Source organism: Phocoena phocoena, chromosome 14 (genome assembly GCF_963924675.1).
Source record: "Phocoena phocoena chromosome 14, mPhoPho1.1, whole genome shotgun sequence".
Classification (NCBI taxonomy): domain Eukaryota; kingdom Metazoa; phylum Chordata; class Mammalia; order Artiodactyla; family Phocoenidae; genus Phocoena; species Phocoena phocoena.
Window position 1 is genome coordinate 36,138,691 of NC_089232.1, and position 72,089 is coordinate 36,210,779.

The window sequence follows — 72,089 nt, forward strand, 5'->3', positions numbered from 1 at the left end:
CCACTTGATTACTTTTAAATTATAACAGAATAACTTATTTTAATCGATCCTATCTCCTGTGACTGCTTCTTGAATCTACCGGGACACCAGGGGCCTTTATAGATTTTGCGAATTCTATGCTCTGGCTATCGTTTATTGACGGTCTCCTCATGTGATTAATGTTTTACATCTATTATTTAACACATCAACCCCACAGGTAGGTGGTATCATTCCCTTTTTTTTTTTTTTTTTTTTTTTTTGCAGTACGCGGGCCTCTCACTGTTGTGGCCTCTCCCGTTGCGGAGCACAGGCTCTGGACGCGCAGGCTCAGCGGCCATGGCTCACGGACCCAGCCGCTCCGCGACATGTGGGATCCTCCCGGACCGGGGCATGAACCCGTGTCCCCTGCATCGGCAGGCGGACTCTCAACCACTGCGCCACCAGGGAAGCCCCTCATTCCCATTTTTAAAGATAATATAACTGTGGCTCAGACAAGGTTAACTTTCTCATGGTATCACACACAGCTAATAAACGGGCTCTGAACCTAGGTGGATGAAGGCTACCATTATCATTTAGTTGTAATGGACTGCAGAAGCAGCCCTTTAAGCTTCAGTTACTGAAACATGTAAAGGTCTGCTGAGGAATACTTTTATCCTTCCATTCAGAAGGTCCACTGGGCACTGAAGACTTGTGACTATTCTGAAGGAAAGCCTTCTCTGGGAAAAAAAAAAAAAAAGTTGGGGAAACGGCAGGAGATGGACTGGATAAGCATTCTTGCTCCAGGCCTTACTTAAATTACACTCAGGCAACTGTTCCAATGGCCCGTGTAATAACCTGGCGACACAGGAATCTCTGTCAATGACAGAGGTGCAGAAGAGTTCCAATGGAACATTCCCACAGCCGATGAGGTGGACTGCTGCTGGGCTGATTGCCTGTTTTTACTGAAATACATCACGTGACTTTTTGCTGAAGCAACATCTAATCTAATAATATTTTAAAAGTGCTTTTAAGAAATTTTCTGCTCACCTTAATTTCATGCATATATTTCCTTGGGAAGAAAAAAAATTCCCTACAAATCCCTATTTAACTTTGCCAATTCTGATGAAGATATAATGATCATGGGAATTTCTTGTATGATCTCATGTTCTACATAAAAACAGCTCCGCTACTTAAAGGGTTGATTCAAATTCTTATGGGTGAGAATCTCATTCTTCTTGGTTTTGATAAACTGGAAGCCCTACCAAATGATTTCTTCTGGATTGAAACACATTAAGATGAAATAAAACTTAACGTTCAAATTCATTACATTTTCCCTCAGATACCAAAGTACAGACACCAGGCTAAACTTCTTTTAAATTATTTTATTTTTGTGTAAGCTAAAAGGAAATTTACACACTGAAATCTCAAAAGACCTTGGGCATGCACGTTAACCTTGTTAGAGGTTCCTCTACATGTCTCTTTTTTTCCATAGGAATTTCCCCAAACATTTAAAACCCATAGTTTTTACTGTATATACAGCCTAAACCATAGCAATCTATGATTATGTCATTTTACACTGTGCAAAATCCTCAAAAAATAGTGGTATGATAGAACAAAACAATCAGTAACAAGTAAATTTCATGGTAAGACATTCATGTAATTTGGTCCTTCTCTAAACCAAACTGATTTAAAACAGACAGGCACAATCTCTTTAAACCCCTTCAATCAAGTTCTGACAATGATCCATACCCTAGAACAAAAGAGCAATCGATGAAAGTACCTTGCAAAAGGTCAAACAGTAACAGGCCAGACTGAAAAGATTAAACAAGAGCACAAAAATGGTAACAAAAGCCAGATCTGAAACAAACCCACCACACGTAAAATTTAAAAAAAAAAAAATTTAAACAGGGACTTGGAGCTTATTTATGAGAGCAAAAGTAATTCAGTGTATGATGTGAAAAATTAATAGGACAGTCAATGCAATCTGAAAAGACTGAAGGGGATTTCACAGACAGTGGAGATTTGACTTTTTAGTTTTCATTTTTTTATTTCAAAAGTTTTGTAAGAAGGACACCACCAGTGTATTTCACAAAGACATAAATGTATACACCCCAGCAACACAAAAAGAATAAATCTTCAAAAATGTTCACCCCGATTATTTACATTTGTTTCTAATATAAATTTAGGACTTCAGTATGTAAATAAATATACATTACTATGTATACCTTTCTAGTGCGGCTTACCAACAAATCAGCTGAACTTTAATTTTTTTTTTTTTTTAATTAGAGCAGGTATGCTTTTGATGGTGGGGAAGGGCTGGAGGGAAGGAAAAGCAACTGAAACCGTCCAGTTCACATCAGTTATCAGTCTGCCTTCTCTTGGGAGCTTGTGGAAGGTGTCAAGGTGGTTGGGAACATCAACACCTTGGCATGCATGAACGTCAGGTCAGGAAGGCTGGCGATCACCTTGATGGCTTCTTCACTCAGGTGCTCTTCTCTTTTCGGTTTCCTGTTGACAAATGAAAAAAGAGATGTGTGTTCAAGTGACACCTGCTGTAGGTCAAACGGGAGGAAATCTCCTCTCAAGGTAGACAGCAATCCGTGGGGACTTGAGTTATCTTTCCCTCTGCCAGTCCCTGAACCTCATAATACCTTTGTGTTGAGTGCTTCCTGTGCCAGAGGCCAAATCTCTTCGAAGATTCACACTGAATTTATGTACGTTCATTACAGTTCGGCAGGTACATAGACATTCACGTGCACCTATGCACAGCTCGCAGCTCTATTTAAGCTTAGAAGCATCTACCTAGGCATACTTTTAAAATGTTACTAGGGAACTCCCTGGTGGTCCAGTGGTTAGGATTCCGTGCTTCCACTGCAGGGGTCACGTGTCCGATCCCTGGTCGGGGAACAAAGATCCTGCATGCTGTGTGGCGCAGCCAAGAAAAAGTTACGAAGCAGAAATATAATGCTGAAGCCCTAGTTAATAACACTCTGCCCAACTGGATTTCCCCCTCCCCACTGAGAAACCACCAACGTTGCCTCAACATAAAGCAAAGTATGTCTGGCACGGTCCTTGTAAGTCATTTTAACCTCAGGCTTTCTTCAACCCCAAAGGGGAATTCCAGGACAGAAAGCCCTCAGCTCAAAAACACCCAGCCTCTGCCCCACTGGGATGCAGATAGATGGTAGGTTCAAAGGCCGCAGCACTAGGGCCAGCTACTCATGCCGAGAATGCACATGGGCAGGAAGGACTCAGGGAGAGGGAAAATCTCGAAATCTGTTGGGTCCTATAGATGAAATGCCCCTAATATAAGAAGTGATCAGCGTGGCGACACAGAGAGGAAGAGCTCCTGCTGACCCGGGTCTTCCCAGCAGGTGAGCCACAGAAAATGCCAATTGAGCCTCGAATGTGGCTCAAATTGAGCACATGATTGTAATCCAATCTTTATGTTTTCTAGGATGTTAAATATACTGAAAGATAGCTGCAGTCATAATGATATTAATTTTAGATCAAAGTAATTTAAAATTGTTGACTCTAAAAGGCCCAATCCTCTTTTACAGTAAATGATAGTTCGTACTCTATTAGCCTGCGACACAAGTTATTTCTTCCACCTAAGTATTTTCTTTGTCCTTGGGATGAGGTGCAGGAGGTCAGGAGATGAAACAAGAAAGAAAAGATAGATGCAGGTCTTTGTTTTAAACCTGGACTTTTCTGTTGTTCAGGCTGAAATAAAAAGGTTTTACGAAAAGACTGAAAAATCAAACATCAGACTTTTAGGACCAAAGTTCTTCAATATGGGGGTCAGCTTCAGGCACACTGAAACCATCAGTAGATCAACTCAGAAGAATGGAATAGCACTCCAAATTTTTTCCGATTAAAATCTACATTTTTAATTGCACTTAAATCATGGTAAAACTATTAAGTGGATGGTTGATGGGAAGTTGCCCATCTGCATCATTCCAAAATAAAACCAGATAGAAAACTGGAAGACTACATGGGAAAGGGCAGCCTCTCACCATGATCTTAGCATCACTCACGATGGGGTCAACCAGACATTATGTGTCATCTGATGCGATACAACACCTATGATGTATTCCAGCCAAAAGGTTTTACCTGAATCCATCAAACCTTTAGATATAATGTCCAGTTTACAGGAAATAAGGGGAATAGAGAAATATTTGAAAACTACTTGAAGGAAGCAAATGGACAAATCCAGAGATTGGGACGTTTTGCAGGACAAGTGGACCGATCTTTTCAACAAGCTAGCGTTAGTAAACTGAAAAGCAAACAGAAGGGATGGGGGTAGATATACTAGGTTAAAAGTGACTTAGCCATAGCAGCTAGGTACAATAGTCCTAGATTGGATGCTGATTTGGAGAAAGCAGAGAGAAAGGACATTGTTGGGGAATTTGAATACATATAGCCTGGGTATTAGATGAAATGAAAATTTACTGAAATCAGGAGATGGAGACCACTGACTGCAAGGGAAGGCTCAATTCCGTATAGACTATAAAATCTCCTTTTTGGTTAAAACAACACTCATATGGGTATATTTGCAAAGACAAAGATCTGAAAGAATATGCACTAAGGAGTTATAGTGATCTGACTGGTAAGAATGTGATACTTTCATGAAAAAATTTTTGTCTATTTTCTAACTTTCTACTCTTACTGCTTCTGTAAAGATAAAAAATTATTAAAAACAGTAACCAGTAAAATTGCACCTAAATGGACTTCTCGTTTGTGGAGTGCAGTTGGGGTGTGGGGAAGGAGAACAAAGAAGTTGTTTTCACCCAAGGAATGGTTGGTAAATATTATTCTAGAGTTTCTACCAATTGCCTTATTTCAGAGACACTACTTGAAGGCTGTCTGAAGGTGTATTTAAAAATTAAAAAAAAGTTTATGTAGTTCATAATTTGTGCGTTTATCTGTAGTCGCTATGCGTTGATGTGATCTAGTTTTCTTAGAATATAAGAAAGAAGAAAATGCTTGAGGGGAATTTGAAAATAAAAAGTTACATCATGACCTTTCCTTGAAGCCAAAGGCAGTGACCTAATTTTGATTTATACTCTTCCTAGTTAAGATTTATCCTTTTGGCCAATGCAGTACAATTAAGAGTTCAGAAATAAACCCATACATTTATGGTTAAACTGATTTTCAACAAGAGGGAAATGGGGCAAGAACAGTCTTTTTAACAACCAGTGCTGGTACAACTGGATATCCACGTGCAAAAGAATGAAGATGGACCCCTACCTTACACCATATTCACAAATTAATTCAAAATACATCAAAGGTCTAAATATAAGAGTTGAAACTTTAAAACTCTTAAAAGAAAACCTAGATGTAACTTTTCCTGACCTTGAAGTAGGCAATGGTTTCTTAGATATGACACCTAAGGCACAAGCAATGAAATATATATGTACATATTTATGTACACATATATGTATATCTATATATAGAGATATATACACATATACGCATGTATATAGGGCTTCATCAAAATTAAGAAACTTTTGTGTTTCACAGGACACTACCAAGAAAGTGAAAAAACAGCCTGCAGAATGAGATAAAATATTTGCAAATCCTGTATCTGATAAAGGTCTAGTATGCAGAATATGTAAAGAGTTCTTAACAACAACAACAACTTCCCTAAAGAAGAGATACAAGTGGTCAATAAGCACCTGAAAAACTGCTCAATATCACTGGCCATCAGGGAAATGTAAATCAAAATGACAATGAGATATCACTTCATACCCATTGGGATGACTATAACCAAAAGACAGTAACAAGCCTTGTGAGAATGTGGTGACATTGGAACCCTCAAACTTTATTGGTGGAAATGCAAAATGGGGCCACTGCTTTGGAAAACAGTTTGGTAGTTCTTCAAAAAATTAAACAGTGTTACCACGTGACCCAGAAGTTCCACTCCCAAGAAAATTGAAAGCATTTGTCCACACAAAAACTTGTACATGAATGTTCATGGCAGCATTACTCATAACAGTCAAAAAGTGAAAACAACCCAAATGTCCATTAATTGATTAGTGGGATAAGCAAAATGTGGTATAGCCACACAATGGAATATTATGCAGCCATAAAAAAGGAACAGAAAGTGCCAATACATGCAACAACTTGGCTGAGCTTGAAAACATTATGCTCACTGAAAGAAGCCAGACACAAAAGGCTATACAATGTATTATTCTGTTAGTTACGAAATAATCAGAATATGCAAATCCACAGAGATAGAAGGCAGATTAATAGCTGCCAGGGGCTGGGAAAACTGGCATATAGGGAGTGACTGCTAATGGGTACGGGGTTTCTTTCGGGGGATGATAAAAATCTTCTGGAATTAGATAGTGATGTTCTGGAGGAATTAGATAGTAATGTTCTGGAATTAGCAGTAATGGTTGCACAACCTTGCGAATATACTAAAAGCCACTGAATTGTACACTTGACATGGGTGAACTTCATGGCATGTGAATTATATCTCAATTAAAAGGTCAAAAAAAGAAAAGAAAAACCATGCATGCCTTTTGGCAACTAGTCCTCTGGCCTGTATAATCTTCAGTTAGAGGTCTGTAGCTACTAACTAGCTGGCTACCCACTGATTAAGATTAGGAAGTAATTTTTCTCTGTATTAGAAAAGGTAAGCAAGAAGATGGAACTATTTTAAAACTAAGAACTTGCATTTCTTTAAAATAAGAAGTCACTTTCACAACCTATGTTTAGAAAGTGAAGAGCACATGTACTTTCTCTTACATATGCAAAGGCATTTGGAAAAGAGTATGGGATGTTGTTTGTTACATGGCAAATTTCCTCTACCTAGACCACTGTTTCTTAACCTTTTCTTACCCTACAGTTCCTCAGTGCTTTTTCACTCCATCTTCTGTGTATTGACAAAAGCCAAGATTTTGCTGAGGTGTACACTTTAAATTTTATTTTATTCAAAAACAAAAACAAAAACAAAAAATGAAGCAAAACCCAAAAACAACAAAGATGCTTAAAATTCCTTTGGAATTACGCCACCCCACCTTTCTCTCCCTTGTACAACTGAGAATCACTCATGGGGGCACTTTACAGTATTACCTTCTAATTATAAGACTTGTGAATATTTGCACTTCTCACCACTTTCAAATAGTTAATTCCTCCAAAGAGAAAACACAAAGTTGACAACTTGTTTTCTTTGCAATTTATTTTGTTTTAAATGTGAAGCTGGACAGGTACCAGAGACTAATTCAATGCAGTTACAAAACTGACCCCAGGATACACACTATAGTTTCAGTTCATTCCATAATAATACAGAATAAGAGAAAAAATGAAAATAACTTCAAGTGGTAGGAGTTGGAAGAGTGCCCTAGTATACAGAATGTTTTAAGGGTGAGTTGAAAAGTTAGGAGAGCAAGCAAGTTAACAATGTGGCTTAGAGCTCCTCCTACTGGCACAAAGAATGAATTCTCACCACCGGGACTTTGAACACTACAGTTCACTCAGTGAGACTGCAGAGGGAAAAAGGTGAGGAAACACTAGGACTGTCCTTAGAAAAAGTTGTCCAAAAAGTAGCAGGAGAAAGCCCAAACGATAAAAGTGTCCGTTTTTTGTTTGTCTGTTTTAAAAGTCATTAGCTTTTGGTTAACATATATAGAAAAAATGGATGAGAAATCTGTATAAGGAGAACATTAATTTGAAAATACGATTTGGAAAGAGAAATTAGAAAGCAAGCAAAAAATCCACACTAGCTTCACTTACAAGCAAGTTCACTTAATAGGAGGCTTTAACAGCGCCAGGTAGTGTTACTACAAAGAAATGGGGTGATAAGAACAAAGGAGAGAATCTGTGGCTAAACAAGAACGTGCAGACTACAAATCCATTCCCGGGAAAAGTTCAGGGTAGCCTTAATTACAAAACAAATAATAATGGATTTTCATGATTATAAATATTAACTGTATTAGTAATAATAAATATCTGTTGAATGGGTACTTAAGCACAAACACAGTTTTAAAGGCGATGTGATAATTCAAGCCAAAGTTTTAAGACAGGTAAGCATTTATTATTTGCAAGGAAAACACGGCTTTATTAAATGGATGTTTTTCTACAGAAGAACTGATTTAAAAGATAAATCTGAGTTTGATGTGTGAGTAGAATGTATTTAAATAGGGGGAAAAGCTATAATATCTCTACCTAACTGGGCAAAAACAGGTAACTATTTTCACTTTAAAGTGCTGATGAATGACAGATTTGGTACAGCAGAGTTGGTATGCCGATCAACCAGTATTTGCTCTTGCAGTAGTGACTTCCCGGTTCATAATGCTTACCTTCTTATTAGAAACTGCCTTATTCTTATGGCTAACATGTCAAAGCAATGGATTATTCCAGTGCTTAATTATGTAAAACTAAAGGTTTCCTGAATCCTGCACACAACGCCCACATGACATTCCTGTATCTGAGATAACTGCTTTTCTAAAGGCCCTGCCCCTGAAGGGCTCCCAGAAAGCTTGTTAAAAGCAAGGCTTCGGGCTTCCCTGGTGGCGCAGTGGCTGAGAGTCCGCCTGCCGATGCAGGGGACATGGGTTCGTGCCCTGGTCTGGGAGGATCCCACATGCCGCGGAGCAGCTGGGCCCGTGAGCCATGGCCGCTGAGGCTGTGCGTCCAGAGCCTGTGCTCCGCAACGGGAGAGGCCACAACAGTGAGAGGCCCACATACCGCAAAAAAAAAAAAAAAGCAAGGCTTCACGACCCAAATCAGAGGTGCTACACATTAGCGAAAATTCAGAAAATAAAACAGTGGCCATTCCCTACTCTCTCTTAGCCCAGAGGTGAAAGGATCAGCCTAGATGACTCTGGGAGTGTGAAACTGGGTTCTCAAAGATGATCATCTCAGTAGTTATGAAAGAAAAGGGGGAGCATTTCTGTAATGGCTTCATGCTCTCAATTCTTTTATCAGATTCTTCTCTACAAAGTTGGGTGTAGGGGTAGGGAAGGAGAGAAAACGACATCTGTCAGCCCTTTCCAGTCTCTCATGAAATAGCTCCGCTCTAGTAAATCCATAATTAAACATAATTTGATACTATCTTCTGGAATTAGGCATCTATTGGTTTTATAAATGTAAAGTGATTTTTAATATAATATATTGAAATACTGCCAACTTATGTGCTTTCCCATCTGGGCTACTTGGTTTAACACAGAATTCAAAATTAGGGTGTAATGAGCACTAGCTTTTACCTGGTAGATGTGCTTGTCTTCTCTACTGTGGACATGAGTCTCGCAAATGCATCAGTCACTTTGAGGCTTGAGGTGGAGATTTCCAGCTTAGAAGTTGTTAACTCATACAACTCTGGATCCACACCTTATAGTATAAAATGATAGTCAGTGATGGCAAGCTGCAATGGGTACTCAGCCACAATCCAAGATGCAAAAGGCAATTACTCTGTAAACATCTGAGTCTTTATAAGCACAGCACATCTTTAGAACACTATAATATTGCATTTAGTTTTTAAATTATAAATTCCACTCTTCGGAGTTTTTATAAAGTAGGAAAATACTCTTAAAATTCCACTCTGGTATAAATATAGCCTTAATTAATCTAACGTTTATGTAGACGATACCATCAAAATACTTCTAAAAAATTCTATCTGCTATAGAAAACTCCCTAAATTTTGTATTTGTTTGTGATATGAAGGTTATCGATGTTTTATAAATAGAATGCACATGATTTGTTACATAATATGACACCTCAATTTTTAAATTGACTGATTTAACCTCATTTTTTGAACCTCCCTTTTCCCTTACCTCCCTGACCATTTATCCTCCATTACTTTCATCCATATCCCCAAAGTTGTAAGTTAATATAAAGTCTCAGATACAGTACATAATTTGGTTAGTTTAAATATATTCTGACTACCTGAGGACATGAAATATTACCCAAAGTATCAAATTATTACTAGAGTTATATACCGCATTGTTCTTTCTTCAGGTAAGAAGTGGGGAGGGTAAAATATTTTCAGAAAAAGTGGATAAAAGCACTACTTTTGAACAAAATGAAAATTGTCTCAAGGGTTATACTTCTATTGTCTCACAGCTGAATCTAGTGGCTAACAGTTCAAATATCTTGTTAGAAAAATTCAAAACAAAGCTGAGTTAGAGAATTAGATTTATTGTAAGATCTATTAAAATCCTTCCCATCTGACTTCATTAAAATATACATACATATTTTAAAACTTCTCTTGAATATTAATTTATATCAAATATGATGACTACAAAAAACAAGGAACAATTAAATATTTTCAACTCAAGCTAAGTGTTGGAAAATAAAGATAATCAGATAAAAAATTTTTAATCCTACACTCTTTGGTTTTAGCAAATTCAGTAGTTTCAGGGTATAATAGAAAAGCAGACTGTAAGTACAAATGTCTTATAGCTTCATCAACTTCTACTTATTATTTCTAAAAAAGCCCTAAGACCCGTAGATAAAATTATATATACATGTACCATATCGATATTAACAAACAAGTTTCCTCCTTTAGGATATTTCTAGGTTAAGAAAAAAAATCAGGAACTGCCTTCTATTAACCAACTTTGTAGCTGACTAGCAGATGTAAACACAGATCTCAGATGTTTACAGAAATCATACTAGCACAAGCGGCTTCCACAGTTACCATGTCCAACAAGGGAGGAAGGCTATAGAAAATGTTTGTTGACTCTCCGAAGTTTTTAGTATTTCATTAAGGTACAGTTTCAAAATATAATTTAAAAGGCCCTTTCTTTGTATTTCTATAATAAGTATTAAGGTTGCAATTAAAATGTAAAAATTTACAGATGCCTGTAAAGGGACCAGATGAACCCAAAGCACCTCCTTCCTCCACTATGAAAGGTTAGATTCCAAGTAACCACAAAATTTAAGTAGATGGTGAATGCACAATGCAGAGTAAACAATTGCATTCTGACTGGCAACAGGAAAGTGCTAGTAAAAATTTGGTTGGGTTTATACAATACTGACAACTTGGCCGTCAAACAGTGAAGTGGGAGATTTTTAAAAAAACCCTTCAACCTCCCCCAACCCCCCCAAAACCATTATCACCAAAAAAAGTACTATGGCTATATTTTATACTTTTCAAAAACAAGACAACTACTTACTCTACACAAAAAACTGGAGAGTAATTTTTTAATGGAAGAGTTTTTTTTTTTTAACAGAACCTTAATGAGGCATAGTTTAGTTACATAAATAAAGCTAGCCAACCAAGTTCTATGCCAACCTCCTAAGTCTCAAACACAAAATAATTAAATAATCGCAAGCTAAGACAAAATGACTTTCCCAGAAACAAGTCAGAAAAAGTGCAAGCAAGTGGTGAAATGGAATACTCAGGAAAGTGTTGACACCTGTAGCTTGATGGTAAATTTTAACAAAACCCAATAGCAATAAAACAAGCCAAAGCAAATTTATAGTAATCAGGTTTACACAGCAGCTAGAGTATATTAATGAAAATACGGAAGGAAAATATTTAAAACGTTCCAAAGTAATGAGGACCGCCATTGACCATGCTGATTTCATTTCCATTACAGCTCTAAGCTTCTGAAACTGCTTGCTCTTCTCAAAGCTGTGTATGTATACTGAGCCTGGTTTATCAGGTCATTTCTGTACTTCTTTATATGGTCAGATGATTTGTGCTCTTATGGGTGATTTTTAACTGAGTTTGAAATGTAACCAAAAATTAAATTTAAACCAGGTTTTTAGACACCCAAAAATAGTGACCTCATTTAAATTATGATACATTCCATGACAAAACAAAGCTGAGAGCAAATCAGAAATAGGAGCTCTGTAATTCATTCTTGGGATTATGGTAATAAGGAAACTGATACACAAGTTTTTGGGTTTCTTCCCCCCATTAAGTATTAAAAACTAATTAGCTCACCCAGGTCATTTCATAGCTCACATGTATTTCGAAGTAATTTAAATAGTGAAATATTTTGAAGTCAAAACCAGACACATTAGTTTTTCGTATGCTTGTAAAATCTTGGAAACAATGAAAATGATAACCAGGGGATTAGATTTGCGGAATCCAGTCATTCTACGAAACGGCCTTGGAATGTCCTTATAGCACGATCAGATTTCCATAACCAGCTCTTGGAGAAGGGCATTCTGGGTCCCAGGTTCACCCTTAGCTGATTGTCTTATCTCCCCCATTTCCCATCATGGCTTCTAAACTGCTAGAAGTGGGCGGCAGGGTTATCTAGCTGAACAAAACCAGCAGATTCTCAGGAACCAGGCTGGCTGTCTAACTGATCCTAGTGGGGACTGAGAGGGACCCTCCCTATGCATTCTGGGCATCAGCATCTATATAGCACCTCAACAGCCATCTGGTATCAATGGGCATGATTACCAGATCACAAGTTGGGATGACAGGGAGCCATTAAAATCATATTAAATAAAATGTAAACATAAAAATGCCATTATATTTTAATCGTTTATTCAGTTAGAAAATGACAAAGTACATTAGGCCTTTGGTCAATGAACTGAACTTTTGCCAGGCTGAACATTAATTTAACAGGCACTCCAGGCTTTTAGTATACTAAACAGGCTTTTAGTATCTCATAGCAATTATTTTCTATTATTATCTTTAACATTTTTTTTTCCTCCATGGAAAACAGTAAACTTTCTATTCAAGAGCTACATAAAAACAGTAATAATTCTATGTGGGACTATATAACTAAGTGCTAGACTCCAACATTTTGGAACCTAATTATACATTTAGCAGCACTAATGAACAACTAATTGAATGCTAGAATTTGTAATTATCACAGACACTATAATGTAAAGTCACCTTTGTGTACTAAAATATTCTTATATCTCTAAATTTGTATTTTTTCAAATGGCTTTGTAGAATATGCTTTAAAAATAAGCATATAAAATATCACATTTTCTATTTACAAGGGGAAAAAAAACCCCTGCCTTTAACTGTGTAAGGACATTAGGGCTGTTTTATATCTAGAAACTACTTTCAGCTCTGAATATTATACTCTGACAAAGCTTTCCTTAAAATACATTTCACATAAGTCATTTGTTATAGTTACACTACTAGAAAATAACAGTAGTTAGATGAAAGAAAAGTAGTAGACATTATAGAGAATACAATCTACTTGTTTCCTTGTTTATAGGAAAGTCAAGTGATGTGGTCATGCTTTTAGTAAATAAACTAGAATTATGGCTTTAACACTCTGCTGACCTGGGATTGTGGTGCTGCTGCTAGAGCTACTGTCATCCACGGGCCCAAAGAAATCAAGGTTCAGAAGAGTGGAACCTCCACTAGCTTGAAATTCAGTGACCGTGTTGGTAGGCAGCCACACAGAAGGTAAGCCAAGGGAGGAGGGGTTATGTGTAAAAAGGGGTAAGACACACACTTGAACATGCAGGTTATAATTAGTAGTCATTACATATTTTTAAATCAACATTAAAACAATGTGTACAGTATTAGTTTTTCACTGCTAAGGACATTTCTAAAGTAACAATTTAATTCAATGTACATTTTCTCATGTACAAAGTAAATAATTTGACACTTAGTAAGGTTTTAGTTAGGAGTTCGGTTCTTTCAATTGAAACTTGAAGCCATACCAGAAAGACCAAGGGGAAAGTATACCCGTTAAAGGGAAACAATACTTTAATCTCAACCCAACATTAAATCACTGTACATGCCCAAATAAATCTTTTATGTTAGTAGTGTTGGTTTCTAATTAATGCTTTTTAAAAGTGACAAAGTTGTCAGTTTCAGGACAGGCACCAATACATTAACTTAGTTTAAAATAAAATAACATAATAAGGAATGTCATAACTGCCCTATGATGTGCAACCTCAAGCTGTACTGTTCCCCTTTAACTCTGAAACAGTAATCAGAAATAGTATACATTTTTAAAGAAGTTGTTTGTTAATAAAAAGCATGATGATTTGACTGAATAAGACACCAGACAACAGCAGAAGGTGCATCCAGGCTTTCCTTCAGCACGGATATTCAATTGGATGCTTTCCAGATATCCTGGGATCCCCCACTCTAAGGCAAAGCTGATAGAATAGCAGGTGTTTTAGACCATGGCTCAAACAACTTATGAAGTATAAGGAGTAAGAGTAATTATACCTCAGAGTCCAATTAAAACTTGTGATGTCAACACACAGGAAAACTAGCATTTTGTATTACTTAAAAACCCCACCTTATTGGAATCAGTTAATCCTTTTTCAGGATTTTCTTTTAAAGCCATAAGTGAAACCAATTATTTCTGGAACTACCTACTAGTATTTTGAGATAAGTTCTAGAAAAGGATCATGAAAATCATTCGTTTTTCCTTTGCATATAAGTGCACTATAAAATATTATTAAATCTGAAAACTACTTTGAGTCAATAAATATGGATCTATTTGCACATTGTTTTTGGTTAAATTATTGTGCTTTGTGCTTTAAAGCAGCCTCTACACAAAAGACTTTGCATCCAAGAAAATTCCATGAACTAAGACTACAAAAAAAAATTTCAAGTAAATTGGTCTTACCTAAAATATCATTTAAACTGCCTAGATATTTGTGAAAAATAAGGAAGCTTGTTTTTGTCTTGAGATAAAGAAACTAAAATTTTATCTGGCTACTACTACCTATATATGGACATTAATACTGTTAATACTAGTAACAGCTGGTTTCTTGAGCAATCACTATTAAGAAAGAAAGCCTGAATTTCCAAAGATAAGAAGTTATGTTCAAACAAAAAAGGAAGTCAGCAGAGAGAAGTCTGTCTGAACTTTGTAGCTTTCTTAACTCTAGCTCTGGTGCTAGAGGCTCTACGGAGAGACGTACCATCTAAAGGGTTAGTAAGGCCACTGCTACTCCAGTCAAACTGGACGGGTGGTAGAGACTCCTAGAGTTGAAAACCAAAAAATCAAAATTAATCAGTATAGGTTGTAGCAACATAAAGAATCCTTAAAAATAAAACGAAACACTATTATAGCAAGATCATTAGGCAATAAGATACCTAAAGACAAAATTGGGATAATTTACAATTTCAGAAGGTTATCTACAAATATTAACACAAACTGAAATTGCAAAATTTATAAACAGTACAGCTTGTTGACATTAAAAATGTTGTATCTGAGAAATGGAATTATCTTTACATTTTCAAACAGAAATTTATGGACTGATCCTATGTCAAGATTTCAATCCATTCTCAAATCATGATTTAAACTACTGGCTTGATTACAATAAAAATATTTAAAAACATCACTGATTTTTTTTTTCACTAAAGAGTTATCCACTTTATTTTAAATGACTATCCACTTAAAATTTCTTAATAGATAATATAATGCAATAGAGAAGGTACCACTGAAAGTGAGGCAATTTGGGTTATTAAAGACTAAGTAACTATTGTATAAACATGTATGGTTAATTTAGTTGGTTTCCTTATATATAAAAATTAAAAAAAAATTAATCATCTTCTTTAATTTAGAAATTACTTATAATCAATATTAGAATTTAATTTTTAAAATAATGTACTGAAAAGTATACGCAGAACTCATTTGAGTATTCTAGGTTTTAAAATTCTGTTAACTACCAAACACATAAAGATAAAATGAGCAAATGATACATAGAAGATGGAAGGTAGTACAAAACATTTAAAAATGATCACTGCTTTATTTTAAGAATATTCTTGACAAGAAAAAAAATGCCTTTTTTTCATTTTCTTGTTTTATTTTGAGGGTGGTGTTGGCAACAATTATTGAAATAACCTGTGTTTTATTAGACTCTTACTATCAACATGTTGCCATCTTTTTTTTTCTATATTGCTCACCACCATGCTTTACTGTAAGGTAGGCACTTATTAAAACTTTATAATCGGGACTTCCCTGGTGGTGCAGTGGTTAGGAACCTGCCTGCCAATGCAGGGGACAGGGTTCGAGCCCTGGCTCGGGAGGATCCCACATGCCGCGGAGCAACACGCGCACCTTAGCAAAGAGTAGCCCCTGCTTGCCGTAACTAGAGAGAGCCCACACGCAGCAACAAAGACCCAACGCAGCCAAAAATAAATGAATAAAATATAAAAAAATAAATTAAAAAAACAATAACTTTATAATCATTTTTTCTGTGTAGACAAAGACGTTGTTCCCTGTAGGAAGGGAACATGAATCGGCTATTTTTGAAAGTTCAATCCCATGACATTATAATACAATTGCTTTGATAACCAATTATAGGCATGTTACTATAAGCACTTAGTCTCCCCCATATAAGTCGGGCCTGGAGGTGGAGGGGCTAGGTATAAACAAAATAAAACACTAACATTAGTGGTTGCCAGGGGTGAGAGAGAGTTGTGGGAGCTGGAGTGGGGTGGGGCGGGGGCTTGGCTGTGGAAGTGGAAGAAATGCTGTATGCTGACTGTGGAGGTAGTCACACACATGGAAAGATGACATAGAACCACACACACATATTGCACAAATGTCAGATTCTTGGTTTTGATATTGTACTATGATTATGTAAGATGTAATCATGGGGGAAACTGGTGAAGACACAAGGCACCTCTTCTGTACTACCTTTGCAACTTCCTGTGAATCTATAATTATTTCAAATAAAATTTAAAAAAATCCTGGTGAAAATCTAGTTTATAACCTACCTGCAAGACCGATAAATAACATTTAGAAAAGATTTTCTTTAGCTGATCTCAAAAACAAACAAAAAGCTCTAGGCATTCCAACAGATTCAACTTATATTATTCTACTTCTAGATCAGAAACACCTTTAGAACTATTCAACACTGACTGGATGGACCAAACCCAGATTTACATAATAACAAAGTTTCTGGGTATATGGAGCAAAGGTCTTTCATTAACATGTTTTACCTAAATGATGTCAAGTAGCTGGATGTTTTGAAATATTTCAGTGATTTTCTGGAATTTTAGCTTCTCACAGAGGTGTATGGCATTTTGAAGACACAGCCAATATTATAATAATGAGGTGCTAAATCATGAATCAAAATTTAGTGGAAAAGAGAAAGATGAAAAACAGATACCTAAATAATTATAGGCTAACTAAGGCACAGACAAGTAGGCAACTTAAAGAGAAAGCACTGGAATGAAACATTTTCAAACAACTTTAAGTAATGTGGCATGAATGATTAATGCAGAGACAAAAGAAAGGAGACAAGGTCATAATAAAAAGAGGGGGAAAGAAAAGACTAGAGACAGGAGACTCTGGCTCTAGTCCTAGCTATAGCACTGATGTGTGCTTTTGGGTAAATCACTTAGTCTTTCCAAATATGTTTTTCTAAGTGTAAAAAGAGAGTACAGTGCTAGATAGTCATTTTTTCTTTCTTCTATCTCTAAAACTCTGATTCACAACTGAAATAGCAACATAAAGTAGCCTAAGAAAAGAAGTTTGCTAGTGGTGACTAGCTGGATAACTGATAGCCAGAGAGCTGACTTTACTCAGCAGTGAATAAAGTATGGTTAAAGTACTGATCTTAGAGGGGAATCAATGGCACCGTGAATGGTGTGACCTTGAAATTCAGTGGATAAAGATGCAAACGACAACAACAAAAAGTATCACTACTGCTTTTTACCTATAAACTGTTTTTTCAGGTAAAAGTATCTTTTAAAAAACATTAACATTTGTTAGTAAAATATTAAATTCCTAAACAAGAGATGCAATGGCTATAAGACTGATGAGTACAAACTGATGTGGAAGATAAAAATTCAATGGGTACCAAACTGAAATAGAAAAGACAGGCCAAAAAGAATGCAGTCATAATGAGAATTATACAACTATGCTAAGTTTGAAAGTCACTGTTCAATGATGCTAGAACATAAGAGGAAGGTCTGCTATACGCTTTGGGCGGGGGCACGGGGAAATTTAGGTATTGAACAGGTCTTTCCTGACACATTTTGCTAAGCTTCTAGCACTAATGGCTGTTTAATCTGAAAATTATCACTAGGAGAAAGACTGCATGGCCAAAATGTTAAGTGAAAAATATATACATGTTTATATAATGTATATATAATATATACATTGCATGCCAAAGAATAGTGGTAAGAAATATCACTTTATATAGAGAATCTTTACAATGCATTTCAGATGTTTGTTAAGTATCTTAACCTGAATCAGAAGTATGGAGCCAAGCAAAGGTCATGCAATCCAGTGATGGAGGTTAGGCATCTCAGCACAAAATTCTGATACGCATGCTGAAATCTTCAATTTGAATGTTAGAATGCAGACCTACACAGGCTCAAGTCAATTCAGAAATAAGTTTGAATTTCCACTGGGAAATATTATTTTCACTGGTTTCCCAAAAGCCTAAAAACTAAAGCCAGTGAGGATCACAAACTACCATAAAAAAGTACAGAATAAACTTGTTAATTCATTATTTATATGTGTATTTTTTAAAAAGAGAAATGTGTGCATGAAACAGAATAAAAGGACATATTTGCTTAAAAAGAGCTTTTAAAAAATATAAGTAGCAAGAGACCAAGTTCCATCTTCCAGCAAAAATGTTAGATATGCTTAAATGTTGCTGAAAATTCCTACACTTGCCTGTAAATAGGGAGAGAGTCCCTTGATTACAAGTACATAGGGGTGTATATGTATGCACAGAGGTGGCAGCAGCTGAATACATATGGAGCTGCAACTAACCTCCATTAAATTAACACACATTAATTTCTATTAAAAATCTTCTGTTAACACACATGCTTTTTTTAGGTTATCTAGACTTTTAATCAAGTCTATAATTAAATTATATAAGAAAGATGATAAGTATGAGGTATGACTAGGCAAAAATGACAGGTGACAGCTAACTCTGATAAAATAAGCAATAACTTATGGGGCTGTAACACGTGGAAGTGGTTGGATAGAGGAGAAGAGGAGAAGGAGGCAAGTAAAAGTAGCAACAAGTGGCCTCAAGTAAGAACAGCTCCATTTCCAGAAAACATACCAGGCAGTTACTCGAATTACTTTCCTAATACCTAGCATTGTAGGAATAAGAATGTTGACTGGGGCAGAAGTGAGAATGTGCTGTGGGAGAAGTAATTTTGGAACCTGCATAGACATGGCAGGCCTGGGAGAGCAACTGATAGCCAGAGGGCAATATAAGGCCAATGAAAAGAAGAGAGCTAAGGACAGATTCAACCTACTGAGACATTTTGCCCAAGGAACCTTGCCTGTTGCCCAACCATCAATAAGGCCAGGCATTTTACACATTAGGTCCCCTTGCCCACTAATTCAGTGCCAGTAATAAACTGGCTTCAGAGGGATGTTTAAGCTAAGCCCAAGTATAAACCACAGTGGTACCTAGCAGTAATATTAGATGTTTCTTGAAACACACCTGAAAAAGTAGGACCTTGCTTTACAAAATTATTTTCCAAAGTATGTTCTTCAGAAAAGGGTCGTGTGGCCAAGTAAACTTGAGAAAATGAAGTAAAATTAAATAGGGTTATTCACTGCAAGATTCTTCAGAGTCCTTAATGTGTGGGTTGTGAATCTCCAAGGGTGGTTGTAGGGTATGATATGAAATATTTCCCAAACTTACTTCACTATGGAACCCTTCTTTAGTGGAGCATTTCTGGGAATTAGTGTTCAATGGAACATACATTTTGGAAAAGGCTGTCCAAACATACATTACTGTGTTAGACATAATCAAAGATGATATTTAAGGTTAAGAAATGACAAACACAGCAAGAATATGTTTTAGAAATAGTAATGTTCATTAAGAATACTAATATTTTAAAAAACAATTCGATGTCGAAAAAGTAAGCAAACCAAAGTGGCTATGTTCTCCCAGATAAAAAGTAAGAGGGAAGGCTTTGATATTAAACATATTAGACTGAAATACGATTTGTGCTTAAATGTCCCAAGGAGGTAAAGGATAAGAAAGGTAAGAGAGCTTTCTTTTTTTCCTAATCCATAGAATGTTTTGCTAAAGGCTACATCATTTTTAACTTAACAGCTTTATTCAAACTCTCAAAACAACAGTTTTTGATGTAATAAACACACCCAAATTTTATTACTTTATAAAATTTTTGCAGGCTTCAGGAAAAACACACTACAGCAGACTTGAAGAGCTGGTATAAATGCAGTGTTTTCCATTTTTTTGAAATCTAGCACTTACCAGATTTGTGTGTCAGTAATAATGATCATACAATGTTCAAGCTGTAAGGGATTTTTAGAGATGCTTGCTTCAAAGTCCTCATTTTATAGGTAAAAAGACTAAGTCCTGGATAGGTTTAAAGGACTTACCCATAACCAGCCAGTTCTCAAATGGCCTTTTCTATTTTTTTAAATTAAAGAGAATTTGCTCATTATATTTCAAGGGATATTAATAAGTAACTGAAATCACATCTGTCATGAAACTAAATTTTAAAAATATTTCAAAAACTAAAAGTTATATATTAAGGGAAACAACAATGTGTGTGGACATACGTGTATATACATGCATAAAAATATCTATATACATCCAGATATTTTTACCTGGAATTGGTCAGATGTACATGTGTTCATTTCTGGTGACACAGTGGTTGTCTGACCGATGGAAGCGATTTTCTCTGCAGCAGATAGTGGTTTCAATGGTTCCTTGGTGGGCTCTAACATACCCTGAAAAAGGCATATTAGCCATTAATGGGGGGGGGAAGGATCAGCCCATAAACTTTGTAAACTTTTTTTACAAGCAAGTTAACCTAGCAGAAAGCAGAAAGAAAACAGGTCATCTGAAAAGAACTGAAGACAAAAAGGAACTAGTCCTAAATTTTGCTTCGTGAAAATCTTACAGCACCATAATGGGAAATGTTTCATAATAATACCTTTGGAATCCAAACTTTTTGAAGCAAGACGTTGTAATTGAACTGGATTTCTTGTAAAGTGCCTGGTTATCACTGTCACACAAAAGCATAAGCACATGGGATGGTGGGAGCGGGGAAGAGGCAAGCAGAACAGTATATCACATCCATGCCCTAAGAATCCAACATTATTCTGATGTTTCAGATCTGAAACTGCAGGAAAGGGCACTCTTCATACACATTACACCATGGTGGTGCTTGGAGAGGTGAGAGCTGATTCTAAAACACACCACATAATGTGATGACGTCTACATGTTTCAATGTGAATTTAGTGTTTGATCCTTGCTCCACTATAGACGGGAACCTTAGTTCTTGGTTCTTTGGACTGGCAAAGCAGAGACAGTCATTTCAGAGGGGAAAACATCTTACATATTCCACTATGAATCTAACACACTTTTTGAGTAAGAGAGAAAAACATTCAAGATGGATGTAGAAACAAAGAAGAAGAAAAAAAAATCAGCATTTTGCATTAATGTTCTACCAAACACTAAAAATAATGGGTAATAAGGTTACTGGCATGAAAAAAGGCCCAAGCTTTTACAAATTTTAAAATAATACTTGATAAGTTCTTGAATAGTTATCAACCAAATAAAAGTCTCCCTTTACTACTGGGGAGAAAAACCCAAAGCTGCTAAGTCAGAAATCTTATAGTTAGAATCTATGCATTTCTAAAACCAAGTTTTCAGGAGAATCCCCCTACCCTCATAAAATCAAGCATAAGCTAAATAAGCAATTTACAGATTTAGTTCTTAACAGTGCATGTGAAAGGCTTTAACCTAGCAGCTTGAAAAATGAAAATAAATTCATGGTCTAATTCAATACCATACACATTATACAGGCTTTCTAGTGTGCCCTTCTACAAAGGCTCCATGCATTTGGCAAACAATTACTAGTCTTAGCCAACTTTTCTAATATGAACTCTCCCTTAAGTCAGTGGTTCTCAAAGTGGTCCCCATCAGTAGCTTCTCCATCACCTGGGAACTTGTCAAATGTGCAAATTTTTGAGCCCTACCCCAGACCTACCGAATAAGAAACTATGGGGGTGGTGCTCAGCATTCTGTGTTTTAACGAGTCTTCCAAGCCACTCCAATGCACATTAAAGTCTCAGAGCCAGTGACTTAAATGACAATTTCAGGTACTATTCCTCAAGATGAGATCAAAAGATACTGAACATCTCATGTGCGTAAAGTACCATGGGAAAAATTCAGGTATCATTAAAATTTGAAACCAGATATGAAAAAGAAGAAGTTTCTAAATATAAGGCATCACAAAGATGGAGGAGGAGATGATACATTCACTAAACCAACTTTGGTATTAAAAAGCTTACAAAAATGGTAAACTTACATTACTAATAAAAGGTTGTAATTAAGATAGGAAAAAAAAGCATAGACATTAGTCTCTAATTCCACATAAAACTTAAAGAATTGGCTAATGTGCTGACCCTAACACAGAGCATTAAGTAGGTTACTGTCGCCAACATGCTGAATGAAAAGTGCCCACAAATTAAATTCCTACTTCCTATTCAGAATGTGACAATAACACCACCAACAATCTCTAGAATGCTACTCCCTGAGGAAAGAGATTCACATAACCAGAAAGTTAAAGAAACGTTCTGGATTACATTTACCTACAACATAAAAGAGAGTAGGGATGATCAAGGTGTTTTGAAAATACAAGATAACCATTCACAAAGGAGCAGAAACTGATTTTTTAAAAAGAGGTCAAGCACAGAAGTTTTTGTGCAATTCCACAAAACAAAACAAAGCAAACAATTCAATAACAATAATTAGAGCTTATTCATGGAAAAGTTTGCAGATTAAAAAAAGGTCAAGTTCCACAGCAAATTCATTTTCACATGCACATAAAGGGTTTTTAAATTTAAACGCCATACCAAGGGTTCCTCAGTTATTTTTTTCTCTATCTTAAACACAGTATTTTTTTCTTATTTTCAAGTTATTGGTGAAAGAATTTTAAAATACTTTTAGTTTGATAGGACATTTTTATGCACCAATAACTCAAAGACACACCAAAAACCACAAACAAGTCAAACTTTAAAATGTGACTGAGTCTTGATAAGGTACAGAATGAAAATTCCTCAGTTTTCCTGGACTACCTGGCATATCTGAAAAAACAAAATTCAACACGTTTAAAACATTAATGGAAAAACTAAATACCAATTATGGGTTCTGACTCATTTTCATTTGTTATAATTTGGTATTTCCAAGCTTTGATATACATCCATGGCTTCAATACTGCATTACTTAAAAATAATCGCAAATGCATTAAAACAGGTGATAGCTAAGGCTTCAGATACTTCAGCTTCTTCTTTTTAAAAGCAAATTAAAAGAGAGAGACTTCCAAAGGTGGATTTTACAAAAAGTTATGAGCACTAATATTACTATGATAAAAAATAATTTTCAATCTAAAACAAAAGTGTCTATAATTAATACAGAAAAATATCCTCAGATCAAGACTTGAAGGGATTTATGAGATCGAAAAAGGATACTGTATTTATTCTCTTAACGGCCCCACAGTAAACGCCCCTTAAAATACACTTTCCATGTCGTGCTATGCAAGATGATTTTATAGAATAAATGCAGCAATGATAAACACATGCAAAGACATCTTTGTACTTACCAATCCTGCTGCATACATGGGCACTATAACAGGTTGCTTCTTATTGCCCGTGAAGAGCTATATACGTATGTTAGAGAGAAAGAACATATATTTAGAGAATGATCTGTCATAGAATGAAAGTTTCCAAAATATGCTTGTAATGCTTTATTACATACATCGTGAATGGTAAATTGAAGAAATTGTTGAATTGCCCTTATGGGGTTATATTTTTGATCTCCTAGCCCAATTCCTTCATTTTATAGTTAAGGAAAAACACTAGAACAACTTTTCCTAAAAATAAGAAATATTGCAGAAAAATCTAGATAGATTTATGCTTAAAAGTTGGCATATTCAAAAATACATGAACATGTTAAACCAACTAATATTTATTTTTCTGAGGAACTAGTTTCAACAGAAGTGTGACAGAATTTAAAAACATTCATAGGTTGATTAAAGGATTTTCCAAGGTACTAATAAACTCACAATGTTTCGGGTGTCTATTCCCAAGGAGCACAAGAGCTTCTTGTTGCTATGGGAGCCACCCCACTGATATCTCAAGCCATGTGCATCATGGATGTCCTGTAGCTCAGCCCACACATCCAGCAGTTCCCTGCAAAGGTCACGATGAAGCCATGGGTTACTCAATAGCTTTCATGGGTTACTCAATAGCTTTCACCATGAATTCTACTTTTAATGTGACTGTGAAATATACATTTCAATTAATCTTGTGTCTAACATGAGTATATAACTACTATCTGAATGAAATAAACAGCCAACACTTAGTCATTAGAAAAGTAAGTTAAATTCATTTGAAACAATCAAGCAAAAATTTGGCCTGTTTGTTATTCTTTTTAAATTCTAAGGCAAAAATATTTAAAAGGAGGAAAGATACTACCCAGCATCCCACCATCTTTCTGGAGCTATTTAATATGTTTTCTCCTTGAGTCTTGACCCACAAATACAGTTGCAATTACAGCATATTTAAAATTCTGTATTCTTTTTTCAGATTTTAAGCATTTCCTTATGTACATATGTATCTTTTTCAGTGGTTGTGTAATGTTCTATTAGACAGATGCATCATCATTTATTTAGCCACAATCATCATACAGTTTTAATTAAGTTGTTCTTACTGTTTGGCTCCTATTGCTAGTAGTACAAGAATATCTTCCTGTATTTTATGGTGTGTGTTATTGCAGAATTGTGTTATTTCCTGAGAATGAATCTCTTGGGTCTAAGAGTATGAACTATCTGTACAGCTAGCGTATTTTAAAAAAATATCTACAGTTTAAAGATGGCAAAACATCAACTTTTTTATCCCCTTCTGTTCTCAGAAATCACCCCAAAACAAAAGTCAAGAAGCAGAAATAATTTGCATCTTCAATGAAATTAAGAAATCCTGCCTCCAGAGGTGGGGAGTAACGAAATGTAACAGAACTATCCAGGAATAAGAATAAAATTAGCAAGTCATTCTAGACCCTCTAACATCTAATAATTAATAGGAGTTCCAGAAAGAAAACAGAGGCAATGGAGGAAGGTAATTGTCATTGTAAGAGAATTGCTCAATACTGAAGAACAGAAGCTTCCAGATTGAAAGGTTCCTACCTAGTACTCAGTCCAATGAATGAAAAAAGATTCATATCGAGATACTTCATTGTGAAATTTCAGAACACCAGCAACAAAAGACCCTAAATTATAAATTTGATGTAGGGGTAGAATAAAGTAAAATTTTACCTCCTGTGTACCTTTTTCTCTGAGGAGGCTATTAGAGGATGTGCTCCACCAAAATGGGATTTAAGTGAAGGGAAGTCCCAAGACAACATGTGTTTAGGGGGCCCAGACTGATCCATTCCAGATTGGAAGGAACTGGAAGATGGAGGACTCCAGGTAAAAAATGGAATGGTCAGCTTGATAGGTCTTATCACAAGTAAAATTATATTCACAGGCTGTTGGAGGGTAGGGAAAGACTCAGTAAATGAAAAAGAGAGGCAATTATTAAATCCAGGAAAAAGGTATACTATAAAGAAAATAGTGGCTTAGCTGTGAACACTATATATATGATCGTAATAATGAAAGTACCAAATAACAATTTAACCAAAAAACTATGATATAAGTATACTGGGAAGATGAAGAGAAGAGAATAGCAGATGTAAGATCTAAATTTTCATCTATCATACTAGGAAATCAAAAAATAATATAAAAAATTGATTAGAATATCGATTTAGAATTTTTTTAAAAAAAGCTCAAAAATGGACAAGTAGAGAGTTTTTAAAATCATATCTTTTAGCACAATATAATTTTTTAAACACAGTAATATTTTAGAACCTTAATGGTTTAAGATAACCTTAGATAACCTTATAAATTAGAACAGTTGAAACTAACAAATATACATGCTATCTGAAAAGTGTCTACTACTTACCCACTTTCAGCTAAGGCCTCTCTTCTTTTTATTGGCAAGGTGCTTGCTTCCAGCAAGTGCTTCAGCGAAGTAACTTCTTCTTCAGTATCAGGGACAAATATGGAAGGAAAACATGCTTCGAAAATTCGCTCCAGGCGGTTTAGTAAAGCTGTCTGCATCAAAACACCCCCCAAAAGTTTATCTTCATTTTTGTAATTTTAATAATGTCATAGCTTTATCATTACTACACACACACCCCCCCCCCCATACAACAATACCCTGTCCGCTACTATGGGGTGGGGGAACTACCAGTCAGATACAGGAAACACTAAGTGAAAGAAGAATAACTACTCATAGAACAGCTTTAAATAATTGTGTAATGACAAATAAATGTCATTACACACCAAGCATCATGCCTGGCACTTTACAAACGTTATCTTAATCCATTACAAAATTCTACAAAGAAGAAATTACTACCCCATTGTACAGTGAGAAAGCAATCTCAAAGTTTGAATAATCTGCAAGCAAAAACAAACCCAAAAAAACCAGACAGTATTCATAATCTTTCCATAACACTGGGGTGTTTCTTACTACCACTCACATACTCTATATTTAGAACAATAAGATTGGATGCTTGCAAAAAGTATTATACTATTATAGTTGAACAGAACCTGGATATGAACACGTGAATCCTGAAAACCTTTTTTTTTTAATTTTTAAAAAATTTTATTGAGGTATAGTTGATTTACAATGTTTTGTTAATTTCTTCTGTACAGCAAAGTGACTCAGTTATACATATATTCTTTTTCATATTCTTTTCCATTATGGTTTGTCACAGAATATTGAATATAGTTCCCTGTGCTATACAGAATGACCTTGTTGTGAAAACCTTTTAGAAATATCTGCTAATAGAAGCAACCAAAGTAGGAAAGAATGTCTCAATTTTTACCAAGAAATTCAATGGCTTATCATTTTGATGATCTGTGCTATCTTTCAGAAATTCCATTTCTCTACTCTTCTATGGTGTGCATATTTGTATTTCTGAATAGTACACTACCTTTCCTCCAAGCAAAGCCTGCATATCCCCTAGAGTATTTTCTCTGAGAACACTGGCATTTTTGGAGTATTTTTATTAATTAAAACTTGTTGGATTTAGATTAACTTAGATTTTGGGGGTACTAGTAGGTTTAGTCTACATGTGTAACCTACAATAACATTTATTCCCACTTTCCTAACTTTATTTCAGATACATGTAAAATATTTTCAACTCAGCTCACCTTACTACTTAATCATCAACTAGGAATACAACCTTTTAAGTCAAAACTTGTTGGAAGATTAAGTGTACTACTGAAATGACATCCTGTGTACAAGAAAATGCCACATCATGGTGGTACTTCCTGCCAAGTAACAAAACAAGTTAATGCTTGATTTCTGTTGTTTAGTATAGTCAGCAAACAGGAAAATTAATAACAAAAGGAAAAATTTTCATATACGTATTTTCCAAAACAAAATCTCTTTTGGAAGCAGTATCAGAGCAAAAAACTTGAAACTGCATAATTGGTCTCAGTGTACTCTTCTGCTATCTCTACAAAAGTTTAACACCTTCATTATATTTATGTATGTGATATGGGAAAAGGTTCTCAGTATCAATTATGAAACCTACAGTAAAGAGTAGACTCAAGATCCCAAGGCTTGTGAAACTTGAGTGCATCAAGGGGACCCATACTTAACTCACTTCAACAGAGGGAATGGACAGACATTACTTTTAAAGGGATCAGATAACCATCTAATTGGAAACATAATAAGCACTGGCTCCTCTTGGGCAGGGAGGGTAAGCAAAAACTCACATATGACCAAATTTTATTTCTCTGTAAATTAAAACAGAATCTTTCTTGTATCCTCTTTGTTATCCTTTTAATGGGATAGAAAAAAACATTTATCTAAGGATGAAAGAAAGGACCTCAAAACATATTCAATGATTTGGATCAATCATTACACATAACTACCAGGTCTTAGGTATACCAGTGAGCAAATTCTCAAATTAGTGGAATGTACTTGAGGAAATAGAACATTATTTTAACCCAATCACATTTAAACTTTGTTTTAAACTTCTTCCCAACCTTTTCTCATAAAGAATAAAATAACATGGAAATTTTAAAAGAAAGTTCCATATGTCTTTAGGATTAGATATTAGAGTCAATTGCTTCAAATCTTTTGCTGAATGAGGTAGAGCAGGAGTTGGTAGATTTTTCTCTATAGGGCTAGATAGTGAATAATTTTTGTGTTACAGGCCATCCATAAACAAATAAGTGTGGGTGTGTTCCGATGAAACCTGATTTACTAAAACAGGTGGCAGGACAGATTTGTCTGCTAAGCCATAGTTTGCTGACCCCAGAGGTAGAGCCATATATAAATTTTTTAAATAAATATTCAAACAACCAGAATCCACTAACTGACCAGCACCACTCACCACAAGGAGGAACTCCTCAACAATTCAACAAGAAAGCAGCTAATAGAATTAACAAAGATTTTGATTAAAATTAAATTTCCTAACATTTTACTTTTTAAAGTATATTAATTTCCAACTATCTACAAGACCAGTTTGATGCTAAAAGGGCTACTATCTTGTTCATGGTAGTAAATAATGCCAAATTTCATTTACTACTAGTTAATTCCAGTAAGTAAATAGCTGATGTAATTATAACACTTCAATAGAGGACTGTGGACCCAAGGGGCTGAGACTCAGTTTCAGGATTTATAAACTGGAGCTCTCAGGGCCTACCTTACAAGGTGAATAATAAATTAGAGGAGTAAATGCTGGACACCCAGTGTGTGCTCAAGAAGTGGTAGCTTTTATCACTACTGTTGTTATTATATAGATGATACATAGAGACATAGTGGCCTGCCAAGGAATAAATGTCAAAACCAGGTTCAAATCTCACTAAGGCTATTTCTCCACCACTATTTAGCATTCTAAATCATTATGAAAATACTTGTCTCAATTTACATCAATTTCTAACATATTACATCAAGAAATTAAATAATCCAAATATTTTGCATCCTCCCCAAGATCCTCCTATCAAGTTGGGAAAAAGGGACCTAATTAAAAAATATCTGTTGTTAAGAGCTGCTTATATAATGAGAACCTGTTACTGCTACCCCTTGGGGATTTTAAATTTTGAAAATTCGTGAACATTTTGGTTGATTGTTGGCATTTGTGACTTAAATCTTGATCACATTATGAAAATCAAAGAGTGTAAACCACACATGAGGTGTGTTAAGATGCTTTACTTCCCAAGAAGCACAATAAAGTTCAAACATACGATGGAACATAGCCCACGTAACTTGGTAAGTAGAAGAGGTACAAGAATATAACTAACATTAACACTCAGAAGAAGAGAAACTAACCTACCACAAGAATAGTTTCTCTTATGACCAAGCAGATAAATTTCTTTCAAAAAAACAGATTTCCCAAAACACTGTAATCAGACACTCAATTTTAAAAAACTCATAAAATTTGAGCATGAGATAAAAGGTAAAGGTTGGAACTTCCCTGGTGGCACAGTGGTTAAGAATCTGCCTGCCAACGCAGAGGACACAAGTTCAATCCCTGGTCCGGGAAGATCCCACATGCCGCAGAGCAACTAAGCCCATGCGCCACAACTACTGAGCCTGTGCTCTAGAGCCTGGGAGCCACAACTACTGAGCTGGCGCGCCACAACTACTGAAGCCTGTGCGCCCTAGAGCCTGCGCACTGCAACTACTGAAGCCCACGCGCCTAGAGCCTGTGCTCTGCAACGAGAAGCCACCACAATGAGAAGCCCACGCTCACCGCAACTAGAGAAAGACCGCATGCAGCAACGAAGACCCAACGCAGCCAAAAATAAATAAATAAATAAATAAATAAAAAAGGTAAAGGTTGATACTGGTAAAGGTTTTGGGTTTTTTTGTTTCTTGAAGATTATTAAATAATTTTAATTGTTTTAAAATATATTCAATTTTTTCCTCAACATTGTCAGCCAAGGTAGTTTAACACATGCAATAGCCTTAAAGTCAGTAAAGTGAAATATTATTTAAACTTCGATTTATTCTACTGTACATATGCAAATTATCATCTAACACTACTATTCATAGTTTCCAACAAAGCAAATAGTAAATTTTTACTAAAGAGCCAGTGCTGCACTCTAAATTAATGTGAGGGTAACAAAATAAGTACACACACACTTAGCATATTAAATATTTAGCTGAGGTTACAACAGTAACTAAATAGCAAACTAAATAAAATAATATTCACTCCAGTTACTTGAATTTCAAATGCCTTCAACTTCAAAGTCAAAGAGGAAAAATAGTCATCAGTTCTCCCTTGTATTTGGAATTAGGAAACTGGTGATTGAGCCATGTTTGTCAATTCAAACACATATCAAATTCTAAACCTGCAAACAGCAGCATATCCGGCCATTAAACATTTTAAGAACAGGGGGCTCTGATAAATGCAGGGTTGAAAGGCAAATGCTTTTCCAGACAGGTACCAGACTCCCTTTTTTATTTTCTCTACCATTTCCAGCGCTACGAAGCCAAAGGAGAAGGTCTGCTACTTGCAGACAAGCACACTTGGGCTCAGACGAGTTCCTACCTGTTAAAACTATTCTAAGAAGGTAAACTAGCCAGAAGCAGCACTTTTGATCTCCAAATAGTCTGACAGGTGAGTATACAGCTGAACTAGGGGTACTCCCACACAAATTCTCATTTATCTCCCTATTACTTTTTGCTATTCACCAAAAAATCCAGTTGGCAACACTATTTCTTGCACCTTTTTTTTTTTTTGCGGTACGCGGGCCTCTCACTGTTGTGGCTTCTCCCGTTGCAAAGCACAGGCTCCGGACGCGCAGGCTCAGCGGCCACGGCTCACGGGCCTAGCCGCTCCGCGGCATGTGGGATCTTCCCTGACCGGGGGACGAACCTGTGTCTCCGGCATTGGCAGGCGGACTCTCAACCGCTGCGCCACCAGGGAAGCCCTCTTGCACCTTTGAAGACCATTTTCTAAGAAGTGCATTTCTGAGATTATTCAGTAACAGCTAACATTTATTGAGCACTAGTTATGTGCAAGACATTGCACTAAGCACCTTTAATATGCACAATTTCATTTTATCTTCACAATGAGAGTTTTGAAGTAAGTACTATTATTATTCTCTAAATCTCAGGTTCAGAGAAGTGGCTAATGCAAGTCAGTGCTGAAAGCTGGATCTAAATCTAGCAGTGTGACTCCAGAGCCTTGATTTTTAGGTACTATACTATAATCAGGGTCAACTTATGCAGTAGGCACAGGGCCTAGGGTCCACAGTAATTTTAGGGGTTCATGAAAACGTTTTAATAGTTACTATTAACATACTCAACCTTATACCAAGTTATAAAATAGAATTTTAAATATATTTTATGGGGAAGGGGCTCACAAAAGTCTTATGTGGTCTTAGCTATACTACTCTCCAAAGGTACACTGGCTTTTATAGGATTTCTCTATCTTTCCCAATTTTCTCATTTCTCATATATTTGTTTTCCTATCAGGGTCCTTTTTACCTGAATCCCTCTATATTTTATTTTTTTCAACCCATACAGTGTTTCTGGAAAAGCAAAAACGATTACCCAATGTTTTAATTCATCAATGAGGGCAAAGCACTATGCATGAATTCACTTATACTCATTCCCAGTTCTGTCCTATCTCCATGTCTGGGTTAGGAGGAAGAAAACCCTTTCATTTTATACACTGGTGCAAATAAAGTCATATTATCTAATGCGGAGCTTCTCAACTGACGTGGCTCGGTTACAAACAGGTTACAGGTCTTCCAAAAATCCTGAAAGCTATATATGGATATTTGGTGTTCCCTCTTGTGACAGTTAATTTTATGCATCAACTTGACAGGGCCAAGGGGTGCCCAGACATTTGGTCAAACATTATTTTAGATATGTCTGTGAGGTTGTTGCTGGATGAGATTAATATTTGAATTCAGTAGACTAAGTAAAACAGATTGTCTTCCTTAGTATGCATGGACCTCATTCAATCAATTGAAGACAGTTTGCGGACTACAGATCTTAGGACTTAGTGATCATCTCCATAATTGCATGAGCCAATTCCTTATAATACATCAGTCAGTCTGTCTGTCTCTCCATGCATGCATGCATGCATGCATGGTTCTACTTCTCTGGAGAACCATGATTAATACACCTCTATTTTGTAAATGACTACAGTAGAGTATAAAAAGATTGTGTATTGAAATTCTCATTCAGTTTTCCAAAGGAGTGTATAAGACCAGCACTGAGGATCCTAGACTGGTTCTGAGGCCACTCAAAGGCATATCCCCTTTAAAGTATCTTGATTTTAGGGTAATTTCTAAAATTCCTTCAACATATTTCTAGTTAGTTTTCCTTTCTCCCTTATAAACAGTAGTTGATTAATGTCAATAGTTTTAATATTGATAGAATTAGGTCTTGTTCTTAAGTGGAAGTTTAGAAGAAACATAAAATCCACTGGGCAATTTAATCTTCCATTTAAGAGGATACCTTATGCCTTACCACCATTAAATATTAAGTAAGATATCAAGTACAGTCTACAACTGTATACTTATCAATCCCCAGTTTCAAGCTATGTAAGAAGAGTAACCAATTGTAGTACTCACTATGCTCTAAAAAGATAGTTTGCCCCTTCTGCACAGTTTCTGGATAAACCTAATAAAGTATTTCTATCTATTTTGGAATTAAAGACAGAATTTCAAATTTTCTGAGGGAAAAATAACAAAAGGAATTGCTGTCCAAATACTTCAAGCAAGCAAAGAGCTATATGGCCAAAATCTCCATTTCTTTCTTTCTTTTTTAAATTGAGATATAATTGACATATCAGTTTCATACGTACAACGTAAGGGTTCAATATATGTATATATTGCAAAATGGTCACCATAGTTACAAATTTTTCTTTTCTCGTATGAGAACTTTTAAGAACTACTCTCTTAGCAACTTTCAAATACACAATGCAGTATTATTAACAATAGTCACCATGCTGTACATTGTACCTCCAGGGACTTATTTATTTTATGACTGGAAGGTTGTACCTTTTGACCACTTAATTTATTTATTTTGTTGCTTACTTATGTTTTCAGTCATAAGTTCAGGTGTTCACCCACATTAAGGAAAACCTGCACAAATCTTAGGCAGGTGATTAAATAAATGAAGGTGAAAATGTAGTTACACTCAGTTTGAGAATGCTGACTTTCTGGTGAACAATAACTTAATCTCAAAATAACATAAGCCAAAGTATTAGTGATTCTCTTCTTTTTCCTTTTTGTGATACTCAATTTTTAAAGCTCTCAAGATAAATCTTCTAATAACATTTTCCCAGTAGCATTATCAACTAGATGGCTAATAAAAGAAAATGACTCATAGCTTCCTTTTCTATAGCCAATTAATATAAGGAGATTACTTACCAATTACCTAAATTCTCAAATAACACCCAGAGCAATATTTTGAAAATTTTACAAAAGCTCAGAGTTTAATGCAGTGCTCATGACATTATCTCCTTTACCTTATACCAAAGAAAAGGCATCTTGGCTATTTCAATCAAGGTTCCTTTCTGGAACATTAACAGGTTAAAAAAAAACAAAAAACAAAAAAACTGTTAAAACAATACATATAATTGTCTTTTGGAAAAAGAACTGCTTTCAAAGTAAGGAGATTTTTGTTTTTTGTTACTGTCATTTTATTTTGTTTTAAATCTCAGCCCCAAAAGTGAAGAATAATTTTGACCTTTTTCCAATTTCTACAGTAGAGATACCACTAACTTGCTTTTCTCTACAATTTATAAGAATGTTAACAGGAGAATGAAATAAACTGAACTCTGCATTCTCAGAAAAAAATATTCACTGAAGGGGAAGACTGTTTCTCAATAAATGGTCATTATGGCTTTTACATCAAGGCCTGAACCCTCTGAGGCTTGCTGGACTCACCATCTGAGAACTGGCTTGACTGAAAACATTTTATAAGTTTCAAAGATTTCTTCTTGGTTGACTTTTCCCTAAGTAACCAATTATAGCAATAAAGTTACAATAATTGATTGTCTCTTGACCCAGGGAACATATATTTTATTAAAATGTTAAGATATCCTTCTGGTAGCCTGAAAAAAGGAAAGTACTAAAAAAACAGGGACCTGGACAATGTCACATACATAGCAAAAAAGTCAAAGAAATTTGAAATGACAACTATACCATTTGTCTGACTTCACAAAGAATTGTTCCCCATGTTTGCTTAATTGCATTAACTGAGCTCTGAATTCTAAAAGACTCTCACAACATTCTGTCAAAACAATTTGCAGGCACTCTGTTCAAGACAGAATTGTTGTATCCAGGTAAGATTCAACAGGGATAAATCATTTTATGATTAAAAAAATCTAACTTTTAGTGTCATTAATATGTGAGGATTTCTGTGCTGTCCCCAAAATGGTAGCAACTAGGAGAAACATTTTAAGAAAAATGTTAATAAATCTAATCCTCTCCTAGAGAACTAGATTAATGTGCATTTCCAGCAGATTCTGGAAAAGGAAGAAACTACAGGTCACAACCCTCCTTTACAACAGAAGGATAAGAATGGAAGTCACTTTCCAGCTCAGTCACTTTCCATTTCCCCACCTCAATTTCCTTCCAAACTTCTCTTCTAGCCCCCTTCCAGCAGTTTCTCCTTTCCAACATGCATCTCCAAGTTCTGCTCATTTTGCATAGCCATTCAGCAAAAAGAAAAGCCTGAGGACTGAACCAGACGTATCTCAGGAAGTCAAAGCATCTTGACACAATCCATATAGTTTTTGTTTTATTTTTACAAAATAGAATCATACTACAAGATTCTTATTTTTCAATAGATTTTTTTCACTCGTTTTAACATTTACTGTCATTTTATCTTCACAAAAGTCCTTTGCAACAGATATTACCTCCTTTTTACAGACAACTGAGTTCAGAAGTAACTTGTCCAAAATTATAACGCTTATATGACTCTGAGTCAAGATTCAAACTCAGATCTGTAAGATTCCATAAAGCCCTTGTACTTTATTTCCTCCTATATCCAGTTATCAGATTACACATAAATAACTTCAATCATATGATACAAAAAATTCCTTTTTGAAGTGGTCATACTTTAAAAAATACATTATATGATGATGTTAAAAGTTCTAAGGCTATAAATTAATGATTATCCTAGTGTCACCCTATACTCTAATAAGATGAAACTAAACAGGGAAATGATTAGCTCAAAAACCAACAGTCTTCACTTTGCATTATATAATTAATTCATTCCTTGTTTAAAATTGTAAACTTCTGCCTCAATAATGAATTACTCAACAGGAATAATACACATTAGCCAAACCATGTAATAACTGAATTAGCAAATTAAGCTATTCAGACACTCAATGTCAAATGAAAAGTGATTAGCTGTGCACTCCAACTGGTGGTACCACAATTTCTACAATACCTTAATGTATCAGCAATATCAAAGCAATGATGTATAACCATTTTAATTAACAGACTCTGGAAATATTTCCAATTGAAAATGGTTTGCCTAGCAAAAGATAATTGGAGAAGCAAAGTTTATAGATTCTGATTTTATTCTCAGTATTTTTAAAATAGGCCTGTGGACCAAGTGTTACATATATCAATAAAAAGCAGTTATATTCAAGGGGGTGCTTTCTTCCATACCCCTGGTTAAATTTAGCACAAGGTACAACTCAGGACTGGGGAACAATCTGGATCTCAAACTGCACCTCTAGGGGCTACTTTAGGTCAAAATAAATCTTAATGAATCTTCTCTGAAAGAATCTGGACCAGAAAAGGATAAAGTACAAGGGCTAAGGGGTAAAAATATTCCTGACAATCCTACTTCCTAAGAGTAAACATAAATATACATTTGAAAGAAATTATAAACAAATAAATGGTCACAGTATGGCTAAGTCAACTATGGCTGTTGCATGTTCTAGCTCTAACCCTTAATCCATCTGACACCCTCACCTCAGGCCTTTTATTAGCTGTTAAATTATGAGGCCCATATCCGCTTTTTTCAAATTCTTTTTCTATCCTTCAAGTCCCTATAGCCTTCAGCACAGATTGAGGTTTCAAACTCTGCTTGCTCTTTTTTGTAATCAAAACTAGGTCTTTGATAGACAAAATTAAGAGACATTATTTTCTGAAGCTTAAAAAAATCTTTGAAATCTCAGTTTAACCTTTTAAAATCACTATAAAGGTAAAAACTGTAGGATTTGCTGGAATAGTTCACTAATTAATGAATTTTTACATAAGTGGTATTTATATTTATCAAAAAACCAAGTTGATGATTATGATTATTTAATATTTCTGTAAATATTAAAGAAACCTACTGAGATAAAGAAAAATCTTACCAAGCATTATTATAAGAATGTCTCTTTAACGTTAACCAAATGATTGTGAAACATGTAACTAATCTACCAAATCTGGCAAGCATTGTGTATCATAAAGAGATGCCTTTAACAGGTACCCAATTAAAAAATACTTTTTGAAAAGCTGAATTAGAAACCTCCATAGCAATTAATATGTCATACAAAATAGAGAAAATGAGTAAATACCTGAGCTGAAGTGGCTGTTTCCTGTAAATGACCACCAGCAACTGCTCCTTTGGAAGCTGCTAAAGGGACACTGTGCGTTTTGGGGGTTCCTGGAGTATCAATCTTCTCATCTGTCCTATGTGACTGCCAGGCTTCCTTTCGATGATGAGATTCAGTAGCTTGCTGGTCTCCAAAAGCAGCCCAAGAGCAGCTATCTTTCTGCCCATCCCCAAAAGCATTCCAGTCTACAACCTGGCTAGGACCAGCTGAACTGAAGTCCGCAAAATCATCAGAGTCCTGAAAATCACTGCAGTCATCTTGAATATTTGGCACAGAATCAAAATCTCCAAACTCACCTTCTTGCCCAATTTTCAGTTCTGAAACAGGTTCAGTGCCTGTCCCAGTAGATTTTCTTGACAAATTGCATCCCTCTGATAAACTATCAGAAGTTTGTTTTAGAACTGACTCAGTAAATATAATTTCCTCTGGGCAAGAGACAGCATTTGATTCCCCAAATTCTCCAAAGTCATCACCTGGTTCACTAAAATGTGGAAAGTGCTCTGAGGACTCTTCAAAAGTGACATCACTCATTGAATCTTGTGTACCAGTAACAAAAGGTGGAGTCGTGCCACTGGCTGTGCCAAAGTCACCAAAATCATCCTCATTGGTATCGTTGCAAGTCACAAAGTCATTACTACTATCATCGTTTTTTACACTCATAGAATCATCCAAAACATTTTCTTCTGTAGGATCAATGCTGAGGCTTTGGGAATCAGTAAACTTTCTACTTTCTTCTTTGGAAGAACCAACTTCATCATCAGCATCATAAGTTTTAGTAGAATCCATGCACAGGTCAGCACGTTTAGAAGTAAATAAATCAAGTTTTTCCTCAGTTTTACATTGTTCTCTCCTACTGGCTTCTGAATTTTCAGCTGAGTCTACCAAACTCCAAGCCTTTGATTGAACACTTGAATTTAAAAATTCATCCTGTTGCAATGTTGGAAGGCTTTGTTTTTCACTGGTGAAAGCTCCATTACTCACCATGCTTATTTCTGAAACACAAACTTGATCCTCTCCAGCACTGTCTCCTTTATCACCAATGCTTCTATCCAAGGACACTTCTTTTACAGAATTCAGTTCATTGACTCTATTAATTTTATTGTTTTCCTGAATGGTAAGTGCTTCTCTATCATTTAAAACTGCACATCCTATTTCTTCTAGTTGTATCCTTTCTTTTTTGGAAAATGTGGCAAAATCTGCAAATTCCTCCGCAGGACTAGGTGCAGAGTCTAAATTATACTCAGTACTGTGAGTGCTAAGAGGCTTTCGTCCTTTTGAATCAGCTACAGTGTCCAGATCATCTGTTCCCTGAGGATTTACAGTTTCCAATACTGCAAACCCATTTGTTAGAATCTCCAGACAAGGAGGCTTTTCACCATTGCAGCTCTCTAACTGCTTGTTTTGATGAACAACATTCATATCAGTTCTAAAATCTCCTGGAGAGAAACTGTCAGGTGTTCCAACATTCTGTCTCTGCTCCACTACTTTATTTAAATCTCTTGGACTTTCTATGCCATCAATGGAAGTATCTAAAGTTTTAGATGAAATTATTTCTTTGCTGGTGGTAGAAAGTAAAATATCAGACTGTCCTTTCACAGAAGAAGAAAGTTCAGCAGTGATGTCCTTATCATTACCATTTTTGATGGACTTAAAGCTTGTAAGGCTATCTACATTTTCTGAGAAATCATGAATTGGCATAAAATGGTTTGAAGGTACAAACTCTTCCTTGGGATGAGTATAATCTGGTGTATCAAAATCAGCAAACCCTACACCAGAAGGGCTAACTTCGGAAAACCCACCAAATTCCCCAAATTCATCCTCATCCTCATCCTCAGCTCCATTGTCTAGTGGTGGTGGGGATGAAGAGTACATTCGAATGATGTCTGGCTCCATTGTTCAATTGCTTTCAAATAATTAATTTACACCTGAAAAAAAAAGATTTTTTTTTTTTAGGGAACTGATTACATAGAACAAAGTCTTTCAAAATTCTCTCAAAGAAACTTCAAAACTATGCAAATTTACAGTGCTCTGTTTTTTATCTTTTAAACTATTTTTATCTTAGGTGGGATTACACAGCTATAATATAATGGCAAAAAAAAAAAAAGAAGAAGAAAAACACTCTCTTCTAGTGTATGTTTCCATGGGCATTGGTAGTACGTTACTGAATCTGGGGATTCCAGAAAATTTCAAATAAACAGTTACAAAAGTATATGTACAAAAGTTTCTCTTGGGGCACTTGCTTGTTCTCTTAAGCTCTCTTTCCAGTTCATTGGGGACTCACGCCTTGCCTTATGGATTTGTATGAGTTCTTTATAAATAAAAGACATGAAAATTTTATCTCTAATAATGGCTACGAATATTGATATTTTCCTCACTTTACTTTTCAATGTTTATTTCTGACCCAAGTTAATTTTTTTCTTTTAATAGACTTTATTTTTTTAAATAAGTTTTAGGTTCACAGCAAAATTGAGCAGAAGGTACAGAGATTTCTCATATATCTCCTACCCCCATTCATGCATAGCTTCCTCTATTATGAACATCGTCCACCAGTGGTATATTTGTTACAACTGATGAACCTACATTGACACATCATTATTACCCAAAGTCCATAGTTCATATTAGGGTTCACTGTTGGTGCTGTACATTCTATGGGTTTGGACAAATGCATAAAGACGTGCCCACCATTACAGTATCACACAAAATAATTTTACTGCCCTAAAAATCCTGTGTTCCACCTATTCTATTCATCCCTCCCTCTCCCCTGCCCTGGCAACCACTGGTCTTCTTACTGTCTCCATAGTTTTACTTTTTCCAGAATGTCGTATAATTGGAATCACAGAGTATGTAGCCTGTACACACTGTATGATTGGCTTCTTTCACTGAGCACTATGTATTTAAGGTTCTTCCTCCATATCTTTTCATGGCTCAATAGGTCTTTTTTCTTTTTAGGTACTGAATAATGTTCCACTGTCTGGATGTACCATAGTTTATTTAATTTTTTATAACTTTCCATTTTGAAATTGCTTAGGACTCACAAGAAGTTGCAAAAATAGTACAGAGAGTTCCCATGTATACTCCCACCCAGTTTCCCTCAATAAGAATACAGTAAACAACAATAGTACATGATCAAACCCTGAAACTGACATCAGTACAACCTATTAACTCAGCCACAGACCTTCTTTAGATTTCACCACTTTTTTTCTTTGTGTGTGTGTCTGTATAGCTTTATGAAATTGATCATATGTGCAGATTAGATTTCAGTAACTGTCACTACAATTGGGGATTAGAACTGTTGTAAAAATAGTTCAATAATACTCATCAATATAAAGAAAGTCCCTTGTGTTATCCCTTAACAGTCATGCCCTTCCCTAAACCCTAACTGCTGGCAATCACTGATCTATTCTCCACCATTATAATTTTGCTATGTCAAGAGTGTTATCTAAATGGAATCATATAATAGGTAATCCGTTGAAGCTGGCTTTTTCACTCAGCTTAATGCCCTCAAGATCCATCCATGTTGTTGCATGTGTCCACAGTTCATTCTTTTTTATTGCTAAGTAGTGTTCCATTATATAGATGTTGGATGTTATAGATGTTACCACAGTTTGTTTCTCCATTTACTCCATTCAAGTCATTTGGGTTATTTTCTGTATTTTACAATTACAAATAAAGCTGCTATGTACATTTGTGTACAGATTATCCTGTGAACATGAGCTCTCATTTCTTTAAGATGAATACCCAAGAGTGCAAATGCTGGGTCACATGGTAAGTGTGTGGTTAACTTTATAAGCCAAACTGTTTTCCCAAGTTAATTTTTAAGGGGTCAAATTGGTTAATTTTCCATTAGTAATTTTCTTCATTATTTTGCTATCATATAAGCTTAAAACTGAATAAATATTCACTTATTTTCTTCTACTTAGAGGGGTTTTTTTACATTTAATTTTTAATACATCTACAATTTATTTTGGCATATGGTCTAAAGCAAGGGTCTAAGTGAATTTTTTTCTGACTAGCAATTATCATAATCCCATTTATTGAATAATCCTTCCCATGTCCACCAGTTTGATACCTTCTTTTTCTATACATTTAATTCTTAAATGAAATCTATGTCTGGGTTATTTTGGTCCTCTCTATTAAACAGTCAAAAGTGTCACAAGACAAACTTAACATTAAAAGCAAAGGGTAGATTAACATCAAAGTCCTAGAACAAAAACAGCCCATAAACAATGAATTGATACTTACTGCAATTCACAGTTGTCCTTAGACACATAAGGAAAACGTTTACTACAAAATTCAACCAGTTTTGCAAGCTAACAACAACAAAACTTTCTTCCGACTCTCAGGATAAAATTTCATAAGATCTTCCAGTTTTACAGAGAAGGTACCTTAGAAACCACATAATTTAATTCAGAGATGAGGAAAATGAGGCCTACTGGTCAGCAACTTTACCAACAGTCAATACAGCTGGTTAATACAGTCAATACAGCTGGTTAATAGAGAATGGCTTCAGAATTTAGAAAAGATCTTTAGGTCAATGACTGGTCAGCTGCTGAGAGAAACAAGGGAGTCATGAGAAAAAAACATTCCATTGTAACATATCTACTTTAAATTGTTTACCTATAAAATCAGCATTATAAAGAAGGAAATAACTGCTTTAGTGCTAAGACACCTTCTTTTCTGCTGATTTAAAGAGAAAAAAAAAAACAAACAGTAAAAGATACACATAAACCCTATTTTCTTCCCTTGTCTAGAGCAGGAATACCCCTTCTAATGCTGGCTGTACAGGGTCATTTGACCTCTGACAGTTTCCCTTTAATGATGAAGTTCCTAGTATTTAAAAATACTCTCCAATTGTTAATGAAAGTGTGGAGAAAGGGACACTTGTACACATATACTACTGGTGGGTGCATACATTGTTACAAGGCTTCCAGAAGGCAATCTGGCTATACTAAAAAATAAAAATAAAGTTTTTAAAGTAAAACAAAATGCTCCAAAGGGATTACTTAAGCAAATTATGCTACATAGGATACTATGTACTCATTAATATCATAATTCCTTTTTTTAAATTTAAAAGCATTCATAATGATGGGAGCATGTCAAAAGGACACAAAAACCAGCTTGAAGGGGTTACTGCTGTTTAAATCAGGGACAAATTGAGCATCAAAATAAAGATGATGATAGATTATAATTCACTGAATAAAATAATAAACTATCAGTCCTCACGGATATAAACATATAAGTGAAATAAACTGAAAGTTAGATGAGGAACAAGGTACTGCATAGTTTCAAAATATCCCTACAACATACTTAATTACAAAGGGAACAAGTGTTAACTTTACCGTGGTGAAGCCTGACACTTAAGTGATCAAAGTGAACATCACTAGTAATGGGAATATCGAAATCATGCATCACCTGACAAGATGCAATGAGGACACAGACTCACTTCTGGAATATTGCTGCCAAAAATACATAGCCTGAATAAATTCATGAGGAAACTTCAGACAAATTCAAATTGAGAGAGAGTCTACAAAACAACTGGCCTATAATCTTCAAAAGTATTGATCAATGTCATGAAAGTTATGAAGAAACTGGAAAACTGTTCCAGACTGAAGATGACTAAAGAGAAGTGACAAGTAAATATAACACTTGTTTCTCAACTGGCTCCCCTTTTTATAAAGGTCATTATTGGGATGACCCTGAAACTTGAAGAGCCCAAGAATTAGACAGCAGCAATACATTGATGCTAATTTCATGATTTTGATGGTAGTATTGTGGTTATATAAGAGAATGTCCTTGGTATACACTCTAAAATATTTGAAAGAGATGGGGCATCAGGTTGGCAACAGTCTCAAATTGTTCTGGAAAAAAATCTTATTTGTACCGAACCTGCAACTTATTTATAAGTTTGTGATCACTGCAAAATGAAAAAGATTAAAAGCATTCCAGGAGATTTATGTTTGCATTTAAAATATGCCTATTTTATAAAAAATGTGTTACTTATACAATAATAATGCTTTATTAAAAATTGTGGCAAGATAAGCATAACATAAAATTTACCATTTTAACCATGTAAGTGGAATCATACAGTATTTGTCCTTTTGTGACTGGCCTGTTTCACTTAGCATAATATCCTTAAGGTTCATACACGTTGTAGCATGAGTCAGAATTTCATCCTTTTTCAGGCTGAATATTATTCCATGGTATGTACATACTAACATCTGTCGACAGACGGATAGGTTGCTTCCACCTTTTGGCTATTGTGAATCACGCTGCCATGAATGTGAGTGTACAACATACCTTATTTTTAAAACTTTTTAGTTTGAAATAATAATAGATGAACAGAATTGCAAAAATAGTAAAGTCTGTACACCCTTCACCCAGTTCCTCCTAATGGTGACATCTCAAACAGCTCTAGTACAATAGCAAAACTGGAAATGTTGGTATTACTATCAACTAGACTACAGACCTTACTCAGTTTTCACCATTAAAAAAAACGCAAAACACTTGCATTCATCTGTGTTTGTGTATAGTTCAATTTTATCCCACGTACAGACCTATGAAACTACCACTATCAAGAAACAGAACTGCCCCGACTCCCCTACCTCATTCCTGTCCCTGGGCAACCACTAATCTGTTCTCCATATCCATAGTTTTATCATTTCAAGAATGTTATGTAAATGGAATCATACAGCATGTAACCTTTTCAGGTTGACTTTTTTCACTCACTACAATGCCCTTAAGGTCCAATGTATGGTTATTACGTGCATCAGTAGGCCAATTATTTTTATTGTTGAGTAGTATTCCACTGTACAGATATACCAGTTTGTTCAACCACTGACCAACAGAAGGACATATGGGTTATTTCCTATACTTTACTATTATAAATAGTATATATACTACATTAATAATATATACACTAATAGTATATTTAAATAGTATTTATAATAAAGATGCTAAGAGCACTTACGTACAGGTTTTTGTGTGAACATAAGTTCTTATTTCTCTGGGATAAATGCCCAAGAGTATAATCACTGGGTCCTCAGTTAGTGCATGTTTAGTTCTGTAAAAACTGCCAAAACTATTTTCTAGAGTGCTGTATCATTTTATATTCTCATAATACTATATTTTTAAAGAACCATCTGTGATGTTTAAGTAGAATCTGTTCATGGTTAATCTATTGCTTTTTCTAAAACTTTTTATTGTTTGAAAAATAAAATAGTTTATTATTTCAAGGCTTACTTCAAACTCAGATGCTAAGGCAAATATAAAGATCTGAAATCAGGAACTTTGTAACCAATCCAACAACACAAAGTATTTTTTCTTCCTGTCACACCCTGGCAAGGTACTCTCTTTCTCCTAGGTGCAACAGGCTCTATCAGCCCCCCAGACTATGAGCATTTCCACATTCCTCAAATCTGTGTCACCTATCGATGGGAAGAACGTGGGCTGTACATTCCCCTTCAGCAGGTCTTGGCTCTGGCCCAACTCACCCTTCAGAAACCTAAGAGAGCGCCACTGCTCACGAGTTTCAGCCAAGAATGCCAACCAGCCAGTGTGGAGGAGGCCTGAAATTTTTCAGAAAATTCTTCTGTGCCCAGGGCAATTCAGTAAAATTTGTTAACTGAAGTATATTTATTCATTGTTAACTGAAGTATTATTTGTATAATGAATTTACATATTAAGTCTGACTTAGACAAATTTAACTTTTTTTTTTTTAACCACAGGAAAATATGGATTTTAAAGTAGCTATTTCTACTTAACAGAGAAAAGAAAAAGATAGATGAGCTACTTTAATACAGTGTCTGGCACACAACCACCTCAATAAATGTTTCTTCATCCTTAATGAACTACTTACACCACACACAAGGAGTCCTAATCAATCATCCAATTTCTTTACAACCTGAACAAGCACTTGTACGTGTGTGTGTGTGTGTGTGTGTGTGTGTGTCTGCAGGGAAGGGGGTGTGCTCAACCTGCCATTTTTTTGTCTTATTCCAAGACCTGTTAGAGGAGAGTAAACAAGTAATGGGGATATCCAGGAAAGATTCAAGTCATAGTATACACAAGGCTCTCATGACTGAGTAGTAATGGTAGTCCTAAAGGTAGTCAGAGCAGCCCTGTGCCAGAGTAGCAGCCAAGGTGACAGGGGATATAATGAGTGAAGGAGATTCAGTATTAATCTCTCACAAGAAGAGGAGCCACATTTGCTTAAGGAGTTCTAGCCTCAAGTCTGAAATAGTCTTAGAAGAAAAAGATGGTGAGTCTCTAGGCTGAAAGCTCTGGGGCTAAGTGGCAGAGTGGGCTTGACAAGGCAGAGGAATGAAGAGGGATTGGGCTATCATCTAAGACTATCTAAGCCATTTCAAAATAGTTTCTCAAGAAGGACAAAATTGGAGGATTTAACCTACCAGGTACCAAGCCTCAGTTTAAAGCTATATGGCCACATGATAACAAAGATGCCAATGCAGTGTGAGGGGGAAAGAACAGCCTTTACAACAAATGGTGCTAGATCAACTGGGGAAAAGGTCTTTGACTCTACCTAACATCTTACCCAAAAGCCAGCTCCATACAGACTGTAGGCCTTAATGTGAAAGGTAAAACAATCAACCTTCTAGGAGATAACTTAAGAGAATATTTGCATGACTTTAGGGAAGACAAGATGTTTTAAACAAGTAACAGAAAGCACTACTCATGTAAGAAAAAACTGATAAATTGGACGTAAGATTAAAAACTTCTGTCCATCAAAAGAACAACATTAAGAGAATGAAAAGGCAAGCCAATGCCTGGAAGAAGGTATCTGCAATACATATAATTGTCAAAGACCTCATATCCAGAATATGCAAAAAATTCCTACAAATCAATGTGAGACGACCTAAAAGAAAAATGGCCAAAATATTTAAACAAAAGAGTATTTCACAAAGGTGGATGTCCAAATGGTCAATAAGCATCTGAAAAGTCATCAGGGAAATGCACATTAAAACCACAACAAGAAGGACTTCCCTGGTGGCACAGTGGTTAAGAATCCACCTGCCAATGCAGGGGACACGGGTTTGAGCCCTGGTCTGGGAAGATCCCACATGCCGCGGAGCAACTAAGCCCATGTGCCACAACTACTGAGCCTGGACGCTACAGTCTATGAGCTGCAACTACTGAGCCCGCATGCCGCAACTCCTGAGCCTACACACTGCAACTACTGAAGCCTGTGCACCCTAGGGGCCATGTGTTGCAACTACTGAGGCTGCGGGCTGCAACTACTGAAGCCCGCACGCCTAGAGCCCATGCTCTGCAATGAGAGAAGCCACCACAATGAGAAGGCTGTGCACCACAATGAAGAGTAACCCCCCACTCGCCACAACTAGAGAAAGCCTGCATGCAGCAATGAAGACCCAATGCAGCCAAAATAAAGAAACACACCACAAAACACAACTACACACCCACCAGAATGGCTAAAATTAGAACAATTTAAACTATAGCCACTGATGGCAAAGATGTGGAGCAACTGGGATTCTCTTTGGAAGTATCTACTAAAACTATACCAGGTTTATACCCCACATATATATATATGCACTAATAGACATGCACAAGACTCATGACAACTTAACTGAAAATAACCCAAATGTCCATCAACAGGTGAATGGTTAAGATAAACCATGGTATAGACAAACACGGCAATGAAAAGAACTATTACTATATGCAACAACATGGATAACTATCACAGACATAATGTATAAAAGAAACCAGATAAATACACACAAAATACACATTGTGTAAGTCCATTTCTATGAACTTCAAAACAGGCAAAACTAATCTATGGTGGTAATTCAGAAGAGTGGTTATTTATGGGGAGGGGGTAGAGTATTGACTGGAAGGGGGCATAAAAGAGCCTGTTGGATGCTAATAGAGATAATGTTATTATCTCTTGACCTGGGTAGTAGTTACACAGGTACATACTTTTGTAAAAATTCACCCCATTGTACATTTACTGTTTGTGCGCTTTGCTGTGTGTATGCTATACGTCAAAAAGTGTTTCTCAGAAAATCAACATACTTAGATTAACAGCAGCTATGTTACAAGTAATGAATATATGATCAGAGTTAAAAATATACCATTCTATAAAAAAAAAGTGCTTGTTTAACCTTGCCTTATTCTGGGATTTAAGGCTATATATGTATGCCTCAAGAGGTAGTATGGTATGGGGGAAAGATGTTGGATCTGGAGTTAGGCAGATCCTAGGTTCAGATTCTGGTTTCCCCGTTTACTATGTTTGTTAGTTTGCCCTCTCTGAGCTTCAGTTTCCTATCTATAAAAAGGGGCTAGCAGTCCCTACCTTTCAATACTGTTATGAGTATTAAAGATAACAGACCTTAAGTACCTGGCACATTCTGTGCACTAAGTTATAAACTATCATCACATTTGAACTTGCACCAAGTCTGTGGCTCAAATCATAGTCTACCATTAACAAAATCTAAGCCAATGTTTGCTTAGTTGGCACAAACATTCACATGACTCTGCATATACTTTTATAGGTCACTGAAAGAATAAATCATTAAAGAAAACTATTACTAACCACATTAAAGATACATGAAGTTGACTTTACTTCTAATTTCTATAACCAATCCCTAGAAAATAGGAAACAATGCCCAAGGATAAAGGACTGAGACCATATCCTCTGAACCAACTCAAGGGACCAATAGTAGTCTGTTAAAAGATGGAGGTTTTGAAGTGGAACAGGCCAAGGCAACCCAGAAGTTCTCACCAGTAGTACCCTGAATTATACGGCTGTGGATACTTTCAAGTTAGAGGAACGACCACAAGAAGAAAAGCTTCTAAGAAGGTGCCTGGTTGGATTAGGATTCCACATATTCCTCTAAGAGAGAGTTAATCCTCGACCAACCCTCTACCCTCCATCATCTACGCAAAGTGTTAACTACCCCAAAGATCCCTGGGCTCACATTTGGTGATAGTCGTGGGGTCTCTAAGAGGCCCTCTAGGAATCTCCCAGAATCAAACATTGAGAGTTCCTTCCAGAGAAGCTAAAAACCCACCAGAGAGAAATTCCCATCTTTTACAGGACATCAGCCCAGCTTTATCAATGTGTACATCAACTTTCAAGGCCAGATAGTACTTCTAGATGATACAATCCAGCTTTACTAAGGACCCTTCGCTCCAAACTTATTTTTATAGGGACTGGGACAGAAGTGGGTGGTGGTGGTGAAGAACACAAGCAGAAAGGTTAGTGGTAAGAAAAGGGAGAAGAAAGACAATTGTATCTGAAGTTATGCTACTGACTTAGGTAGAACAAACCACACTAACAAGCCTTATTTAATGAAACACACACACAGACACACACAATCTCAAAATCACTACCTTTTTACCACAATATGTTTGAGGTTTATAATTAATCATTTGTTAAATCATTTGGGTGAATGAAAAAAAATCTGTATTTTCTTTAGAAAAATGAGTGAAAATATTACATAAGCAAATAACAACATCAATTTGCATTACAAATGTTGCCTGCTACTGCAGTAGTTCAAATTATTCAAATCTTTACTGGAATATCCTCATGGGAGTTTTAAGATACTATCACTATCAAAATGCACTGTAAATGAATCCGCCCTGCCCATATTCCTGCTTAAGAGTCGTCTTGTCACAAAGAAACAAAACGGAAAGCCCTTCTTCTGAGCCATATGAAGATTTAAATTTAGTTAATTTTTTGGTTTTCAATACATCTAAAGATGACTGGAATATGATGTCACAAAAGTTTTCATGCCTCTAATATTTAGAATCTACGAAAGGATAATATTTTTTCTCTTTTTGAGTGCTTTGTCCTCAGCATATTGGCTCACTCACGGCTAACAAAAAAAAGAGAGCCCCTAAAAATAAAAGTTTTTCGTAAAGAATTGAGCAAGATGGTGTTGTTTGTTTTTAGGACTATCATCCTCCTGTCAACATAGGCTACAAACTTTAAGGCTACTTAATCACACTCCCACAATCTCAAAGCTGAGCATTTTTCAGATTTCAGAATTCCTTAGAACTTGCCAATTTAAAAACAAAAACCCAAGATACCACTGACATCAACTGTATCAATAATATGCAATATTATTTAAAATATCTTTTAAATAAATAGTATATTCCACATACTTTAATTCTCTGCTTCCATCAATAACAATATTAATATTTATTGGGCGCTAACTATGTGTCAATACTATGTGAAAAGCACTCGTGAATTATCTCATTTATTCCTCACACTATAGTATGAGGTAAGAATGATTATCTTCATTTTACAGATGAAGAAATAAAAGCTTAAAGAGGTTAAATAATTCCTCACAGTAGTATAACTAGTAAGTGGTGAGTCAGTCACAAGCTAATAAAAATATCTGAAGAATGTCCTATCGCAGAAATCACTGACATCAAATATTAGAATTACAAGAATCTTCCCTAAAAGTTTTCTGAAACTTCCATAACAATTTGGAAGGAGAAAAAAAGGTGCTTACGAGCTAAGATGAAGAAAGTATAATCAGGCTTCCCTGGTGGTGCAGTGGTTAAGAATCCTCCTGCAATGCAGAGGACACAGGTTTGAACCCGGGTCCGGGAAGATCCCACATGCTGCGGAGCAACAAAGCCCATGTGCCTGCACTCTAGAGCCCGCGAGCCACAACTGCTGAAGGCCGCGCCTAGAGCCCGTGCTCCGCAACAAGAGAAGCCACTGCAATGAGATGCCCGCACACCATAACGAAGAATAGCCCCTGCTCTCGGCAACAAACACCCAATGCAGCCCCCACCTAAAAAAAAAAAGACAAAGTATAACCAACAAAAATGCCAAGAAGTGAATTTGTTTCAATATTAATGTACACAGTGGTAAAAACGTGGTAAACAATGAAAATAAACAGCAAAATATCTTTATACCTAAGTTGACCACCCTCAAAAGGCCAGACTGCCAAAAGTGACAACCAAATTATGTCTTCCCTGGTTTCAATATAAGGATGAGTCACAAAAGTACAAATATACTATATATAAGGTAAATGACAATGTGAGCAGCAGCACATATTCACTCTTCAATGAATGTTGCTAAACAGCAATAAAAGTTATTACTTTACAGAAGCTGGTTTTCAAAAATTCCTAAGAAAGAGCTTTTCTTTCATTGTATATTTTAACCTTCTATGCAAATCCAAAAGGTATTTTACTTATTTGTACAGTTTCACAGTAAAACTTGAAGATAAATAAAAACATTAGAAACTGTTTTACTTTTAACTTGTAATATCAACTGACCATATTTGAGAGTTTACTAGCTATTTTTCCCAGAAGGTACTTCAACTTAAAATTGAATAAATGACACTGGATAACTGTTGATAAAAAGGCAATGAAACAGAAGCAGCAATGAGGACAGATGCATTAGCCCTCAGAAAACCATTTTTTCCCCTAGTACCCTCTGCTCTTACATAGCTGCAGAGTAAATTAGCCACGCTAAATTTCCACCCTAATATCCCTGAAACTTTACATTGAAAATAGAATCTAAAAGCAGAAACTACTTCAATTTCATGCCCCTTCACTAAAACCTTGCTTACATCCACAGTATTGTCTACAGATAATCCCTGGACCTTCTGTTTTCTTTCTCAACTGCTTGCTCAGGGGCCTCTTTTGAATTTCTCTATTACTACTGATGCTTTCTCATCAGCCTGTCAATGTTCAAGAATCTTCCACCCTCAAACAAATCAGAGTAAATCAAAACAAATCCCTCCCTTCTGTGCCCTTTTAGCTCACCTCCTCCTCCTCACCACCAAGCTTCTTGAAAGGGCCCTGTCTATTCGCTACCTCTACTTCCTAACCTCCTATACTCACTCCTCAGCCCAGCACATCTGGCTTCACCCTACCACTCCACTGAAACTGCTCTTCCAAGAGGGACTCTACTTGAGCTCAAAAGACTAGAAAGGTTGTGCAGGCACAGGCCTCTTTTGTTGACCACTGCATCCTCAGGGCCTGGCTCACAGCAGGAACTGAATGCACTACTTTTGTTCTTGCTGGGGCATTTGGTCCACTGACCCTCTTGAGCTGCCACCTCCTCCATGCCCTCGCTGCATTTCTTATAATCCTAGCTCTGGTCTCCTCGTGCTCACCCAAAGAAGTGAGGAAATACCTGAAGTTAGGAAATACCTAAGTTCAATCAAGGTAAGTGTGATCTGAGAGAGGGTGGTCTGAAATACGACACATGTGAAAGAAAACAAATCCAATCATTTTGCTGCAACCTGTCTGAGGAAAGAATGTGTGGAGAGGAACAGTACTCACATGCAGCTATGGGAAAAAAACAGCCAAAGGACAAAAATTTGTTTGTGTGGTTTTTTGTTGTTGTTGTTGTTTTGCAGTACGCAGGCCTCTCACTGTTGTGGCCTCTCCCGTTGCGGAGCACAGGCTCCAGACGCGCAGGCTCAGCGGCCATGGCTCACGGCCCAGCTGCTCCGCGGCATGTGGGATCTTCCCAGACCGGGGCACGAACCCGCGTCCCCTGCATCGGCAGGCGGACTCTCAACCACTGCACCACCAGGGAAGCCCTGTTCGTGTGTTTTTAATAGACCAAATAATATAAATATCTGCTTCAATCTGAGGCCGTTTCTCTGCATAAGTGGAGGTGTCAACCAGTGTCACCAGAGCGTAATACTACTCTGGGCAGTCAACTAATTTCCCTTGCTCTTGTTCTCTGCTCCCAGCAACCTTCTTTAGTACTTCATGTAAATCTTCCCACAGATTTTGCAATCAGCTGACATGAACAGCTGACATACTTTGAAAGATATTTCTTGCTGTAAAGTTTTAAATTAGCATTCTGGTCAAGACTGGTAAGTTAAACCTCAAGAGCCCAGGGTATTCTGGGAAAAACAAACCAACCAACCCCCAAACCATACTTTGTGGGCTTTCAAAACTAAAGACATCATTTTAGTCTGTAACTAAAATCTGTACACCTTGTGAAGCTCTTGGCAGCTGCCCTTCTCCTGACAGTGTTACTCTCTGTATCACAACGCCTACCATGAGAGCAACTCACCTTTTGGAGGAAAAAGCATCTAGCTAAAGTTAAAAAACTGCAATGAAATGCAGTTAGAATTCAATTATCTGAGCTAATGAGAAAGAAAGCAATGTCCTAGATAATCTAAACTCACAAATTTGGCCTTAAACTATGACCTATGTAACAGAAGATTTACCTCACAAATGATGTCTTTCCCAAGTACTACTAGTTTTACTTTAATTTGTTCCCTGACCACCCATCAATTGAGAAGAAGATGACCTAGAGACACATGAGGTAACAGAAGGAAACCAGACAATGAACCAGGCTTAGAAATAGTCATAAATTATTCACAGACAATAACATAAATGGCATTCTTGGGGTAAATTATCATAAAACAAAAGCTTTGTATATCTGAAAAATCAGATGTAAACACATTCCAAAACAGTGCTCATGAGTATGTGTGTGTCTCGTGTGTGTGTGTGTGTGTGTGTGTGTGTGTGTGTGTGTGAGATATACAGGTACTACCACAAGTGGATCTACCTGTACTGATAACTTCATGGAAACTATGGAAGGAATTCCCATTACAAACAAATTTCTAGCTAGCTGACCTTTTAGTGGTGTTATTGCTTGGTTTAAAGTTTTACTTTCTCCTAAGAGGTAGAAAGACTAAAGGGTAAAAAGGAAAAAAAAACAAAAAACAGACAATATTATTTACAATGTACTATTATACCTTTGGTTACAAATGACTTGAGAATTAGCCTATTGTATAAAGCAGAATTTTTCAAAAATTTCCCCTCTGTAACTCACAGTAGAAATATATACATTAAAAAAAAAAGTTTCAGGGCTTCCCTGGTGGCGCAGTGGTTGAGAGTCCGCCTGCTGATGCAGGGGACACAGGTTCGTGCCCCGGTCCGGGAAGATCCCACATGCCGTGGAGCGGCTGGGCCCGTGAGCCGTGGCCGCTGAGCCTGCGCGTCCGGAGCCTGTGCTCCGCAACTGGAGAGGCCACAACAGTGAGAGGCCCGCGTACCGCAAAAAAAAAAAAAAAAAAGTTTCAGTATTTACTCTTACTGTGTACTCTTGACATTTTTAGTTCTATTGCATTTTTTCTTAAAAGCTGGTCATGATCCCCTATAGTGGATTTTACAAACCAGAAACAGGTCATAACTCAAAGTGCAAAAAAAAAAAAAAAGTCTGACAAAAAGGATACTAAAGAGTTTAGAGAAAATGACCAAAATTAACCTCAATTTCCCCCTAATATTGCTCGCATCACTGAAGTTAGGAAAAGGCAGTGGGTAGTTCCATACTGGTACTATGAACAATGTAAGGTAATTAAACAAAATAAAAACAAGCTGTGAAATTTGTCCATAGTCTTTACCTTTAAATTATGTAAGCAGTACAATTTAGGGCAACTTAAAACTTCTGCAGTATTTCTGGGTATTTTCTAAGGCACTGACTCGCCTATGATCAGCTTTATAAGAATAACTCATTTTCCAGTCTTGGGGCCATTGCTTAAAGTCTATATAAGAAGAAAAAACAATCAAAATATTTCTGTCTAAAATCTTAGCACAGAATTTGTGTTGGTTATGTCATTATGTCTACAACAATGACAAGAACTGTTTGCATCCATTAACTCTGTTCAAGTTTAATTCACCTCACAATAATTTTATCATTCTCCTTCCTTCTGATCCACCTCCTCTAAATCCAATTATTGCTTCCAGCATATAAGAGGAAACAGAGCTTCTTTTAAAACAAAGAACTCCTTAATCTGGTGCATTCAAGGACAAAATGCATTCTTAAATTATGTTATTTGAATGAACCAAGTAATTTGATAAAATCAAAGTATTCCCTTTCTCTTTACAGAATTTTACATAAAAGTAATAAATAAAAAATATTATTTTTCAATTTCATACTACCCTCAATCTAGGAAGCAAGCCACTTTAAAGATAAAATTAAAGACACTACTGGTGGGAGTATATATTGGTTCATATATTCCAGGCAATTTATAATATATCAGAAATTTTACAATGCATATTCTTTTGACTAAGCAATTTCACCTGCAAGAATGCATTCAACAGATGCATTCATATAAGTATGCAAAGATATTTCCACAAAATGTTAATTCCTGCATTGTTTGTTTTTAAAGAAGCAACTGAAAACAACTTAAATATCTATCAATAAGGAATTAGGGTAAATAGAAACTGTAACCATTTTTTAAAAAGATAAAGCTATATTGCTAATAGGGAAAGGTGTGTAAAACACATTTTTAAGTGAAAAAGCCTTTCTGAAGAGGCATTCTCTCTTGATTCTCCTCCTACCTATCATATCCTTTCTTTCTCCTCCTTCAGTGGATGTGTTTCTTCTGCTTGCCTCATTAATGTCCATGTTCCCCAGGCCTTGGCTTCCTCATATTCTTATCCCTGAGAGATCTCTTCCCCATTTTGTTTGATATTATCTCTTCCCCATTTTGTTTGATAATTATATGTTCACTATGGCCAAACCTCTATCTATCTGCGGCTGCCCAACCTCTGCCTACCCAACTGCCTTTTTGAATCTCTCTACCTGGATGTCCCAAATACAACTCATATCCTCCAATTCCCAAACTGAAGTCAACCTCTACTCAAAGAACAAACAGAAACCACTTGTTCTTATAATATTCTGAATTCTAAGTCTGAAAATCTGAGTGTTACCTCTGACTGCTCCCTCTTTGCCATCTCCCTCCCTCAAATTAAATGAACCACAAATTAAGTCCTTAACAACTCTTACTGTATTTAATATCCCAAGACCAATATCGTATTTCAGGGCCTCATTATTTTTGGCCAGGATTCCTGTAGTCCACTTGAAACTCCTTATCTTAGCCATAGAGCTAAGACACTCCCTCTTTCCTCCAGCCAGACAACACTACTCCCCGGTTCTCCACTGGCACTACGTTACCTCTAGGTTGTCACATATGCCACTTCTTCTAATTTACTATTCCTATCTGTCCAGAAAACCCATTTACTAAGCCTTCAAGACCCTACTCAGGCATAGAGTTTTTCTGTGAAGTGATATCACCAATATTTATCAAGTTATTATGTGATAGGAACTGTGCAAGGTACTTATTCGTACACTATCCAATTTAATCTCAAACATCCATTTTTAGATAAAGGAACAGGCTCAGAGAGGTCAAAAAATCCGCTCAAGGTCCCACAAAGAGTTATGCAGCAGGACTCTAACATTAAAAAAATCAGTGTTCTTTTCATTATGTCAGGTTGCGTGTCTGAATTAATTCTTCTTTAGACCTATCTCTTTTATTACATTTAACAAAGTGAATCAAATTTATTTCCATGTTTTTCTCCTCTAGTAGGCTATAAACCAATGTGTCTCAATCTTAGCTTTGTATTAAGTATTTTTTTAATAGAATAGATGGGCCTGAATATCTGTATTCAAAAAAAAAGTTTCAAAGATAATTCTGATGGTTAGCTAAGGTTAAGAACCACTGTGTTACGCTTCCAGAGAATATAAATATTACTGGACTTTATAACTCTGGGGATAACATAAACATCTCTAAACTTCACTGCTGAACTCATTAATATAGGTAAATCAATGAAATAGTACTTTTTCTTACAAAAAGTTTTCCCTTACTTACAGTGATTTGATTGTACAAATATTTCTTAAAGTTCTGTCAGTACACACACGAGAATACCACTACAAAATTTAACTCTCTTAAGATTTCAAAAACAAGGAGTTCACGATAAATTAGTACTTTTCTTAAAAATGAATATTGGAAAAGTTCCTTAAAGGATCAAATTTAAATTACTGCACTAATCCTTGAAACATTTATAATTATCTATATAATTTAAATGTTATAGAATTCTTGGGGGAAAAAACCCCACATTTAAAAAATTAATCACAGTTTCACTTGCAGCTGAACACTAAGAAATGAATATGTGAACAGCAGCAACTACAGAAATTTTTCTCCACCTCCAGAAACCAAGCTCACTGGTTATCTGATTAAAATCCATACATTTTATTCAGGTGTAACACTTGTACTGTGCTTCAAGTAAACTTCTGAAACTTAATGAGACAGAATGCTATCATCTGCTGGCTCATTATGATATAGAGGGAGGAGTCTGAAATATGTAAAGGAGTAAGAAGAAACCGTGATTTAACTACAAGTAAAAAGTAATGAATAGTCAAACATTCTGTTTGGCTTTAGCTAAGAGAAAATTTGAATTTGATACCTGAATCTCTTGTATAATTTTTTTTTAAGGAACAAAGATGCTATTAAAAATATTCAATGTAAAAAGAGTTAGGGAGTTCCCTGGTGGCCTAGTAGTTAGGATTCCGGGCTTTCCGCTGCCATGACTCGGATTAGATCACTGGTGGGGGAACTGAGATTCCCACAAGCTGTGTCGTATGGCCAAAAAAAAAAAAAAAAAAGAGAGTTAAATTATTTCTTAATGATAGGTTCATTACTTTTTATAAATAGCTACTAAAAATGAAAGCTTTAAGAGAGAAAATTAATCAATGCTTCAGATTTTGAGTGTTGCTATAGCAGACATGTTTTATCTGCAAATACTCCAGGTCAACATTTCTGCATGCACACAATAAACAATTATTATGCGAGATGATAAATCACAGCAAAACAGAAAATACTACAAAACATAAGCAATGACCAAGAAGAAAACAACAACAAAAATGTCCACTTGGGAGGGTGGGTGAGGCAGGAATGTTATTCACTTCATCCATTTAAAAAACTGTGGTCTCATTAAGATGTATACAAATATTAAAGATCCTACTCCTAGAAGTCTTACTTTGAAAAGTATCATTTAAAGTCAGCATTTAAAGAATAAGAAGATATGACTTAGAATGATTTCTATTACCTAAACACAGAATTGTTAATAAAACTGAAACAGCTATGTAGGGTTTTTACATTTATTATTAAGTTTATTGTTAAGGACTTTACCTTTTTTTTTTTCTTCTGCTCATTTATCTTATTTTCTAACTGCTGAGTACTGTTTATAAAATTGAAAGCTCTTGTTACTTGTACAGTATACCATCACATCATAAGCAAATTGGGGTAGTTTGACCTTTTCCTTTCCAATTCGTATGTCTCTTTTTCCTTATTGATTGTGCTGGCTAATGCCTCCAATACCAGATTTAGTAGTAGTGGTGACAGCAGGAATCTAGTATTTCCCCTTAATTAGGATACTGAATTAAGGTACTGATTTTTGGTTTGAGGTATATATGTTTTATCATATTACAGAATTTTCTAATAATTCTTATTTTAAGTTGCTTTGTTTAAAAAAAATCAGAAGATGGGTTTTTAAGGTGACTTTTCAGTATTTATGGAGATAATTACATAATTTTTCCTTAGATCTACTAATGTAGCAAAAATACCAATACTTATTCATAAATATTCCCAGCTTGTTTGATGTTAGGGAAGCCCAGTTTGTTTTCTATTGCAGGAAAAAGGTATGTTTCCAAATAATCAAATAAGAATTGTGTTAGATTATCTATTCAAATACATATAAGTCAAACAGAAGTATTTAACTTATTTGATCCAACTTACTCCTCACTTTCACTTTTACAAGGCTTCAAAACAAACTGATATTTTCTTATAAGTACTGAACATACTCAAATTAGTAGCATAAGTTCTTCCAGGTTTCATCTAGGCACTGTTCTTACTCAACTCTCCCTCAAACAATCTCATCCACCTAAGGTTTAATTAGTACATTCTAGGACTCCCAGATTTTTCCCTGCAGCCCAGCCCTCAAACCTGAAACCCAGTCCAGTCAAGCCAATTCTCTACAGTCCTCTCTATTTGAGGTCCTCAAAGACCTGGAACTGGGCTTAAGAAGAACAGAACCCAAGCTTTTCTTCCTCAAACTTGGTTCTCATCCAGGGCTCTCTAACCCTGGGCAGATGGCACCACCACCCACCCAGTCACTAAGCCAGAAACTTCAGAGCCATTCCTGACAAAGCTCCCCACCTCCACTATCTCTAAAGAATTATTTTTATCTCATGAATCTCTCAACTTTGGAATACCTGTACCTCTTTCCAACTCTCCTGACTCCATTCTGGTAAGCCTCCATTATCTAAACTAGTCTCCCTGATTAGTATTCAATCATGCCCAACCCAAGTAATCTTTTAAAAAGTCAATTTGGGCTTCCCTGGTGGCTCAGTGGTTAGGAATCTGCCTTCCATTGCAGGGGACACGGGTTTGAGCCCTGGTCCGGGAAGATCCCACACGCCGTGGAGCAACTAAGCCCGTGTGCCACAACTACTGAGCCTGTGCTCTAGAGCCCGCAAGCCACAACTACTGAAGCCCGCGCGCCTAGAGCCCGTGCTCCACAACAAGAGAAGCCACTGCAATGAAGGGCCCGTGCACTGCAATGAAGAGTAGCCCCCAGGGCTCACTACAACTAGAGAAAGCCCGAGTGCAGCAATGAAGACCCAATGCAGCCAAAAATAAATAAATTAAAAAATATATATATATATAAAAATATGTCATAAACAATCACAACAAATAAACTTAAAAAAAAAGTCAATCTGTTCACATCAATCCCCTGCTTATGATAAAGACTTTTAAAAAATCTTTAATAAAGTCTAAGCCATTCCCATCTCTCCAACACAGATTCCTTCTCCCCCCTACAGTTTTCAATGCTCTAAACTAGGCCTTCTTTCAGTTTTTGAGTCAGACAATTAACATTCTTTTGTGCCACAAGGCCTTTGCACCTACAATCCTATTGCATAAAACATGCCCACACATGCTTCAATTCCTAGAAGAGGTATCAATTCCTCAAGTAAGTTTCCTAACACCCTCCCCCAACCTACTACACATATTTCTTTCAGAGCATAAGAAATGCAATAAGTTATAGTCTGTAATAAAAAACATAATTTGAAAAATGTGCAAACTGAGTATACTGGAAAAAACACACTGACAGGCTTAAATGTAGGAAGTAACTTTAAGAACACTATTAACTACTTTCTAGAACAATGAAGTTATCTTGCATTTCTTTTCCATAGGTAAAAATGTCATACTCTAGAGTAGCACTGTCCAACCAAAATACAATAAAGCCACATATACAATTTAAAATTTCCCAGTAGCCAATTTAAAAAGAGGTGAAATTAATTTAATATATTTTACTTAACCCAAAGTATCCAAAATATTATTATTTTAACATGATATCAATGTAACATCTATATTTTACATTAGTTTTTGAAATCTGGTATTTTATACTTAATGCACATCTTACTTTGGACTAGCTTTATTTCAAGTGGCACATGTGGCCACTGGCTTCCATACTGCACAACATAGTTCTAGAAAATAATATCCTATTTCTTGTACTTAAATAGAATCAGAGCTATTTTTAAAAGAGCATGACATTAAACAATTTTAACCTCTATCAACAAGGATATGTCTCATGTTTAAACCCTTCAAAAATTTTTAAATTATGCAAACATTCCATGCTACTGAAAAGCCCAAATTCAAAATAAAAATTCAGGTAAACAATTTAAAAACTGCATATTTATTGACCATCTGAGCAGGTTACAGGAAGATGGGTGCTCTCGACTATTGCTAGTAGGAGTGATTTTATTACAACTTCTTAGAAAGCAATTGGTTTTCCCTTTGATTTAATAACTCCACTTCTAAGACTCAGTCCTATGGAAATAACCAAATTACCTACAAACCTGTTCACCGAGATACAATATGATTCATTCATACATGTATGTATGTATGACACTCGTATATCCACAGGGAAAAAACCAAAACTAAATGTAAACCAAAATGTTTACAGTTATCTTTTTGTAGTGTGATGACTGACATATTTTTCTATTATTCCTTTAAATATATATATTTATTGAGTGCTACTCTGTCCCAAGTGTTAAAACAGATGGATATTTGCCACTAAGAGGCATACCAGTTTTCTTTACACTTTCCACATTTTCCAAATTTTCTACAGTAAAAGTATATTACCCTTTCATAATTTTAATAACCAGAAGAATATGGAGTGAATGTTTTGGCCAAGTCAGCTGTAAATGGACATTTTTGAGTTAACTGGGGAAGAATCTGAATATGGTCTTGAATATTAGTTTAGATGAAAATTTCTTGAAGTGGTAAGGGAGTCTAACTGACTAAATCAAAACAACCTACAAAACAGTCTGTATGATAAGATTTCATTCTGGTAAAAAAGTACACGTACATAAATATATGTGTGGAAAGATACGCACTGAACTGTTTACAGTGGGATTCCTGGGTAATGGGAGTGTAATTTTTTTTTTTGATTGACTATTTTCTACGATGCTTCTGTATGCTTCTGTAATGACTTTTAAAAAATTAAACTATACACACACACACACGCACCTTACTGAGCATCTGCTACATACGATAGGTTCTATAAGGGGTAGGACTGAGTAATGGAGCCACAACCTTAAAGAAACTTAAAATTAATCATGAGGACCAATATAGGAAGACAGTAAAAGTAATTAATACAAGGCAGAATATAAACACCAAATAAAGTAAAATGTGGTTTTAAAGATTCTAAGAAAAAGATCTCACTTGACTGGAAAGAGTGGTGAAAATGAGAAAAAAAAACTTCATGAAAGAGAATTTGAAATGCAAAGGATTTTAATTAACAGAGGAAACGGCAGGCGCTAAAGATAAAGCATGGGGCAACTGTCAAAGAGCAGGAAGTCATATCATAGAGTTTGGCTGGAATGTAGGATATATGAAGCGAGTAGGCAGTATGCTGGGAAAGTAGGCTGTGTGGGCCTTGACTTTTCAGAAGGGAGTATGTACCTCTGAAGTTTTTTGAGTTTAGCAATGGGGAAAATCTTAAAGAGTTTAGCAATGAGTTTAGCAATGGGGAAAATCTTATAGAGGTTCCAATTGAGTTTTTTTGAGTTTAGCAATGGGGAAAATCTTAGAGGTTCCAATTCTAGTAACGGTCCTACCACTTCTCATCATCTCTATTGCTACCATCTTGGTTCAAGCCACTACTATCATTCATTCATTCATTTATTTATTTTGCGTTACATGGGCCTCTCACTGTTGGGGCCTCTCCTGTTGCGGAGCACAGGCTCCGGACGCGCAGGCTCAGCGGCCATGGCTCACGGGCCCAGCTGCTCCGCGGCATGTGGGATCTTCCCGGACCGGAGCACAAACCTGTGTCCCCTGCATCGGCAGGCTGACTCTCAACCACTGCGCCATCAGGGAAGCCCTCATCTATTTATTTTTAACTTTTGATGTATTATTTATTTATTGAAATGCAGTTTATGTACAATATTATGTTAGTTTCAGGGGTACTACATACAGATTTGACATTTGTATTCATTACAAAATGATCATTTAGCTGTATCAGTCACCAACTCCTAATGAAATCTTCTTGCTTCCACTCTTGCACTCCTATAATCTACTTACTGTACAGCAGACAGACAGATCCTTTTTTTTTTTTTTTTTTTTGTGGTACGCGGGCCTCTGACTGTTGTGGCCTCTCCCGTTGCGGAGCACAGGCTCCGGATGCGCAGGCTCAGCGGCCATGGCTCACGGGCCTAGCCACTCCGCGGCATGTGGGATCTTCCCCGACTGGGGCACGAACCCGTGTCCCCTGCATTGGCAGGCGGACTCTCAACCACTGCGCCACCAGGGAAGCCCCGGGACAGATCCTTTTAAAAGACAGATTATGTCACATCTCTACTCAAAAACACTGCAACAGCTTCCCATCTCACACAGTAAAAAACCAAAGACATTAGAATTTTTACAAAGCCCTACAACACTGCCCTCTCACACTCTAAATTTCTGATTCCAATACACAAACATGCATGTGCACACACACATATACAAATGCCAAGAAAGTGAAGTTCTAAAAGGGCTATTTTTTTTTTTTAATTTGATCATTTCAGTGACCCTAGCACCTAGAACAGGGCCTGACATATAGTGAGTGCTCAATAGGTATCTGCTGTATGAATGAAAGGAAGAAAACACCATGATGTTAGTAGATATTTAATTGAAATGGTTTGTGGCATATTGTAAATATTTACATAAATAGAACATGCAGTGAATTTATTCTAATTTACTACTTAATTTTCCTATGGAAACTACTCACCAAAATAGTGCTTGTAAATTAAGCTTTGAGCATACAGACAACCTTTAATTTATTAGCAATTTGTCTCTGCAAAGTTTACTTAAGTTAGTTATTTGGAATAGGGGTGGTGGTGACTGAGGAATGATAGGATGGAGTCTTAAATCTCCTATTTTCCCTCTTTTTTCACTTTTCCAAAACTCCTTACTTCCCTGCTTCTTCCCCACATATAGTGTCTTCCTTTTCTCTTTCCCAGGGAATACATCTAATCCAGACCTATAAGTCTTACCCTAGGCTAAGGGCAGAAATAGAAATTAGAAGTGTGATACAGGGCTGTTGAGATGGTTGGCAGCAATTAGAGAAGAGCCCAGGCAAGGGAAGTTACTGCAGAGGACCCCTGGGAGGGCAACAATTCTTAATTCAAATATTTTCAATTAAAAGCTCCTTATATAAAGGAAATCAACACAAAATAACACTAATTCCTTCCTGTCCTCTTTTTAAATATACACTGCTGAAGGATAGGAGTGATCCTTTTTTTTTTTTTGTGGTACGTGGGCCTCTCCCGTTGCGGAGCACAGGCTCCAGACGCGCAGGCTCAGCGTCCATGGCTCACGGGCCCAGTCGCTCCGCGACATGTGGGATCTTCCTGGACTGGGGCATGAACCAGTGTCCCCTGCATCGGCAGGCGGACTCTCAACCACTGCGCCACCAGGGAAGCCCCCTGACCCTTGTTTTTAAATGAAAAACCTGAACTTTGTATTTTATTATGATTTCAAGCATACAACAAAGCTTAGAAAAATACACACAGTGAATGATCAAGTGCACACCACCTGGCTGTGTTAAATCTTAATCTTTACCAAATCTGCTTCAGATTTATTTTAAAGACAGTACAGTTAGGGCTGAAAAACCATGGACTCTTCCTAGATCCCTTATTCCTCTCCAGTTCTCCGGAGGTAACTTTTACTGATTTGGAATTTATCATTCCAATGCATGTTTTCATACTTTTGCTACACATTATACGATTCCCATAAAATATATCGCATTGGAATGTTTTAAAAACTATATAAAGAGTATATAAATATGAAAAACAAAACTATTATATCTTGGCTCTTACTTAACATCTCTGTGCCTAAGTTTCCTTTCTGAAAAGTGGGGATACCACCTCCTAGCTTACAGGGTTGTTGTGAGGACTAAATGAGTTAATATATTGCATATAAATCACTTAGAAAAGTATCTTGCTGGGAATTCCCTGGCGATGCAGTGGTTAGGACTCTGAGCTTTCAATGCCGAGGGCTTGGGTTCAGTCCTTGGTCAGGGAACTAAGGTCCTGCAAGCCGCATGGCACAGCCAAAAAAAAAAAAAAAAGAAAAGTATCTTGCTCACAGGAAGTAGTGTATATCAGTGTTAGTAACTATCATATAAAGTTGCAAATGAATCTGTGATTGTGTGTGTATGTGTATGTAGGCATGTGTATATATACTGATCGAGAAAAGATTAATTATCAAAGTGAAATGTATATATACTCCATATAACACCAGATATTTCCAAAATTGTGTAAAAACTAGAAATACTTATAAATTTCAGGCTGGAAAGGTTCACTAGCCTACTTAAAGAGGAACTGAAAGTGCTAAGCATAGAGAAAAGGGTATTTTTTTAACTTACAAATTGTAGGTAAAATTAAATCAGAATATCAACGTTTGATTTAAATAATGTATGATTGTTTAAAAATGCCTAAAAATTTAATGTCCTCCTTTTATGAGCTTTTGGGGGTAGGCTTGGGAGAGAAGGGGTAGGGTAATCCTTCAATGAGATGCTATTCAAAGACTTCTTAGACTGTTAAGGGAGGCACTTTAGAATTTCACACAAAATAAAACATTATTTGATAAATTTCACTATTTTTCTGAACAAGTTTTTAACTTCCTGTAAGTAGAAAAAAAGTAAAATTTAAAATGATGTTTTAAAATAGGATTCACCTGGATTACAAGATTTTCGTAGACAACTGGATTCTGCAAAATTTATCAATGCAATTGTGGATACATTTTCTTTGTTTTGATTATAGGATTATTTTTATAATAGTCTCTAGGTCAAAAGACCAGAAAACACTAAAATTTAATGTCCTACATATTATGTGAATATCTATGCTTTTAATAGATATCTAGAAAAGGGTGTCTATGCCTTGAAGATTAATAATATAATGATACATAAACAGAGGAATTTGATCTAATGAGCATTTAATAGGTAACATTTACTTGCCTAGATGTTTTACACAGGATATGCGTTTTAATACATGTGAAATATCACCGTGGACAAAATTTAGAAGACTACCTTAGATACTTTGTTTAAACACATCTACTTCTGCAAAGAATTAAAAATGAGTACTACAAAAGCCAATATTTAAGTTGGCAAAGCATATAAAATGTAGAGAAACTGTGTAGATTATGTCAACACAGTAGCGTTGAAACAGTTGTTTCCCTTAGAGTTCAGCATATGTCCACGTCTAAAAGGTTAACAGAAAGCAACAAATAAAGGTAACATCAAGGATTAAACTGTCTCCCCCTCCCATCCTACCAAAAAAACTAAAACGTAGCTGGTGAAAGGGAAGATTAAAGTTCAAAAGTAAAGTTTTACTTTTCTTCTCCTAAAGTGAGAACTTTGAAACGGAACTACTGATTTTGTTTCATTTGCTCCCTAGTAAAATATTTCCATGTATGGGTTAGTCCCTCCCTCGGCCCCAATAGAAGATTCAGTGGGAAACCAAGTTGTAACTTGAATTAACCGACAAGAGAAAAACCTAGTCATTCTCAGCACTTTCCTAATGGTGAAAGGATCCTACCACCGTTCACCCTATACTCCGTCCCCTGCCCAAGCAAGACGTAGCACGTGCCAAACAGGACACTTAAAAGAATAATGGTCCAACTTTTCGCACGCAGTCTGGGGAGGGGACGCAGACTATTTCTTGAGGAGTGCAAGAAGGAAGCAGAAAAGGTCCTCTCAGGAAGGGATGATGGACCTTTGGTGCCGTCTCCTCTGCCTGTTGGAGGACTCAAAATCCGCTTGCTTCAGAGACCCTAGGAAGCATCACATTCTGGTCGAGGCTGGCCTAGGGCCTGGGCGAAGCAGTCAGTGTTTACACCTGTCACGAGGGAGGGAGAGATAGAAAGAGGAAGCCGGAGCAAAGCCCCAAACTTCTCAACAAGCTCCAGGGAGGGAGCGGCCGGTACGGAGCTGTGGGCAGGTGGAAGCTGCGGGGTAGGGCGAGACGGTGGCGGCCGGGGACGTTGGAAAGGCTCTCACTTCCCCGGCCGGTGCCCGGGATGGCAAGGAGGGGCCGTGTGCTTCGGGCGCCGCCGCCGGCGTCCCCGCACCCGCCGTGGAAGAGGACAGAGCCCAGAGCGCGCAGGCCCGCAAAGCCGGCACCGTCCCCGCAGCCCCCAGCTCCGCGGCAGGTGCCCCCGGCCCGGGCGAGGATCCGACCGGTGAGTTGGGCCGGGTCCCCCATCCTCTTTCCCCCGCGCGGCTGGGGGAACGGAGCGGTGGCGCTTACCTGGCTCGTCCGGGGCGGCCTCGATGGGCATGGCTCAGGGGCCCGAGGAGGAACTGGCTCCCCGGAGAAGGACCGGTTATTCGGACGCGGAGCTGGTGAGAGCGGAAGGCAGGCTGCTCTCAGCCCTGTCAGCGAAGCAGCGCCATGGACGCCCACCCGGAGTTTCAGCGCTGCCGCGAGACCCCCATCCCATTACCCTCCGCCCTCTTCCGCCGCCGCCGCCGCCGCCGCCGCCACCGCCGCCTCCTCCACCTCCTCCTCCGCGGAGACCCCCCGCCCACTCCACACACTCTCCCATCATGCAGCGGGGGAACCGCTGCCGCCGACACGTCACTTCCGGGCGCAGGTGGCTAGGTCGGGGCCGGGCGCTGGTGAGTGCTGGGGGGTGGAGGGGAGGACACTCTGGGGGAATCAGTGTCACTGCACGCTTACCCCTGCGCAGGCGCCGTCGCTCAGAGCGCCGGCCGCCATTTTGGGTGCGGGCAAGCTGCCCTTTTTCTTGACTTCCTCGCGAGTCATCGAGCTGTGAGGGGGAAAGAAGTACTCTCGCCCTCCGCGGCTCCTGAAGCAGCGCTCCGGGAGAGGGACAGGTGCTCCTCAGCCGGCTAACATCAACGTTCAGCTCAGGACCGAGTTAAGTCTCTTGCTCTCTAAGTAAAAATTGCAAAGGTTTTGAAATACGGAGCCCTATCTTCTCCACCAAAAACCTACTGGAGAGCACTTATCAGCTTGCCCTTTTCGCCCCGAAAAACGACTTTTTCGTTCACCGTCTAAGTCCCTTCCTCTTTCTAATTTAAGCTGACAGAAGAGGAAGCTGACATATTGAAATAACAAAGAAGAATTAAATCAAATTTAAAATGGAAAACAAGAGGGAAAGCAGCTGCCGAACTAACAAATCGTCTTCGAGACCAACAAAAAAAAATTGGGGATTTTGCTAACGTATTGAGACGGTGGTCATTTTTCATAGATGCTGCGGAAGACTATTCGATGAAACTAAAGAAATCAAATCAACTTCCGCGTTTCTTTAACAGCGGTCATAACATTTTTCTATCTTCAGTCTTGGTCATTTGCATTTTTACAACCTTTCCCCTTCCTTTGTAATGTAGAACACCGGCCACTGTAAAAACCAGACCGCCAGGCTGCAAGGATTATTGTTATCGTCCGGGATGATGAGCCCGGGGGTCCTATCCTGCAATCCTGAGCCCTACCGCGTGCTCATTCTGCTCACTTTTGCCAAACCTGCACCGGCAATTTGAATGATTTAAAATCGTTCCGGAATAGCAAAGCTCATCAGCTACGCAAAGAAACAAGGTTGGAAAACACCCCCTCAGTCACAGGGAAGTGGCCACCTTTTGAGTGGAGGAATTATACAAATCAGGGGAAAGATAAGGACAAAAGCAGTTCATCAGGGTTGATCCCGCCTCTGCAATGTTCTAGACAACTTGGAGCGCTAAAATAGACACGCATTTGTCTCTTTACAACTCAGTCGCTGTAAGATATACGGAGACTGCATCACTTTAAATTGGAGTACCAATTGTTTTGTGGAGGTGCTGGATTTTTTGTTATTGCTCAGTCACTAAAGCAAGAAAAATCTATATAGTTTGTCAAATTTAATCCTATTGTATTTCGCCCCCTGCTGGTTTTGCTTGTGTGCAACCATATATATATATATATATATATATATATATATATATATATGCTATATACGCGATATATATGTCGCTATAAGTGTTTATTGACCAGGAAGGAAAAAAACAAAAATATTTGTGTGTGTGTGTATAGATACTGGAAATGAATTGATTTTAGATGAACACATGCTTGTTCTAATTTGATAGCTCAGCTAAACAGAAATATCAGAATAAGCATATGACAAAATCCTAAAGCAGACCCTACATCAAGAAAATGTTTAAACGGAAATAATAAATTTAAACATCAAAATATTAAAAAGAAAACTGCGTTCAGAAAAATATCTTCCTAATTTCTTACATAACATATGATTACAAAATGATGGTTTTTGTCAAATAAATGCAGGAACCAATTCTATTAACTTAAGGACAACAATACAGAAATCAGTGTCCAACGTTGTATATAGAAACTGAGTCACTGTTTGGCCAGCTGACTTGTGAGCAATCAACCAACTTGTAATTGGTAATCTTACACATAATTCTGAAGACAGCATTCCAATGCTTATGAAATTGTATTACAAAAGGAAAATATCTCTGAATGTTTTGAAGATGATGAGAACATTAACATTCATTGTATTTGCATCCAATGATAGTATTGTTTTTATTTGCTTTTTAAAAGTTATGACCAGGGCTTCCCTGGTGGCGCAGTGGTTGAGAGTTCCCCTGCACCGGCAGCGATGTCTGGAGAAACTTTTGGTTGTCACAACTCGGGTGGAGGTGCCACTGGCATCTAGTGGGTAGAGACCAGGGATGCCATTCAACATCCTGCCATGCAGAAGGTGGCCTCCACAACAAAGAATTATTCAGTCCAAAATGTCAGTAGTTGCTAGGTTGAGAAATCCTGCTCCAGGCCACCCTGAAGCTGCCAGGTGCTACTGTACTGCTTTGGCTAATTCTGTCCACTGGGCCTGTTAATCCTGGGCCCCTCAAGTGTCTGCTACTGCACCTAAAAACTTAAAAGCACTCCAGGAGCCAAATTTCTGCACCAGCTTTCCAGAGGATTCCTTACTGCCATTTTGGGCTTCTTCTGGTGTGTTAGAGCTGACAGAGACAATAATTTTGGTGTTCTGGCCTCTGGGCCCACTTAAGTACACCAGACCCTAAATTCTCACAGCTCTGTAGCTCCCATGAAGTAAATGTTGCTGTACTGCTTTCCTTGTTAGAAAATCAGGCCAGACTTCTCCCAGGATGGGGCAAGAAAGACTTGTTCAGGGGCTATGCTGGGATCTTTCTCTTCTCTAAGCTAGAGAAGAGGACTTGTCTTCAGATCCCAGAGAGGGTCTTTTCCTCCCTTCATTAATACCATCAAGATGAGTGTCTCTCAGGTGAGCAAGTAAGCCTGAAGCTTAGGGCTCAGAAGCAGACAGTATCCCTGTGGGCTGGTTATCATTCCTCTCCACACCTTTAGTCCTGCCATGACCCTGTCTTAGACTATTTTGCCTCATGAAGCTGGCATATATTATTTTTGCTTTCCCCTCCCCAAACTAAAAGACAAAGACAATTGGCCACAATGAGCCTGCTGATATGATGCAATGTGAAGTACACAGATCACAGATGAAACATACAGATCACAGAAGTTCACAGTATTCTTGCCAAATATATTTAGCCTGAATCTAAATAAGCCTTTAAATCTATGTTCCATTTTACAGGAAATGCTGGAGGAACCAGTTGAACAGGACTACAAAGACACAGTCATACCAATCTAGTACCTGGATTATTGGACAAAACAAATAACTTGGTCTCTTCAAAAGGGATATTCTAGATTAAAAGAGACAAGGGAAATAATAACCAAATATAGTGCGTGGTTCTTAATAGGATCCTGATTTGAACAAAGCAGTTATAAAAGACATTTTGGGGGTAACTGAGGAAATCTGAATGTGGATGGCCATGAAATCCTCTTGAGAAATTATTATTAACTTTTTTAGATATAATAATGAAATTATGGACATGTATGAGAATTTCCCTACTTTTTGGAAGTGACTAAAATATAATAAGTATAATTTATTTTAAAATGGTTCAGAAAAAAAGACCATGTACATAGAGATAAGGAAAATATGGCAAAATGCTAGCAATTATTGAATTGAATCAAGGTGGTGGATATCTTGGTGTTTTTTGTACTATTCTTTCTACTTTTCTCTATTTTGAATACTTTCATAATGAAAAGTAAAAGAAAAGACTTAAAAATGCCTGAGCATATGAGGTTTGGATTTCCCTTACATTTATTTCCAAATTACTGCACACCCTAGTCAATCATTGTCAAACACATTTCTGATTCTGGAGCAGATCTTGTAAACAGTGATCTTGTAAAGTGTTTTAAAGATATAGAAAGGAGAAAACAAGCAAGGACTGCAACTCCCAAATCAATTGTAATTATTTTAAACCCTCTAATATGCACAAATATGGTAGAATTACAATTCTGTTCAACAAGGAGCAGTTCTAACGCAGCGTTAGCAAGAAAACAGCAAGAATTATGTTATCATGAGTACTGCACTATTTAAGTGGCAGTATCAACTGAAGTTCTCTCTCTGACTTTCCAATACTGTTCCCTCCGCATGGAATGCCCTTCTTTCTGCTTCTTACAGTGGTCAGTTAACTTTTTTTGAGAGCTCAGCATCTGAACCCCTTTTCATACGTTTGAGACAATTGCTAACTTATGAGACTAGGTGGGAGGCAAAGCCTTCCTCCAAGTATAAGAGCTGAAAGTGCCAGTATGGGGACTTAAAGACAGCTGCAGGGTTTTTGCCCCTCTTTGCATTTTGAGATGGAGTTTATCTTCCTTCTACTTGAGTGTGTGTTAGCTAGTGGCTTGATTTGACCAACACAAGTGGTGGAGACGGTGCTGTGTAACTTTTCAGGCTGAGCATTAAGAGATCTGAAGCTTCTGACTTTGCTGCTTGGAATGCTCCCACTTTGAAGGGAGACACCATGTGAAACGTACAACTTCTCTGAGAGCACCATGCTGTGGGAAAGCCCAATCTATGTGAAGAGGCCCATTGAGGAGAACTGACCTGCTACAGTTCCATCTCTTCCTCAGTCTTATTTTTTCCTCAATCAAGTAATGCTCGGCCAATCAAATTGGCTAATTAAGCAGAAAATAAATTTATTAAAATAATATTAGATGGCTGGCTGAGCTCCTAGCCAACAGCCAGCCATGTGAGTGAGCCATCTTGGATGAGCCTTCAGATGATTTTAGGCCCAGCAGACATTACTTGGAGCAGAACTGTCCGTCTGAGCCTAGACAACCTACAGAATCTTGGGATGTATTGTAATAATTGTTGTTGATGTTTGAAGCCACTAAGTTTTGAGGTGGTTTGTTAGGCAGCAGTGGGTAAAGAAAACAGGAAGATGTTGACTTTCCTAGCTTCCTTTGCAGCTAGGTATAGCATGTGACCAAGGCTTTGCTGACCAGATGCCTCTCTCTAGACTTTCATTTAGGAGCTCATGACACACAGTAAAAAGAATGTGGAGAACTTTTGCTGATGGTGATGGTAGCAGTTGCAGCAAGACTGAACTTATGAGGCAGCAGGGGCTAGTTGCTGTTGAATGTCCAGGGCCAGTGGCACTGGCAATACCAGCTTCAGCTGCATCCTCACTGGACTAGATCTCTGGCATGATTTGGGGGGATGTTTCTGGCTGCATGGACTCTGAGCCTGGTTCTTGAGTCATTCAGGAAGTTCCGTGAGCTATCTACTATCATCTTAATACATTTCTTTTCTCCTTAATCAGCCAATGTCAATTTCGGTTGCTTGTGACTAATAACTCTGAATGATACAGCTTTTTTATTTTTTCTTTTGGCTGCACCGCACGGCATGTGGAACTTTCCTGACCAGGGATCGAACCTGTGCCCCCTGCAGAGGAAGCGTGGAGTGTTAACAACTGGACCACCAGGGAAGTCCTCCTTTTATTTATTTATTTATTTAGTTAGTTAGTTAGTAGTAGTATTATTACGTATGATACTCCTTTTAAACCAGCTGGCTTCTCTTTTTCCCTTAAGATAAAATTCAAAGATCAAGAATTACTCCTCCTACTAACCTTTACTGATATCTTCTCTGTACTTGGCCCCCTACTCAAAGGTTTTGCTCCTCTTCTAAGCCCCTGCAGTGCCTCGTGTATACCCATGATATTGTTCTGATCATAAGCATTGTAATTTCCAATTTCTTAAACTATCTACCCCATTAAACTCACAACTTTAAAGGAAAGAACTGTATTTTTCATCTCTGTATCCCTAGTGCCTTGTGTAGTGTTCATCTAACAGCTATTGGATGGATGAGTAATTGAATGAATGAAATTGATGGTATGAAATTTAGTATGTTAAAACAGCTCTGGACATAAATAGGCATCATTTCAAAGTTTCTCTCTTTTTTTTTTTAACCATTTACATGCTTGTCATAATAGAACATTGATAAGGTTCTACTGACAATAAAAATAGAGCAAATTTTAAAGGATTGCTTTTATAAAATACCCCTATAAATTCTTTAGATATTACTTATATCCATAATCTTAATGGATTCCTTTTCAACCTAGTAACTATTCCCTTTTTATGAAGTGCCAGAGAAATTTTCATTGTTATTCCAATGATTACTTTTATTCTTGTTGATATAAAAATGATGAAAGTGTAGGTCTAAAAAAAAATCCATTTAGGGATATTCCCTAGAGTACCTTAAGTTTTTGAGAGGAAGAGTTGTGTAAGAAAAATCATTTTAGAAGCAAAGAGCTGATAGATACACATCATGGAGCTTCTAACCTTATGATTTAGCAAAGCAAACATGTTCTCATTTGAGAAGAGCATAGGGTTAAAGGTGAGTGAAAATATTTGCATGGTCAAAAATTTAACTAGCGAATCAAAATTCTGCGTCAGTTTGTGTCAGTCGAAGTTCCACAGGTGATGGCAAAATGCACCAAAAGTTGAGAACTACTAAGACAAGGGACCATTTCTTTTCTTTTGGCTATTAACTTATTATTTAACCACTTAACAACATTAACTGGTATGTCCACTCTCTCAATTTGATCTGCATTGTCATCCATCCTTTGCTTTTTTCCTTCATTCTTTCTACATCTTTCCAGAGAAGCGACATTTTATTTTTACAAAACAGAGAAATATCAGTGGCAATTAAGGCAAAATGTTAATATCTGCATATTCTCAAAAATGAGTAGGCATCTGTGATGAGGAATCAGCGCTTCCGTAATCACAGACCCTCATGTTACATGTTCTAAAAGTTAAAACAGAGTTCCTTATTGTCCTACTGACTCTTGTTCTTTGAACAAGTACTGTGACTCCCTTCATTTTCAAATGTATACTCTCAGTTTCTCCTCTCAAATAACTGTCTGAAGTTTTTTTAATA

General features: G+C 36.9%; 1 protein-coding gene across 10 annotated transcripts; it reads right to left on the reverse strand.

The window, feature by feature from the left end:
• Window positions 1–2,240: 2,240 nt before the first annotated feature.
• Window positions 2,241–38,352, reverse strand: AFTPH (aftiphilin). Of its 10 annotated transcripts, none has more exons than XM_065890946.1 (10): window positions 36,421–38,352; window positions 25,818–25,969; window positions 23,885–24,011; window positions 23,423–23,479; window positions 20,421–20,543; window positions 14,776–14,836; window positions 13,169–13,252; window positions 9,171–9,294; window positions 2,508–2,510; window positions 2,241–2,466 (listed from the first exon to the last, which is right to left on the reverse strand). In XM_065890946.1, exons 1-10 carry the CDS (start codon window positions 38,350–38,352, stop codon window positions 2,322–2,324), a joined length of 2,808 nt encoding a protein of 935 aa, XP_065747018.1. In that variant the 3' UTR covers window positions 2,241–2,321. The 10 variants fall into 10 exon arrangements, with proteins under 10 accessions (XP_065747018.1, XP_065747015.1, XP_065747020.1 ...); XM_065890943.1 differs by having other exon boundaries at window positions 13,169–13,342; XM_065890948.1 differs by lacking the exon at window positions 13,169–13,252.
• Window positions 38,353–72,089: the final 33,737 nt, after the last annotated feature.

What these genes read in the sequence shown, in the direction of transcription:
- AFTPH (XM_065890943.1), bottom strand. Translation starts at nt 38,352, where the DNA reads ATGGAGCCAGACATCATTCGAATGTACTCTTCATCCCCACCACCACTA. An exon ending in CCATGTATGCAGCAGGATTG is followed by an intron (nt 20,544 to 23,422) that starts GTAAGTACAAAG and finishes TGCCTTTTTCAG; the next exon opens with GGTATGTTAGAGCCCACCAA. An exon ending in CAGCAGCACCACAATCCCAG is followed by an intron (nt 9,295 to 13,168) that starts GTCAGCAGAGTG and finishes TTATACTATAAG; the next exon opens with GTGTGGATCCAGAGTTGTAT.